The 70,883-nt window shown below is 35.5% G+C and overlaps 6 protein-coding genes, 1 long non-coding RNA gene and 3 other non-coding genes across 11 annotated transcripts in view; 5 read left to right on the top strand and 5 right to left on the bottom strand.

The window, feature by feature from the left end:
* The window catches only part of LOC115953760 (transcription termination/antitermination protein NusG), a 10,384-nt gene extending 1,587 nt beyond the window's left edge, over positions 1-8,797 (top strand). Inside the window, exons 2-5 of one of the 2 annotated variants that reach the window (XM_031071534.1) lie at positions 380-558; positions 5,859-6,219; positions 6,426-6,543; positions 8,592-8,797. In XM_031071534.1, the coding sequence (XP_030927394.1) occupies positions 380-558; positions 5,859-6,219; positions 6,426-6,506 (621 nt within the window). In that variant the 3' untranslated portion in view covers positions 6,507-6,543; positions 8,592-8,797. Of the gene's footprint in view, positions 1-379; positions 559-5,858; positions 6,220-6,425; positions 6,544-7,339; positions 7,638-8,591 lie in introns of those variants that run through there. The other variant, XM_031071535.1, reaches the window with a different exon arrangement.
* An 11,462-nt stretch (positions 8,798-20,259) lies between these two features.
* On the top strand, positions 20,260-21,688 carry LOC115954174 (agglutinin-2-like). Its single transcript, XM_031072077.1, has one exon. The coding sequence runs from the start codon at positions 20,488-20,490 to the stop codon at positions 21,553-21,555; it is 1,068 nt and encodes a 355-aa protein (XP_030927937.1). The 5' UTR covers positions 20,260-20,487; the 3' UTR covers positions 21,556-21,688.
* A 1,599-nt stretch (positions 21,689-23,287) lies between these two features.
* On the top strand, positions 23,288-24,064 carry LOC115951829 (uncharacterized mitochondrial protein AtMg00310-like). The gene has a single exon (XM_031068969.1). It carries the CDS (start codon positions 23,288-23,290, stop codon positions 24,062-24,064), a length of 777 nt encoding a protein of 258 aa, XP_030924829.1.
* A 2,906-nt stretch (positions 24,065-26,970) lies between these two features.
* Positions 26,971-29,625, top strand: LOC115954084. Its single transcript, XR_004083824.1, has 2 exons — positions 26,971-28,715; positions 29,069-29,625. It is a non-coding gene; the product is annotated as an uncharacterized LOC115954084 (long non-coding RNA).
* Positions 29,626-37,204: 7,579 nt separating this feature from the next.
* Positions 37,205-39,627, bottom strand: LOC115954083 (tubulin beta-2 chain-like). The gene is made up of 3 exons (XM_031071947.1): positions 39,073-39,627; positions 38,707-38,976; positions 37,205-38,195 (listed from the first exon to the last, which is right to left on the bottom strand). Exons 1-3 carry the CDS (start codon positions 39,464-39,466, stop codon positions 37,519-37,521), a joined length of 1,341 nt encoding a protein of 446 aa, XP_030927807.1. The 5' UTR covers positions 39,467-39,627; the 3' UTR covers positions 37,205-37,518.
* A 5,085-nt stretch (positions 39,628-44,712) lies between these two features.
* On the bottom strand, positions 44,713-44,800 carry LOC115954362. The gene has a single exon (XR_004083899.1). It is a non-coding gene; the product is annotated as a small nucleolar RNA snoR27 (small nucleolar RNA).
* Positions 44,801-46,415: 1,615 nt separating this feature from the next.
* Positions 46,416-46,506, bottom strand: LOC115954363. Its single transcript, XR_004083900.1, has one exon. It is a non-coding gene; the product is annotated as a small nucleolar RNA snoR27 (small nucleolar RNA).
* Positions 46,507-46,618: 112 nt separating this feature from the next.
* On the bottom strand, positions 46,619-46,709 carry LOC115954361. Its single transcript, XR_004083898.1, has one exon. It is a non-coding gene; the product is annotated as a small nucleolar RNA snoR26 (small nucleolar RNA).
* A 4,222-nt stretch (positions 46,710-50,931) lies between these two features.
* On the top strand, positions 50,932-60,827 carry LOC115952756 (putative deoxyribonuclease TATDN1). Its single transcript, XM_031069999.1, has 12 exons — positions 50,932-51,065; positions 51,205-51,225; positions 51,317-51,417; positions 51,778-51,835; positions 51,955-51,998; positions 52,121-52,201; positions 57,415-57,485; positions 57,615-57,725; positions 58,359-58,441; positions 59,371-59,587; positions 59,884-59,967; positions 60,350-60,827. The coding sequence occupies exons 1-12, from the start codon at positions 50,945-50,947 to the stop codon at positions 60,420-60,422; spliced, it is 1,065 nt and encodes a 354-aa protein (XP_030925859.1). The 5' UTR covers positions 50,932-50,944; the 3' UTR covers positions 60,423-60,827.
* Positions 60,828-61,255: 428 nt separating this feature from the next.
* On the bottom strand, positions 61,256-64,043 carry LOC115952757 (33 kDa ribonucleoprotein, chloroplastic). Its single transcript, XM_031070000.1, has 4 exons — positions 63,381-64,043; positions 63,183-63,284; positions 61,883-62,191; positions 61,256-61,791 (listed from the first exon to the last, which is right to left on the bottom strand). The coding sequence occupies exons 1-4, from the start codon at positions 63,855-63,857 to the stop codon at positions 61,660-61,662; spliced, it is 1,020 nt and encodes a 339-aa protein (XP_030925860.1). The 5' UTR covers positions 63,858-64,043; the 3' UTR covers positions 61,256-61,659.
* Positions 64,044-70,883: the final 6,840 nt, after the last annotated feature.

Here is a 70,883-nt window from a genome sequence, read left to right as displayed (position 1 = left end):
CCTTAAGGGCTTGTGTGTAGACGCTAGATAGGATGAAACTTCAGCGGGAATTACATAATTATGATGCATGTAGTATTTAACAGTGATTTATGGGCATATCTGTAAAACCATAATAAATTCAAATTTGAAGCCTAAGTTCAAATCTAATAACCATGGAAGATTGATGAAATTTTGATTACTTAATTTCTTCACTAACATCAGGACAGTGTATATATATATATTTCAAGTTTGGCTGATTGCACTGTTCCTTGCCAAAATTATTCACACTCTACTTGTTTTAAATTAGTCTTTGAAAGCTGAAAATTTAAGATAGTAAACAATGGGTGGTAGAGAAATCAAAATATACATAGATTTGCAACCCTGTAGTGTTTGCTTTCAGGTCTATACTGCAGCTGTCAATGTGAAGAGGAAGTTGAAGAATGGTACCTCCTCAGTTAAACCAAAGCCCCTATTTCCTGGGTGTGTTTTTTTAAGATGTGTATTGAATAGAGAGATACATGACTTCATAAGAGAATGTGAAGGAGTTGGAGGCTTTGTTGGTTCCAAGGTCGGAAATACGTGAGTATTTGTTCTTTTTGTACTGGAATGCTTAGTCCAAACCAGTTGTTTGCAATTTGAAGCAAAAATATAATGTAATCTGACATCCTGCTGCACACTGTAAAAAATGTAATGAATGGTAAGTACTCATTTGAAAGAAAATGTAAACATCATGGTGAAAAACACTCCATATTGAGCTTTAATGCAAAGATGGAACTTTGAAAAGACTAAGAAAGATTTGTCAACTACTCGTAATTATCTGAATTAAACCCTATGTAGGTCACTAGGTCTCACTTGGGTTGCAGGTTTCATGGCATGGTGGACTTGTACATGATATAGGAAGATTTCAAATCCATATTGTGAATGCTGACTTTACCTAAATTTGAAAAAGAAATAATCTGAGGGGACTTGGGGTACCTTTCTGAAGGAGTTCCTTGTCAATATGTGAACTGGGATATATAGGCTTATGTTCTAGTGAAAGGGGATAACATGTGAATGTTTGGTCGAGTTGTTGGTTTATTGGTCTTTGTGAGTCCCCAGATAGATATGAGAACTACAACACTTTGTCTGTTGATTTTTGCTGGAGTTACTTCTTGTTATATGGAGTATATGTGTGTTATTTTACATTAAGAAACGGGTATTCTTGTAATCATGTCATAAATCCTAATATAAATATTTGCGAAGGTGAGAGACAGATTGACGCAATCCTAGAATTTTTTTCAAATCTCTCTCTCTCTCACTCAATTCTTCTTTCCTCCTTTTCTCTCTTTAAATGCTAACATCTCAACTCAACTTGGTATTAGAGGGTACCAATCCAACCCTAAAATCCATTGGGAAAATCTAGAGGTCATCTACACAGGATTGGGGTGTGCTAATGTCAGCATTTGTATGCTAACATCAATACCAACATGATTACCAGATTATAGCAGCCACATGATCTAAGTTACCAGCCTCTGTTGGTAATTATGATTTATTTTTCCAAATTTTGTTGAAATCATCTTATGTGAGTTTTTTATTGTCCTTTTTTATTTTATCTGCAGCACTATTTTTGTTAATACATGGTTTTGGAGCTTGCTTGCTGGTTTTGTTGCTTGTGTTTACCATGGGGGCCGAATAAGACTTAAGAAGGCTTGAGTGATGGTTGTTTGCTGATTTGTGGAGTTTGGTGGATAATTTTGTGGAATTTGGGAGTTTCGGCACTTCACTTATTCTTATTATGGAGGTTTTTTTTTTTTTTTTTTTCCTTCTTTGTTGGCTTGTTGTATGTCTTCAGGAAGTTTGGCCAGCCTTGAAGACTGTAATTTCTGAAGGTTTGTTGCAATTTTACTCTATGGGGATGTTAGTTAATTTGTGAAGCTTTTTCTTTTTCCTTTTTTTTTTTTCCCCTGAATTGGGTTAATGCATGTGCTGGAATTTGGTAGTTTTCCTCTTTTATTTTGGGTTGATCTAGTTTAGTTGATTGACTATGAGCTTGCTGAATTTCATTAATGTTCTACCTTGGATTAGTTGTGTTTAACACAAATGAAGAAAAATTTGTTGTCATGGCTTAGGGAAAAACATCACAAGTGAAGGATGATGATATTGGTTAATGAAATTATTTGGCTTGGATACATGCTATGAAAACCTTTGTGTGGGGGGAATATTGAAATATTTTATTAATAACCTGCCTAACTAGAAGATTTAGCTTGTAGGTACTAGATGAGTGAGGATTCAGTTATTTCGGGATGATTGTGGTATAGCATAGAACCTCATTTTTCTGCTACAGTAAATTTGCGACTCTTTTAAGAAGATTTGCATCTATTATAGATTTTTCTTTTCATTTTTGCATCATAGTAATGTTTCTTGAGTTTATGAGACATGACAAAAAATTTACCACTAAGCAATCTGATAAACTATTGTCTAAGTATCATAGTAATCTTAAGAATGTTTTGATCTTTTACTACTGATTTGGAGCAATAAATGCGACCTTGGGAGGAATTTATGATTGCTTTCTTGTTATTTGGTTTAGACTCTGATCTACGTTGGTTCATATTAGCTAATATGTTTTTGTCGAAGAGCCTTGAAACTTATTTGGCACCTTTTGGCGTTTCTAATGGAGACATCTAAAGTCAAATCTCCCCTCCCCCAACTATCGAATTATCCACACACACACACACACCAAAAAAAAAACCCTTCTTGGCACAACCTTCAGGAAGGTGTTTTTCATCGTACTAACTCGTTATCTTTAACATCTTGTCTTTATGGTCCTGATTATCCTTTTAATATACTTTCTTTTGTCAATTGACGAAAGCCTTACAATTTTCTATAATGTTTTATCCCATTTCTTGTGTCTATTAAGATGAAGAAGATGATTGGTTTAGGGCATGAGGACGAACTGTACTATCTGGATCCTAATGGCTCTTTGTTATTCACCCTCTCCACTAAGTGCTACTGTGTCTTTACTTTAGTGATATTTTCGTTTAAGACACCCTTTCTTGGCCAAAGTCAAGTTTGCCATTCCTACATTGAGTCATGTGTCTAGTCTAGAATGAGAAGCATGTCAGAAAGGAAAGTATTACTGTAGTACCTATTTGAGTAATAGACGTAGTCACCAATCTGAGTCCTTTGATGTAATTCGCGAAGTTATATGGGACCTTCTCATACTTGTTCTTTGAATGAATTTTTTATTTTAATATATTTGTTGACATGATTACTTTTTATGAAAGGAATGTTTGAGTTGTCTCATATTTTTTCTAAATTCATAAAGAAATCTTTGTTCCATTTAGTAAGCTTATTAAGATTCTACAGTCTGATAATGCAATAGAATATATTTAGTTTGTAATGAATTCCTTTTGTGCTAATCATGGTTTTATTCATCAAACTAGTTGTGATTACACCTTTTAGCAAAATGGAGTTGAACAAAAGCATCGTCATTTGTTGGATGTTGCACACATCTTGTTTTTCAATATGCATATATTGAAACACTTTTGGGCTGATGTTCTTACCGCATGCCATCTTTTTAATTGCATGCCTTCCATTGTCCTAAGTCATAAGTCTCCATATTTTTTATATTCTAATTGTCCTCCTTTTCTGCTTACTCTTTGAATGTTTAGGCATTGCCTTTGTTCATGTCCTTGATTTTGGCCAAGATAAAGTATGAACTCTGGCTCATAAGTGTGCTTTGGGTACTCTCATACTCAGAAGGGTATAATTGTTATACTCCTTAGTCCCGCATATACTTTGTGAGTGTTGATCTAACCTTTTCTGAGTCAAGGTCCTTATTTTCTTCACCTAGTCAGAGTTTTTCTTTTGATCTAATAATTAGTCAGATTTTATCAGCAATCTCGAGATAGACCCATTTCTTATAAGGGCCACTACATCTTATCCGTTTGAGGTTCCTACTCTATCCCCTCTTTCAGAACCTGATGATTTATTTATGACGAGATAAATGTTCTTGTACTCAACACCCTATTGCTTATTTTCTGTACTATGATTGTGCTTTCACCTTGTCTGCATTCATTTGCTTGTACCATATCCTCTATCTCTGTTCCCTCATCTTATAAGCAGACTTTTGTCTTCGACTGAACGGAAACAGTATGGATGAGGAAATGGGTGATCTTTAGTCTTCACAAGAATTTGACTTAGGAGTTCACTGCTCTTCCCCTTATGAAATAAATGGTATGTTGTTGTTGGGTCTGCACTGTTAAGTGCCTCCCAGATGGTTCTGTTAAGCATTTTAAGGCACACTTGGTAGCCAAGGGGTATACACACATGTATATACATATATGGTGTTGATTATCTAGAGACCTTTCCTGTGGCACGTCTCAATTCTCTTCAAATCCTGCTTTATGATTCAGTTAGTCATTCTTGGCCTTTATATCAACTTGATATTAGTGTATATGGATTAGTCCTCTGAATATGTTGTTGCTAATGGTGAACACCTTGTGTGTCAATAGCAAAAGGCCTTGTATGGTCTGAAGCAATATCATTGTGTATGGTTGGATCAATTCGGTGCTATTGTACTTGGGTATGGATTCCAGTGTTATACTTCTATTCAATCTGTCTTTGTTTGTCACCCCACCATTGGTATTATTGTCATGATTGTTTATGTGGATGATATTATCTTTGGAAGCGACTCCACAAGTATTGTTGATTTGAAAAGCTATTTGGCTAAGCAATTCCATACAAAAGACCTAAGTGTTCTTCATAATTTACTCAAGATTGGAGTTGCCTGTTTTTCTCAGGGCATATTTTTGTCTTAGCGGAAATATGTTCTTGATCTGTTATGATAGACTAATCTCTTAGGTGCTCAACCTGTTGATACTCCTGTGGATGGTGAGCAAGATGATCTGTTTCATGGCATTAGTCAGTACGGACAAATAGTTGGGAAGTCAAGTTGCCTTACTGTTACTTGTCCTAACATATTTCGTTGGTGTTGGTTAGTCAGTATATGCATGCTGCCCGTTAACCTAACTTCGAAACTATTTGCTGTATTTTGTGTTGTCTGAAGGTTGCTCCTGATCACGGGGAGTGTAATTATACAAGACCTTTACTTCTTTGTCTGTGACAAGTTTTAGTGATGTTGACAGGACTAGTTGTCGTTCTTTGTCTGAGACAGGTTTTAGATAATATTGTCATACAGTATATAACTCATTCCTCCTTTCAAAGATTGTCTTTCAAGCTGGGCATGTTTGATCTATATGCTCTAGCTTGAGGGGGAGTGTTATTTTTTACATTAGCATGACAAAAATCTTGTAATCATGCCATAAACCCTAAAGTAAGGTGAAGGACTGATTAATGCAGCCCTAGACCTTTTCTCAAATCTCTCTCTCTCTCTCTCTCTCTCTCTTTCTCTCTTGGGGGTGGTATCGAGGTGAGGTTGGATCATGGGTGCCCCCTCCGCTCTTCAAGGTGGGGAAAACCTGCATGGGGCAGGACAGGGCAGGGCACGGCACAGAAGTAGTTTACCATTCCTAGATATGAGGGAGAAGAGGAGGGGCAATGATGAGGCCGCTAAGAAAGAAAGAGACAAGCGTGTTTGGGAAATGGTCGTAGAATATTTATAGTAAAGTAAATTATAAATAGGACATGTATAAAAAATATTAATTATATTTATAAATAAATATATACACACTCGGGGTGAGACAGGACGGGGAATTTTCATCATTCCTCTCTCAATTCTTCTTTTCCCTTTATCCCTCTTTTAACCCTAATACCTCAAATTTTAAAACTGAACTATTTCAAATCTTAAAACCATGTTATAGATGTTCTCTTCTCATACTATCTTTCATTGTTTAATTTCCGGTCTTTCTAATTTGAAGCTGTTCTTTTCACATTCGCAGAAAAAAACAGATCAACAAACCTAGGCCAGTATCTGATATTGACATAGAAGCGATCTTTAAACAGGCAAAAGAGGAACAAGAAAAAATTGACCGAGCTTTCGAGGAAGAACAAAAAGAAGAAAACCTCAACTCTAGGATGCTCAGTGTTGACACTCATTTAGATCCCAATGATGATACACAATCTGTTGCAGAGTCCAAGTCAAGAAGGGTATCTAAGAAAGCTTCAGATTCTGTCAGGAACGGTTCATCTACAGCAAAGAAATATAAGCTCCTTGTCCCAGGTTCAACTGTTCGAGTTGTATCTGGCACTTTTGCAGAATTTGTAGGCAGCCTTAAGAAGGTGAATCGCAAAACTGGAAAGGTACGTCATTCTTTCCCACAAATCATTTGACTTAAAGTGTTCAACATCAGAAAATTTGTCTGCATGCTGTTTAAAGAATCTTCAAGGTCCAACTGATGCTTTATATGGAACAAAATGTCTTTGAGACAACATTGGTGTCTCATTTTCTACTTATCTTCTTCAGAATCCAGAAATATATCCTTTCTTGAAAATTTGTCTTCTTGCAGGCAACTGTGGGATTCACACTATTTGGGAAGGAAAGCTTAGTAGATTTAGATGTCAATGATGTTGTTGCAGAGACTAACTGATGTAAATATTGTCTCTCCACATGACGATCGTTCAAAGGTAAGTTTATGAATCCTTTTGATATAATTCTCATTTACTAATGTTTCTTTCTTTTTTCTATACAGAGAATGTGGTGTTCTGCCATTAGGTTAAAAGTAATATATTAGGCAGTGCATATGAGCTGAGTTGTTGATTAAATATTGAGGTTTTTTATGTCAACATCTATGAGTTGCTTAAATTCTTATACTTTTCGCTTCTCAAAAAAAAAAAAAAAAAAATCTTATACTTTTCAAGTTGCTACAATAACGTGCTTCATCATGTCAAGATATATATATATATATATATATTATAAAAAGAAGAAATTACCAAAGATGCTAAATGATTGTGAGGATTAATTTACCAGTCAAATCAGAATCATCTTAAAGGTTTCACGTGCTTAAATTTCAAGTAATTTTCCCTGAAAAAAATTTCAGAATTCTTGGCCTATTGGGGCATTCGCCTCCACTATGGGGGTTGAGCTTGACTTCCCCTAGAAAAAATAAAGTCCAAAAAGAGATTATATATCAGATTTTTCAGCTTTTTACTAGGTTTCAGTGTTTCACGGCACACTGCTTGAGGTATACATTTTCTTGCAGAGCATTGTCTTTATTAATTTTCCTGGATTAATATTCAGAAATTTTATATTTGATCCTGCACATAAAATTCATGTCATATACCTGTCTAAGCACATGGCACAAGTGCTTTTGGGGCATCTACAATGCTTAAAGAGTCTGCCTTATAATGCTCGAATCAAATGTTACAATTCATTTTTTGCTATTTCTGGAAAGGAAAATTCTTACAGAGGTTATTAAAGCAGGTAAATTCTGGTTGAATTCATTTTGGAAGGCATAGTTTAGGAAAAGCTTTCAGTTTTTGTAAAAAAGAGTTGCAAGCTGTTGAAAAAAACTTGACATGGATAGTATACTGAAATCTCATATGAAAAGCTACCAAGGCAGGCTGAGGCAAAGTCCATTGCATCATTGTTTTGGCTTTCTTTGCTCTAGCTAGACATTGAGCAAGGCCTACTAACACTAAATCCTTGATTGGATGCTGGATTTTGTGATCCTGATGTAGTTTCTGATGAGTTAATTATCAATAATTATTTAGGCAAGGCAGTTCCATGTTTTATTATTCTACTTTAGAATCAAGAAAGATCCCAATATTAAGCAGTGAATGCTACTCAATATGTGGTATACTAGCATTGGGTGCATCTCAAGTAACTGTGGAATATAAGACTCCATTTATCTTTTCTCACTTGCCAATTGTTGACATTTGCCATTTGTTTTGGCCTCTCTTCCAATAGACATTGATGGAATACAGCCTGATAAAGATTGGACCTTTTGTTCTAGTTCTGTTTTCTGAGCTTCTAAGAAGTTTTTACTGCATGCTTTTCTCCCAACTCTAGAGGACAGTTGATCTCTCGTATGCATATTTGTGCATGAAATGTTAGTTAAACCCTACATACATAGCAAGTGTGCACACATTTATGCTCTTTCTTGCTTGCTTGTTAACCACTATTTGGTTAGTGCCGGGAGAATCTTTGTTGCCTTCTTGAGCCGAGCAACTGAAGTGTTAGAAACATCAATTGCCACCAATTATTGTTTTTAGGCCTCACCATCATGCTCTTACTTTAGACTCAGGGAAAATGTTAAAGATACTACAAAGAGTAATGCTATTGAATAGTGATATTTCAGGTACATCAAAAGGATTCATAAACTTACCTTTGAATAATCATCCTAAGGAGAGACAATATTTACATCATTTTGTAAAAGTAATGCAGTAAAATTTGTAGTATCGACAACATCACTGTAAATACAATTCTTTTTTTTTTTTTTGGTTGTGTCAGTGTCAATGTTTATAATGGGCTGAACAGCATGCTTTTGAAGTGGTCCTAACATGCATCTTTTTGTGAAAATCTTTAGGGCACCAAGCAGTGAATATGGAATCAACATTTGAACCAATAACAATTAACTCTATGTGATTTATTGTGAAAATATTATGAATATAGCATTTTTCTTTGTTTAAAGGTTGTGTTTGAACTAGACAGAAAAATTTGGTGTTTTTTGCAGTAAGGCTGCCACGCCAATGACAACTCTCTCTCGCGAAAAGTTAACTGAGGCCAATACGAAAGAAAAATTCTGCCGACCGCCGGATATTATTTATCTTGTTGCTTTGAGAATGTGATTTTTTCTGGTGCTTCTCTTTTGTTCGATCTACTTCATGCATTAAATGCCTAACTTTAATATCAATCTAGAGCATCAGATTTGATGGGCCACTAAGTTAAAACAGTCTTGTTTCTATTATTATTATTAGGGTAAATTCCACAAACCTACCCTGAGGTTTGTGATAATACCAATTAAGTCCAAAACATTCTAAAACCTACCAATTTAGTCCAAAAAGACAATTTTATCCCTACCCTTTAGGGATAATTCCAATCTTCCTCTTCTTCCTTCTCTCTCTCCGTTCCTCTCCCCTTCTCTCTTCTCTCTCTCTCAAAACCCACCGCCCAACAAACCCATATCACTCACAGCCACTAGAAAAGCCACTGACCACCTCATGCACTCACATCACCCTCACCCCCTGCTGCCTAGAAAACCTATTGCCTAGCAAACCCATATCACCCACACCATAGCCGGCTAGGAAAACCACCTCCCAGCAAAACCATACCACCCACAACCATCAGAATGGAACCATTGCCATTGCCACGGTGCCACCCAAAAACCAACAAAGTTTATTTTAATCCACTTACCTACCCAAAATCATAATCCACTTCCACCCAAAACACAACCCACCGATCTACTACTCAGTTGCTGCTCCTTCACCCAAAATCACGAGACAAAGAGAGTTGAAGAGTTAGGGGGTGAGAGGGAGAAAGCTGAGAGAAGGTTTTCTTGCCAAAGGAGCTGCTGAGGCTCAGGCCGGGAATCCGGCGCCGGTCTAGCTCCCAAAGAGGAGGCGGATTCTCCCTAGGCAAGCAAGAAGAAGATGGGTTTTTGAAATGGGTATTTTTTTTTTTTTAAATTTGGGTTTAGGGAGAGATCTGAGAGAGAACTCAGAGAAAAGAGAGGAGATTAATGGAGACAGAGTGGGTGTGGGTGATATAAGTGTGGTGGTTAGTGGCTTTTCTTGTGGCTGTGGGTGGTGGGTTTTAAGAGAGAGATCTGAGAGAGAAGAGAGAAGGGGAGATGAACGGAGACAAATTAGAGAGAGAAAAAAAGTTAGGGACAAAAGTGTCTTTTGAGGACTAAAATGGGAGGTTTTAAAATGTCTTGGACCTAATTGGTATTATCACAAACCTCAGGGTAGGTTTGTGGAATTTACCCTTATTATTATTATTTCCAATCTCCAAGGGATGTGCTTTGCATGATGGCTCTCTCTGATTGGAAGACATATTTTGGATAAGGTGCCTTGCTGATAATGCCACATTATGTGGGTCAGACTACTTTGTTATATTTTAACTGTAAAGGCTTAATGATGTACCAAAAGAAGTATATAAAGGATGTAGAGAATCGGCTGAGTGGGTAAGCTCGGATGTTTCGTACAACACATCTAGGTTCGAGTCTTGCTGTTCGTAGGAGTTTGTTGGTGGGCATTCTTGGTGAGGTAGCCCCTCACACAGAGTGGCTAGAATGGCTTGAGCTTATGTCAGATTGGCACCCTATCTGGGGGTGTAATATAATCATAAATACCCCAATTTTTTTAACCAAAAAAAAAAATTGTATTAATCGTAGTTGGGATAATTGATTATCAAAAAAAAAAAAAAAAATCGTAGTTGGGATAATTACACATTTCCCACATTATTTGGATTTGGTTGCATTTTACTTGGTCATGAATTAAAAAGCATTCTTTTGCCCACACATAGATTAAAAGTTATCATTTTCCCTCCTTGGCTTACTTTCAGTAATTTTTTAAGTAGAGGTTTTTTTTTTTTTTTTTTTTTTTTTTTTTTTTTTTTTAAATATACAATAGTAAGTAGTAGTGAATTTTAATTTTTACATTTTATTTAGTTGTGAGTGATGTAACAGTTTCTCATTAAAATAAAATGAGATTTCAGTTAAAAAAGTACTGGAGGTAAGTTAAACTCCCTATTTAAAACAAGCTATGTTATATAATCATAGTTCATAACTCACCTATAAGCTTATCATTAATTATCATTAAAAATACAATAAAACATGTGATTCTAGCTAACTCAATTGATAATTTTTTTTGTAAAAGGCAAAATCTCTTGTTGAATAAAAAATCTTCTAAGGCTTGAACGTTGTTTATATCAAAAATTAATTAGTGTATTTTCTTAATAATAAAAAGCAATTATCAAGTAATATAGGTATTTGAAGAACACAGGTGTGAGAAATCATGTTTCTTAATTATTTTTGGATTTTTTTTATTGATAAAGGATTTTAATGATGTCTTTGTTGTAATATGCAAAAAAAATTTCCAAGAAAATTGGCTATAGTAAGAAAATCAAAATACAATTCCATATTTTCTATAAATTAAAATTTCCATCAACACAAATAGACATTTTATTTAGGAAAACATGTAATCGACAATTTAAATTTTATAAAAACAAAACCAACTCCTTAATTTTACTTTCAAATTTCCTCATTGTTCAGAATGTAAAAACTCCAAAATTGTCTTCTACTTCTTTTCCTCTGACCCAAATCACCATAAACACAAACCAAGACATTCAAATCCGTCTCAACCAAACCAACTCAAAGCCATTAGCAAGTGGCAACCATCAATCAACCCTGCAAATCCAATGCCAAAATTGTCATGAGCCAGCAATTTATCTCCTAGCCATGTATAACCGCAGCCCCATAACACTCAAGAAAAAACTCACCAAGACCTATTCAAAGCTAACCAAAGTTGCCACGATCGCCCTTTGGTCATGACCTATCCATCAATTCCTTCATTAGATAGGGGGGGGAGAGGGAGGGGGAAGTAAGGATATGTGGTGACACCAAAAAAAGAAAAAAAATCATTATCATTGGGTTATCATTTGAATCCCAAAAGTGGAGATAATTTTTTTTTTTTTTTTTAAATGGACATAAAGTTGTGGTACAACTACATAATAATCTCAAGTGAGGTGGATAAAGACTTAAAGTGATAACTTTTAAAAGCATGGGTTGGATAAAGTGCAACCTATTCAAACCATAAACAAATGGTGTGTAATTATTTCATTATGGTTATAAAATTTAGAAAATTTTAGAATAAAAATTAGAAAAATGAGTTTCGCATTATTATAAATAAATAAATAAAATATTTATAAATGCTCCACACTATCCTAGGGTTGTCCATCTAGACCCGTGAACCGACCCACTTGCCATCCAAAACCAAATCTCTATCCACCACCATACAAGATTTGGCTAAGATCTCATGATCTTCAATGAGATATGGTGGAGATCTCGTGATCTTCATCAAATTTTTCAATTGTTGCTGACTCTCTCGATTTTGATTGAAACCAACTTTACTCATGAAATATCCAACTTGATCCAATCCAATGATGCTCTGGGTCGATGACAAGTCTCCTGATCTGCCACTTTACAGAATTAGGTTGAGTCTAGATTGAGTCCAAACTTAACCTGGATCAACACTTGAATAGTCATTTGTGACCATCCATCAATAATTTTAAGCGTATAATGTAATATATGGGTAATTTTTGTACAAGCAATGTTGGCCTTGTTGTGAAGTCGCTTTTTTTTTTTGGATCCGGTTAATGTGTGCCCTAAGGGCACACATTAAACTATCCAATTTTAGAAACATTTTATCGGGAATTGAAAAAACTGTCAATACTTTTTCAATTCTCAAAAAAATATTTTCAAATATAGGTGGCTTAAGGCACACATTAGTAAAATCATTTTTTTTTTTTTTTTTTGGGAGGAGGTTGTGAAGTCCATTTAACTTTAATAAAAGAAGTAAAGTAATGCACGCAATCTCATGAGCACTTTGTTCGGTAAAAAAAACAGAGAGACAAAGTTTGTTTTGATTTTTGATTTGGTGGTGGAATGGTCAGGTCATTAATTATGATTTTCTTTTTCTTTTTACCCCTCTCTCAAGGCATCCGATTATTAGATATTAATCAAAGAGTATCACTTAGGTATAGTATTTAAGTATATTTAAGTATTATTTTTTAGGTTTTTTTTTAAAAAAATTTTGTTATGTGAATTTTTTTTATGGGATGGAAGTATATTTTTTAATTAAGTAGTCACATGACTGAATTTTAAAAGGGAAATCTAAGAAACAATACTTAAGATACTGTACCTAAATTTTGTCCTTAATCAAATGGGTCCATTAACCACATTTGTTAATGGATAATTTTAAAAAAAAATTTATATCACTTTTATGAATAATGTAAAAAATTGTCAAAAAAATAAATTAATGTTACATTCATAATATTTTTACAATATTTTCGTAACAAATCATAAGTAGTTAATTATTATTGGTTCAAATTTGAATTTACTACTAAAATTATTTTTTTGCCTCAACAATAATAACCAATAACAACCTGTCACTTAGGATTTGTTGTGAAAATGTTGTACACATAACATTTCTAAAAAAAATGTTATTTTTCATTTTTTTCATAAAAAATTTCTAAAAGCATCTTTAGGACATAAGTTAATTTTTCTATAATCAAATATAATGCATCTCTTATTTTGATAGTAAACTTTTTCCTTTAAAAAATATTTTATTAATAAATTTTTTAAATTGGACTTTTTTTTTTAAGAGAGTTTCAACTTTCAATTTATGACATCCGCTCTTAATGATAACTCTTTTATCATCAAATCAAGATATCAATCGGTTTTTGGTGTTGGCAACATCAATAGTGATCTGGTTGTGATGTTAGATGTAGTGTGGCACTGATAGTGACATTAGGCGGTGGCAGTTGTTATGGTGTGACCATAAAGTTGCGGATATGCAAGTTTCAGCGGTGGTTGTGTTGACAACACAAAGGGAATGAAGGAGTGGGCGCACAAAGGGATGAGAGATGAAGATTTTTGTTTCTCTCTTTTTGGCTTGTTTTTCTTTGGTCGATCATAAGACACGTTTTTCATTGGCTTTTGTCTTCCAGCATACCAAACATTAGAAAGTAAAAGAAGACCATTCGCTAGAACAAACAAAACATAATAATATGGTATAAATCTGATTCATGTAATAATACTAATACCATAAAGAAAAAAGGAAAAAATTGTCCCACAAAATTGGGCATGAGAACTCCCATATGTTTTGTGCATTATTGTTCTCGTGTAATCTGAGTGGGACTTTGCATCAGAGAATTTATGAATTGATACAATTATTAGTTTCTTTGGATGAACTTATTGGTTTATTTTGTTTAAAAGTACAATTATAATTAAAAATAGTGGAAATTTAAAAGTTGTGCATAATATGATGGTAAAATAAGCTAGGATCTTAAGCTAAAACAAATAAATCCAATAACACCCTAATTATGATTACTTGCTTAAAGCTAAATTCTTTAGTGTAGTGCTGACTACAAACAACATTTACACATGCTTCCTCCATTTATCAGATGAAAGGGGAAAAAAAAAGATAAATCATCTTTACTTTTAAAAAATAATTTTATTCTTTTGTTGTCATGATGTCATCTTTTAAATATCCATAACAACTTTACAAAAAAAATTATATATATCTCGTACAAAAAGAGATCTACAGTTATGGCTAAAATAGTTTAAAAGAGAAAATTTTGAAAACCCTAAAATTTTTCACATGATGTCAAATAGAATTCCAACTTATCCAAACTTTTCTCACTTCCTTAAGTTAATTTTGCACACATTTGATTTGAAACCAAATGTGAGAATGTTTTATCATTCCTGAAAATTCTAAAAGATTGCCATATACCAAACGCACATTAAAAAATAGTTTTACACTGCTTATTATATTTGACAGATTCAATAATGCATAATTTCAAAACTTTGAATTTTCTAAATAGGCAAATGTTAACAAGTATCATGCGTTGTTTGTTAAGGTTGGACTAATATGAGTCTTATTTAATACAAAAATTAGATAAATAGAAGAAAAAGACATAAAATTGACCCCACAACTTATTTTAATTTTTTTCTCTCTTTATGAAATTGCCCCCATAGCCTATAAAGCTACCCAAAAAAAGAAAAAAAGAAAAAAAAAGAACATAAAGCTACAAAAAAAACATAAACATGTTAATGAGCACACCTTACGATGCCCATTAATACCCCTCTTATTTATGAAGAAGCCAGTTTTCTATAAAAGAAAAAGTTAACTAATGTTTTAAGAACATTTGTTAATAAATTATTTTATAAAAGTTTTTATGAAAAAAGAAAAAAGTAATTAATATTTTGACAGTTTTTTCAATTTCCCATAAAAGTGTTATAAAAAGAGTTTTTCTAAAAAAAATTATTAACAATTGCTCAAAAGGCAATTGTCAATATAACCCTTCTAAAAAATAAGTTTAATCTATTTAATAGTTTAACATTTCCAAGCTTAAAGGCTGGGTTTTAGGCTTGCCACTTCAGCTCCCATGTGCTGAACTGCGCTGGTGGAGGTTGAAAAAGTTTTACTCACAGAGTTCTTTGAAAAACCATGGTCCATGGCTATAACAGCTCAAAAGGTTAGTGGTCCTACTCTTATCTCAATTTTAATGCTCAAACAAGTGCAACTGCGCAACTTCTTGTGGTTCCAACTTTTGTCAGATTTTAAGATAAATGCCTTGTTCTATCACTTTTGTCAAAAAAAGATAAATGCCTTGCATGTTCTAAGGTTCCAACTTTATTTCATTTCAAACAGCAACTTCCTTTGTGTAATTTTAGCGAGTTCTTTGCATTCTCACTGTTTTGCCATGGGTAAGACATGTTGTGAAAAATTATTTGTGACAGATTTTTTTTAAAGGCTTAGATAAATGATCATTTATCAACAATAAGTTACCAACCTTTTGCATTATAAAAAGGAAAGAATAAAAATGTCATCATAGGTGATAGGACACAGGTTAAGCAGTACGTTAGGAACTATAATTTTCACAATCAATTTTTTACTAATGTCATTATTACTATAAACAAATTATTAGCCATGTCAATTGTTGTAAAAAAAAAAATTACTACATTAAAAATTTTATGTTTTAAACTTAGGATCCAATTAACTAGCGTCCTTAATTTTAACACTATTTTTATGTGAAATATAAAAAGGCGTCAAAAAAATATTTTTTTTATATAAAGTTTTTTAAAATATTCTCTAAACCAATATTTGCATCTGTAAATTTTTCTCTTAACTCCAAAAGATTGACTAAGTAATTCCTAAAACCTCATAATATTTATGAGATTATGAGTTTAAAATCTCTTATCAACATTTTAAGACTATGATCTAATGTGTGTGAAACGACATACACCCAAATAAATAGTTGTATACTCGAAAATTTATGAATATTGTACCCCCAAAAAAAAAAAAACTTTCCTCTAAACTTATTACAAATTAAAAGGTAAAGAAGGATTAGCAGGGACCACATCGAAGTCACGAAATCAAACCATATCAGAGTAATTGTTGAACAGTATAACCAGTACACCCTGGTTGATGAATGATCATTCATTGGAACAGATCAGACTGCCCCAACATAATTGATCCAAAAAGAAAAACAAACATGGGCCCCACTTCTTCAAAACAGAATGCTGATTTCACAATATTGATTTAAGTATGAAATAAACTCTCTTATATATACATTGTCCTTTTTGGTAATTTATATTTCAAACTGCTACTTTTATAAGTACTAGCCAAACACTCAGTTTTTTCAAAAAGCACTTTTTAATAGCTTTTACCAAACACTCAGTTTTTTGAAAAAGCACTTTTTCATTATACACTTTTTGAAAACGCAACTTTTTCATTATGCACTTTTTCAAAAAGCTGAACCAAACTCACCCTAAACCCAGTTCTCAGTAGCATTTATGAACCCCCATGTTCCAGATGTACCCAGTTCACTACCAACACATGGCGCAAAATTTATTATTGTCCATGTCCAAACAAAGGCAATATACAATTATACATTACCAAAAATAATTTTCTAGTAGTAATCATTTTTTTAATGTAAAAGAAAATGAATAGCCAAATCACAGAAGGTTCGTTAGAGGGACAGTTTGTTTTTGTATACTATTACTGACAGTAGCTATAGTTCTTTCTCTTTCTTTGTTTCATTTTTTTTATATGGACTCATTAAATGAGACCAATCCAGTTGTATTACCAAGAAGACAAAAGCACGCGCACATTAGTTTTTGACTGAAAAGAGTTTGCTAAAGAAGGCACAATGTTCCCATCAGAAAAAAAAGAAAAAAAAGAAGAAGAAGAAGAAGGCACAATGTACAATACAGTCGGTTGGGTCATGCGTGTGTCAACGCTTGCTGCCCAAGTTTGACAACTATGGTCCCCTAGGGAAAGGGATTCCCCATTTCCTTTACACAAAATTTTATTAGTAAAACTGAAAATGGCTCGTGGGTGGGAATTAAAAAATTTAATACCAATCTTGAATTCTAATTATTTCAATTAGTAGTCTTTGATAGTTAAATAAAAAATTTAAAATTCAATCCTCATTTATATCAAAACCTGATTGATGTTTTGATTTGATAATAAAAAACATAATTATCAAAAATAGACGTCATAAGTTGAAACTTTATTAACAAAAAAAAAATCATTAGGACCACTCATTTTGTGCTACAATTTTGATATAATTATGATGCTATACTGTAAATAATAGGAAAAAAGTTATGAATTTATGTAAAAGTGATATACAACCAATTATAATATCTCATTTTGCATCAGCTCATGCAAAATTTATATATATTTTAGCATAAGAACTTTTTTTTTCCCCTATTTTACATACTTTATAACACATCCAATATCTTATTATTTATTTTACACTACATTTCGTTAAATTATTAATTTTTCTTGATTTTTAGTACACAATAATCATCATTTACTTTATTCTTTCATCCTCATGATATACAAAGAAAGAGCAAAAAACCAAAATGAATAGTGTCGATGTAAATTTACACAGTTACAGTAACAATCATATATTTTTACATTATTTTACATAGTTTGATGTAAGTAAATTTTGAGTTTGATTGGTTATTTTAATTTTTTTTTCCCTCTTTTTATAATATAGTGCTCTAAGATAGAAAGAAAAATGGAGTAAAGATAAAGGGTGTGAATTTAAAATTAGTGGGAGTCTCCTAGAAAAGAAGATATAAAAGTCCAGAGTCGCGGACTCTGTTTTACAGCTGTCCTGTTTTGTAAAGTCTTTCTCAAGGAGGAGCAAAAGAGGTTGTCTATACACGAGGGTGCATTAATTTATGTTCTCATAGGACTCTGTATAATTGTTGCACTTCCATCCAGCTTTATTAAATTTGTAACTACCCACTGCTTCTTCTTTTATTTGCATTTATATCAATTCTATTCTCTCTCTCTCTCTCTCTCTCTCTCTCTCTCATATTTTGCATCTTCTATTTATAGACATTGATGAATTACGTATATTCTTCTTAAATTATTTTGTGAAAATTTATGATAATACTTCTTTTTTTCAACTCTTTTTCTTTTTGCTCTATATTTATGACATTTGATATACTGCTAAAGTCTTGGGTCGTGAGTTTTATGATTTTTACGAGGTAGAGTAAAAGCCCTGCCACACCCTGGCTACTTTAAATTTCAAATCCTATTAATAATAGGATAATGAGATGGACAAATTAATAAAAAGTAAAATATAAATTTTATCACTAAAATCGAACAACAACAAAATGAACTCAAAATAAGAGGGGAAAATTCCTATCAAAAACAAAAAAAAAGGAAAAAAATTCAGCTTAGTATTTTAACAAAATTATTAATATTGATGGTGTTTAGTATTTTAGTGGATCGCCTGGCCTGCACAAATACAAAGAAACAAAACACTCTCAGTTAGAGGGAAATTCCAAATGACTTTATGTATATGCTATAAATCATTCAATTTGCTTTTGATATGTGGTTTTCTATTAGACCATTCTCATTGGTCCAATAAAATGTTTAGCTAAGTCAGAAGTAAAAGCCCAATTTTTCTATTTCAGCCACACTTTTTACATTGATCTCCATCAGCCTCTATCATTCTTCATTTCCATTTAAATATTCTTTTTATTCTATGCAACAATTTAAAACTTCTAATTCATTCTACATTTCTACCTAACCATGAAGATGAAAAAAACATTAAAGTAGTCTTCGAGCTATATTGTAATATGGAGCCAAATGCATTAAGGTTAAATTGCATATTCGGTCATAAACCTTTGATTTTTGCTTCAAATCATCATTATACTTTAAAATGTTTTCTCTTTAAACCTAATACTTTCAAATTATTATTTTAAGATAGGTATAATAGGAAAAGAAGAGGTGGGACAAACCACAAACATGAGGTACCACAAAGAATACTATTATCAATGAGTTATTGCTTGAACTCCATCGTTTTTTGATAGATGAAAAATGCTGACATGATAAATAAAATTCATGCCATATCAAACAATCAACGCCATCAAAGTAGGACAGTAAATGAGTTTAGCTAAGCCGAGTATTAAAAGTTCAAACTTGTTCATTTAATTTTTTTTCAAACATGAGCTGAGCTTGAGCTCATTACTAAACAAGATTTTATATTCAAGCTTGGCTCTTTTTTTTGTCTAGTAAGCTCAAGTTTGTTCACGAGCTACTTGTTTAACTTTTTTTTTTTTTTTTCTATATATTATGAAACTATGACCAAAAGTTTTTACCATCTTCACAATTTTATAAATTTTTACTATGAATAGATTATTTATATCATCAATAAGTTACAAATCATAATTTAATATCATATAAATATATTGACAAATTTATATAATCTAATTTTAAATCTATATAAATATATTTTTAGACATGTATACATATAAAAATATAATATTATATATAGTTAAATCGAACTCTCATGTTCATGAGCTTGTTCATAAGCACATTATTATGCTTGAGCTTAACTCGTTTAATAATCGAGCCTAAACTTAAGGCTTGAACTTGACTTGTTTTCTAAATAAATGAACATAAATAAGTTTTTTCCTGAGTCAAGCTTGAAATGTTAATGAACAGTTTAATTCATTTATAACTCTTCATTAAAGCGACCTCAATTTTATGAATATTCCATTTACCATGTCAATATTTTCCATACTAAATGATGGTAAAGACATTTTTAAAACATATTAAAGTTAAGGGTGATTATTAAATAAAAATTAAGTTAATAATCAAATATGCAATTTAACTTAAAATTATAATTTACATTAAACTATATTAACAAAAGTTTAAAATCCTATTCGGATTAAACATATTACTAAATATTTTTTTTAAAAATAAAAAGTTAAAAGGAAGATTTTTTTATATATATACTCCATTATATCTGCATTGAATGTGTATAAAAAATGTTACTAACACTGTCTTTCAGCCATTGAAATCATTGATCAACCCATAAAAACAATTAAAATCATGTTGAAAAAGGACCTTTCTTGGAAAGCTCTGGACCTCTGGTGGTCATAATCATTAAGATCCATCGGCAAAAAGTTCAAAATCTCAAAACATCATTCATGGTACACCGATCACCAATGGTCGATGTCACTGCCTACAAAAATGAAGGATGAAAAAATGTGAATACACAAAGTTCACGGACTACAATTACAAATTTTACAAAGCATGAGTGCACCATTGAAAAAATCACTTTATTATATTCCCTCAGTCAGCAACCACTCAGAGAAAGTGAGTCAGAGAGTTGCAGAAACGAGTAAACGTATTTAATTTTCACAACCTCCAACCCAACCTCCCCTATATTCTTTACTTTCTTCCTCTGCTTTCCACACTCATTCCAACCCTAGAAAAATTCAAAACTTTAGATGCAAGATGGGTTCACCCCACAAGCCCTATTAACCCACAAACTCTTCTCAAAACCAAAATTCATCAAAAACCCACTTCACCATGGCCGCTCCATCCATTTCCAGCCACTTTATCACCTTTACTTTCTTCATTTTCTTCTTCAAGTCATTAGCTGCAGACCCAAATCCTTCTTTTTCATTCACACAGTTTGAGAAAGATCCAAAATTTGAGTCCAATATCGCTCTTTATGGGGATGCAAAGGTTGTTGATGGTGGGGATGCGGTTCAACTTACCAGTCCGGTGAGTTCAAGTGCTGGGCAAGTCATGTACAAGAAACCCATTAAGCTTGAAGAAGGTAATTCTAGAAATATGGTTTCCTTTTCGACTTACTTCTCGTTCTCCATGTCTGCTGGCAATGGCGATGGTTTAGATTTCTTTATGGTTCCAAGTGGTTTTAATGTTAGTGAGTTTAATGATAGTTCATTTGGAGGCTTTTTAGGATCTGGAAAGAGTAAATTTAAGGTTGTTGCTGTCAAATTTAATACCTTAAGTGATGGTAATAATGGTTTGGTTAAGACTCATGTAGGAATTGGTGTGAGTGGCGTTGTATCAGCAAAATTGAGTAATGTGTCAGCTTATAATTTGTCTCGTGTTAGTGAAAAAATCCATGCTTGGATAGATTATGAAGCGGGTTCAAGGAGATTAGAGATTAGGTTGAGTCAAAATGGTAGTTTGAGGCCCTCTAGTCCCTTGCTCTCCTACCTAATTGATTTGTCCAAAGTGTTGGAGTATAAGGAAGTGTTTGTGGGCTTTAGCTCGTCAACTGGGAATTCTACTAAGACATGTTCTGTGTACTCATGGAGTTTTAAATTTAGAAATGTTCCGAATTGGATGCATTCGGAGCCATTGGATCCTAAGGCCATTGCTAAGAACACCAAAGCTTCAATAGTTGAAAAGAGGAGTGATTGTCTGTCGAAAGTGTTGGCTGCAATGATTTTTGGTGCTAGCTGTGGGGCATTGACGGCGTTTACGGTGTTGTATTTGTGGACAATCTTTGGTAGTAAGCGTCCGGTAGTGCCAGAGGAATTTGCCAAGCAGCCCATGGATTGTGAGTACAAGAAAGTCCAAGTAGTTGTAGATAAAGCAGCCATCAAAGATGGTAAGAAGTAGGTGTTCGAGGTATTCTGTTGGATTCTGTGTTGTAAATCAGTGTCTTTTGTACTTGTACTTTCATGTTTTGTTGTATTGTTCTATTTTGGTAATCAAAATTGTCAAAATGTAGTTTTTGTTACATTAACATATTGTCCAATCTGGGGAGCACTGATTTTAACTCTTTAAGTCTGAACTGATAAAATGAAATATTGTAGGTATTTTATCCTTTACTCTGTCAACATAACTCATGTAATGCTGTTTAGTTTTGACTGTTGAAGAAGAAGAAGAAGAAAGAAACGAACTTGCTTTGTTCTCAAGAGTCCAAAGGAATATTTTAGAGAAACATTTTTTGAAGTACATTTTTGAGTCACAAAAATTTCTTTTGAGATGGCTTGGTTTTTAGACAATAAAAATATCTTTGGTTTAGCCTGGTTTTGTTGATGGTTTCTGCTTGACAGATGGTATAACGGGCAACGTTATCTTCTCATCATTGTCAATTTAATCTGACTAGTAAACAGAACCCAGAACTAATGGTGAGATTGCAATCAACCTGCTGTCTCAATCAAGTTATGTTCAAAAGTTCATAAAGGAATTGGAAATTAAAATCAATGGATTGGAAAGACAAAAGGATTGTCCGATGAGTACGAGAAATGAAAATTCGGTAACATTTAAAGTTTTACGATAGGAGTATAAAGGTATATTATTAGTTAAACAAAATAAATAAACACTTGCCAAAAAAAAAGTGTTCCTTTTAATTATTTTTTCATAAATACTTTTACTGTTAGAATTGAGAATTAATTCTGTATATTGATGTGTATAACTGTACAAGTGACCGCCTTTATATAGGGGTAAGTGTTGTTCAAACGTTATGCGTGCAAGCGCAGTACAAGTAATATATGCACGCCAGACAAATAAAATAAAATGGGCCTAAACACTATCAGGCTTGTACACTTATAGCTCCTTCAAACTCAAAATGGAGGATGAAAGACCAATTTTACTTTGGAAACTAGATCACAAAAGTGTGTTGTAGGATGTGACGATATAAAAATGTATGTTACCTAGCTAATCTTGAGAAGAAGTGGAGATCAGCAAGAGAGAACCCCGATAGAGGTTGCCCAATCCTAAGATACATTATCATTGGTTTTTTCCGTGACCGGAAAAACCCCAATCCAGCCAAGATCAGAGAATGAAGCAATCGAATTTGCTAAGCTACCTTAAAATGAAATCAGGAAATCTCTCGGGGGCATCTAATTTATTGTCAGCCCAATAAAGAGTTTGTTCTGGATCCGAGCTTAGCCAATAGTGCATAGGATATACAGGCCCATTTACTAGGCAAGGTACGCTAGATACACATGCATGTCGATCAATCCAAAAGTAGTGGTATTGGAAGCCTGCATTCAACAATAAGCAAGAAAAATATTCGAACATGCATATCCATCCATAGTAAATGGGTTTTCACAGTAAATGGGTTGATCTTATGATGGAATGTATCACTACTATCTCGTACTCCATCCTAATTAATGGGGAGCCTTCACACACCATTCACCCTAGTAGAGGACTGAGACAAGGGGATCATTTATCTCCATATCTCTTCCTTCTTTGCACTGAGGGTTTGCATGGCTTACTTACTAAAGCAGCTGCTTCTGGTGATATTAGAGGCATATCTATTTGCAAAAATGGACCTAGATTAACCCAGTTATTTTTTGCAGATGATAGCTTACTTTTCTGCAGAGCTTCAATTTAGGAATGCATGCACATCCAAGCCCTTCTCTCTACTTATGAAGAAGCTTCAGGGCAAAAGCTGAATAGAGACAAAGCCACTCTATTTTTCAGTAAAAACACAGATAGTGAGATCCAAGATTCCATTAAAGACCTACTAGGTGTTCTTGAAATCAAGCAATATGAAAAGTATTTAGGCTTACCATCTTTTGTGGGAAGAAACAGAAAAGCAAGTTTGGCCTTCATCAAAGAACAGGTTTGGAAGAAGCTTCAAGGATGGAAGGAGAAACTCCTATCCCAAACTGGGAGGGAAGTTCTTTTAAAGGCGGTGGTGCAAGCCATCCCAACGTATTCTATGAGCTGCTTTAAGCTTCCTATTACACTATGCCATGAGATTGAGGCTATGGTTAGGAAGTTTTGGTGGGGTCAACAAGGTACTAGAAGGCGCATTCGTTGGGTTAAATGGAGTACAATGTGTAGGCCTAAATCTCTTGGTGGCATGGGTTTTCGAGAGCTCCAAAAGTTCAATGATGCTATGCTAGGCAAGCAAGTTTGGCACTTATTGCAAAATCAAGACTCTCTATTTTTTAAGTTCTTCAAAGGCAAAATTTTCCCTCATGGGACCATTTTTGATGCCAAGGAAAATAAAGGGTCTTTTGCTTGGAAAAGTATTTTGAAGGGAAGAGATGTCATTAGGCAAGGGTTAAAATGGAGGATAGGGAACGGTTCTAAGGTTCATATTTTTAGTGATGCTTGGCTGCCTGGACATCGGCAAGGCAAAGTTATATCCCCTGTTGCAGATGGCTAAGTTGATGCGATGGTTTCTATGTTGATTAATCATGAGAGTATGTGCTGGAAGGAGGACGAGATTGATAGGCTTTTTATACCCGAGGAAGCAACAGTCATCAAGGCCATCCCCCTTAGTTTGTTCAATCGAGAGGACCTTCACTTTTGGCCCCACACTCGTGACGGGGTCTTCTTGATCAGGTCCGCATATCGCCTACTGTTGGACCAAGCTGAAACAGAGGTCGAATGCAGCTTAAGTGAGGGGGGAAATCTGAAGGTGTGGAAGTCTATTTGGAGCCTACGAGTACCTAACCGGGTTAAATCCCTTATGTGGCGAGCTAGGACCAACTCTATACCAATGTGGGCTAATTTGGTCAAAAGGCAAGTTTTAAATGATGATTTATGTCAGGAATGCAAGCTTCACTCAGAGGATACCATGCATTCACTCTGGTCTTGACCGAAACTAAATGATGCATGGAAAGTTCACTTTAATCAATTGCAGGCAGACATGGTACACAGTGTCTCCTTCCTCGAAATTATTGACAGAGCCTCACTTGAAAAAACCTCCTTTGATCTTTTTGCCATGATGGTCTCTGCAATTTGGATGCGGCGCAATAAAGTTCGTTTAGGCGAAGCGACAATTCCACTGGGGCAGATACCTTCCTCAGCCTATGATGCTCTTCAGGAGTTTCATCAGTTGCGCCCTGCGCATGCTACAATCCCGAGGACAGCTCGTGCTGTGCGTTGGAGGCCACCCCCTGCAACCTGTGTAAAAGCAAACTTCGACGGAGCGGTTTTCTCACAGGATGGACTAGCTGGCATCGACATCATAATCCGGAAAGAACAAGGATTAGTTATGGTTGCTCTCTTATAACAAATTCCACTACCTATTTCGGTGGAGATGGTGGAAGTGGTAGCAGCTCGCCGGGCTTTGATTTTTGCTAAGGAACTCAGTTTTGACAGGGTGATTGTGGAAGGAGATTCTGCAAGCACTATTACCTCTATTAATGGAGGTCACATGGATCACTCGGCTTTGGGACACGTACCTGTCGGATATCAAATATTTATTTTCCCACGTGGGGCCTGTCTCTCAATTTCACCCTTGAAGAAATGGTTCACCCATACGTGATTGTCCACTTTTGTATATTGATTACGAAGAGCTTTTCTTACATTTCAGTTAAGCATATTAATAGAGAAGGGAACTGTGTGGCACATAAGCTTGCTAGGTGGGCTGCCAGGTTTCCTTTTTTGGTTTGAATGGAGTCTGTTCTACCAAACATTCTTGATGTGTACCAACTTGATTTGTCGAGAATGCAATAATATGATCACTACCCTTGAGGGGATTTTTCTCAACAAAAAAAAAAAAAAAACAAGAAATATGAATAAACAGTTTATAGTCGTATATAAATATATGCCTGAATACATGCCCAAAAAATACATGTATGAATATAAAAACGCACATCCCAAAAAGTACCAGAATGAATAACTGTTGGATATAATAAAGGCGAAAAACACATTTTGGTCCCTACATTTTCAGTCGATTCCCGTTTTAGTCCCTAAGTTTTTTTTTTACCGCTTTTAGTCCCTCTCCTGAAAAACGGTTCCATTTTGGTCCCTACCGTTACATCATAAACGGATATTGCTGATGTGGCAAACGGCATGCACTGTTGGCCTGACGTGGCCATTAAAATAATAATAAAAAATGCCACATCAGCATTTAAATTAAAAAAATTAATTTATTAATTTTAGCTAAATAAAAAAAATTAAAAACAGAATTAAAAACTAAAAATCATATAAATTGAGATCTAAGTGTGTCTTGAACAAGAACACCAATAACACAAACTCAAATTCAAGAACACAAACCCAGAAATTTAAAAAACAAACAAAAAAAAAAGCCTGACTCCATTTTATAGAGAGAGAGCGAGAGACGCAAACTAGTTATAAAAAGATAAGATTTTTCATTTAGATAGAGAGAGAGAGAGAGAGTTAGAGAGATATGAGAACAAGGAGAGGGCTTCGTAATTTTAAGATTTTGCAGCTAATTTAAGTTAAACTATGTTGCGGTTTTTTCATTCATTTGAAGGAAAATCTAAAACATCCATACACAAAATTTGTTGGGCAGAGGGAAGTCTGTGTCAGTTTGTTTCTAAATTGGGTTTCGAAATACTAGATTGGATTTACAATCTTTTGAAGATTTGGGTTTGTTTGTCGATCGAAGCAAAGTTTTTAAGAGTTATGGCAGTAGCAATGAAGATCGTAGTTGAGGAAATATGTGCAGAGGTCATTGCGGCGTTACCTGACACATTTAAGAAAGTGGAAAACAAAGCCCTTCTTAAACGCCTCGGATCCGGACTAAATCGTTTATTGCTTTTGTTCAACGATGATACAAAGCGATTAGATCTCCCAAAAAAGAATACAAAGCGCTCGACAGAAGACGTGAAAAAGGGTCAGAAGCAAGTTCGCAAGTGCTCGGACTAAATCGTTCGCGAGTCGGACGAGGACATCGCAAGGTCTTGTGAGGATGATACGGAAGATTTTTCATTCTGGGTTTGAACTAATGCTTTGATGGTTTTTTTTTTTTTTTTTTTTTGTTTTTTAAATTTCTGGGGTTGTGTTCTTGGATTTGAGTTTGTGTTTTTGGTGTTCTTGTTCAAGACACACTTAGATCTCAATTCATATGATTTTTAGTTTTTAATTTTTTTTATTTAGCTAAAATTAATAAATTAATTTTTTTAATTTAAATGCTGATGTGGCATTTTTTATTATTATTTTAATGGTCACGTCAGGCCAACAGTGCATGCCGTTTGTCACATCAGCAATATCCGTTTATGATGTAACGGTAGGGACCAAAATGGAACCGTTTTTCAGGAGAGGGACTAAAAACGGTAAAAAAAAACTTAGGGACTAAAACGGAAATCGACTGAAAATGTAGGGACCAAAATGTGTTTTTCGCCTATAATAAAATTATATATCTTAAGAATTCGTGGCTCAAGGAACTAATGTTTATCATTGATAAGCAAGGTAGCAGCCTCTTTTTCATCCGCTTAAGGATGAGGTTTCTATGAAGATTCAAGATAACCAAGAGCAAGGGATTGTGTTGTTTAACAAAAGAAGAGTGAAGTTAGAAAAGAAGAAGAACAACGACAGCATTTTGATAAATGACAAGAAGAATAAATTAAAGGAAACGATGTCATTCCATTGAAAGCAAGAAGATACAAGACACGTGTTGGAGAGTTTAAGCTCATGATTAGTTTGTTAGTTTGTTACTGCTTGTACAGATGTCAGTCACTTATTGGTGTGTTTAGAAATTACCTAGTTAGCTTGTTTTGGCTCCAACTTAATGCTCTGGTAATTGTATATATATAGCAAAGCTTAGTGTAATTATTTCTGATGCTTTCTAATTCATTTTCTCAGTAATAAAATCTCAGATTCAGAAAGCTCTCTCAATTTTACATGGTATCAGAGCTCTAAAGCTCATCAATGGCTTCCAATGTTTCTTCCAGTTCTGAAATTACTGCTCAAACTACACAACCTGCTTCTAGTTCTCCATTAATGGATGATACTAATCCCAAAAGCCCTTACTTGTTTCTATCCCTGAGTGGTAGAAACAAGTTTGGTTTTGTTAGATGCTTGGAATAGGGCAAATACAACCATTCTCTCATGGTTAACCAATTCCTTAAGCAAAGACATCGCAGCAAGTGTGATGTACATCAACACTACAAGGGATCTTTAGATTGACATACGAGACAGATTCTCACATGGAAATGCTCCAAGATTCTTTGAGGTGCAGAAGGGGATTTCTAGGCTTTCACAAGGGCAACTTTCAGTGAGTTCTTACTTTACAAGATTCAAGATTCTATGGGATGAGCTTGTCAATTATCGATCTTTTTCTGTCTGCACTTGCACTTGTATTTGTGGTTCTCAACAATCTCAATCAGATGCACAACTTAAAGATCAAGTTTTTCATTTTCTCATGGGGCTAAATGATAGCTATGGACATGTTAGAACTCAAATCTTGATAACTGAGCCTCTTCCAAACATAAGCAAGGTGTATTCTTTAATTTTACAAGAGTAAAAGCGTAGAAAAATAGGTTAGATTATTGAGGTGATTTTTGAACCAATAGCTATGTATGTGACTCATCCCAATTCTAAGGGAAATCAGGGCCATCAAAGCTATCAAGGTAGTGGAAATCAAAATTATCAAGGGGGAAATCATGTTTATCAAGGAGGAAAAGGGGGGAATACAAAGAAGGAGAGACCTATTTGCACATACTGTGGTTTTATGGGCCATATAGCTGATAAATGCTATAAACTTCATGGCTACCCACCTAGTTATAAGCCAAAAGGAAAGCTCTCAGGAAATCAAGTTTCCAGCAATGGATCTTTTGGAAATTGCCCTCCTACCAATGCCTGCTTTGGGAATTTTGGAAACTTTGTTTCTTAACCATCCCCTAATCTTGCTAATTCTATTGAGATGATGCAATACTCCCCACAATTTCATGGTTCACAACATCCACAAACTCAATCACAGATTTCTATGCCACAGCCACAGTACAGTGCACCTCAATGCCCCATCTCACAAACTCAATGTGAGCAGTTGCTTTCTTTACTCACTTCTCAGAATTACAAGGACGTTTCTGGACACCAAGCAAACTTTGTCAACAATTTTTCAGGTAATCCTTTTTGGTCACCTCCTTCCTTAGTACACTCTATTTTTCCTGCCCACATAGTTGACAGACATGCACATAAAACCTTTGAGTGGATTATAGATATTGGTGCCACAAACCATACGGTACACTCAGTGTCTCTCTTAACCACTATTACTTCCACCAAACACTTTCATATCCTTACTAAATGGAAAACAAGCCTTAGTTACTCATATAGACACTACACAACTCTCAAAAACATTGATTTTGCATGGAGTTTTATGTGTACCTTCATTTACTTTTAATCTCATTTCTGTTACTCAATTGACTAAAACTATCTTCTGTTGTCTTTTTTTCTTGGTTCCTATTGTTTCACCTAGGACCTTGTTCATTGGAACACGATTGGTCTAGGTAGGGAATCAAGAGGTCTCTACTTGTTGCAGTAGCACACTCTTTTAACCAAACCTCATTCTGTTTTAGCTACTTCTTTTGATTCACAGTCTTTTAATAACTCCAACTTATGGCATTTTAGACTAAGTCATCCTTCTCATGCCAAGTTGAGTTTGTTGAATAATGTTGCACCTAATGTACATATTAATAAAATACAGTGTTGTGATGTATGTCATTTTCTAAGCAAAAGAGATTGCCAGTTGCTTTTACTCTTCATGTTTCTAAATTTCCATTTCAGCTCATTCATTGTGATCTATGGGGGCCTTTCTCCACCCCCACCATTGAAGGCTTAAGGTTCTTTCTTACTATTGTGGATGATTTTTCAAAATGTACTTGGGTTTATTTATTGAAATCCAAAGCTAAAATATCTGCTTTGATTCAAAAAATTTCAGCCATGGTTGAGACACAATTTGATTCCAAAATCAAATGTATTAGGAGTGATAATGGAACTAAGTTCAAAAAAAAAAAAAAAAAAAAAAAAAAAAAACTAAGAGCATTCTTCATCAGTTAACCTATGTTGATACTCCTCAACAAAATGCTATTGTTGAAAAGAAGCATCAACACATCTTAACAACAAGAGTCCTTATGAACTTCTTTTCAACAAATTACCATCCTATGATCATCTTAGAACTTTTGGGTGTTTGTGCTTCATTTCAACACTTTCCCACAATAGAAATAAGTTTGCTCCTAGAGCCAAGAAGTATGTCTTCCTTGGTTACTCTTCTGGTATCAAAGGTTATAAAGTTTTGGAGTTGGAAACAAATACTATTTTTGTTTCCAGCGATATTGGTTTCTATGAGTCCATCTTTCCTTTTGCTTCAATTTCTCCTTTGTCTAAACTGGACACTTTTGTTTTTCCTCATTCCATTCCTAATTATGATGGTACTCTTCCATACATTCCTAGTTCTGAATCTTTAGATACTGTTGATTCTTCACCTGTCCCAAATAGTGTCCCTTCATCACATAATTCACCATTACATGATTCTGATGGTATCGATGTTTCTGTTGAGTGTGCCTCAGTTCCTTTACCTATTTCTAGGCCTCCTTCTCCACCACCATAACCTACAAGAAAGTTGAGTAGACCATATAAACCACCCCCATACTTGCAAGATTATTCTTGCTCAGCTGTCACCTCTAAACCAATCTCAGGTTCTCCTTATGACATTTCAAATTACCTTACTTATTCTCATCTCCATAAAGCCTATAAACACTTTGTTCTAGTTGTACAAGCTACTCCTTCAAAACCTACATCCTTTAACCAAGTTGGTCAATCTCCAAATTGGAGAGCTGCAATGGACAAAGAAATTGCAACCTTTGAACTCAATAATACCTGGTCCATTACCTCTTTATCTCTAGGAAAGATCCCCATAGGGTGTAAATGGGTTTATAGGATCAAATATCACTTTGATGGTTCTATTGAGAGATGTAAAGCAAGATTAGTTGCAAATGGGTATAATTAAAGGGAGGGTCTTGATTACATAGACACTTTCAGTACTATGGAAAAATCTATTTCAGTAAGGATTATTTTATCCTTGGCTGTTGTGAAAGGGTGGAAACTTCATCAAATGGATGTGAATAATGTCTTCCTCCATGGTGACTTGGATGAAGAGGTGTACATGTCCCTTCCACCTAGTTTTCACAGTAAGGGGGAGACTGTTTCAAGCGGTAGCAGTGGCTGTAATGGTGTTTCAAGGAATGGTTGTGTTTCAATAAGAGTCTATATGGTCTGAAACAAGCTTCTAGGCAGTGGTTTGCTAAATTCTCATACACAGTCTTGAATTTTGGATTTGTACAATCCAAGGCTGATTACTCTTTTTTCACTTATACAAGAGGGTCCTCTTTTACCATTTCATTGATCTATGTTGATGATATTTTACTTATAGGCAATGACCACAGTTGCATTGCTGAATTGAAAAAAGTTTTAGACAAGAAATTTGGTTTGAAAGATCTGGGTTCTTTAAGGTACTTTCTAGGCCTTGAAGTGGCAAGAAATGAGAATGGCATTACCTTGAATCAGAGGAAGTATGCCCTTGAAATTCTGAAAGACACAGGTGGGTTGTAGGCCAATGAAGACACCTATGGAACAGAATTTGCATTTCTCCAAGAGTGAAGGCAAGCTGATACCTGATCCCAATGAATATAGAAGGCTTATTGGAAGATTGTTTTAACTAACACTGACTAGGCCAGATATTACCTATACAGTGCATAGATTGAGTCAATTCTTAGCTGAATCAAGGGAACCACATATGCTGGCAACTTGTAGAGTCTTGAAATATATCAAAGGCTCACCTGGTAGTGAATTTTCTTTTCAAAGAATTCAGAATTGCATGTATGCTGATTAGGCAGGATGCCCAAATACTAGAAGATCTTTAACAAGCTATAGTTTGTATTTGAGTGATTTCCTAATTCTCTTGGAGGTCCAAGAAACAAAGCATTGTGTCAAGGTCATCGGCAGAGGCAAAGTGCAGGGCAAAGGCAACAACCACTTGTGAGGTTGTGTGGGTTCTTCAATTGCTCACGGATTTGAAAGTTCATCATCCTCAAAGTGCATTACTTTTCTGTGATAATCAGGCTGCATTACATATTGCAGCTAATCCAATATTCCACGAAAGGACAAAGCATATAGAGGTGGATTGCCATCGAGTGCAAGACAAAATTGTGGAAAGTGTGATCAAGACATTCCACGTTTCAATCAATTTACAAGTAGTAGATATATTCACTAAAGCCTTGGGTTTACCTGCCTTTTCCAGATTGGTAAATAGCCTACGTTTAGTAGATATCTTTGCACCAAGTTTAAATGTTCCTTTTAGCTCTACTTCCACATCAGTTCAAGTCTCAGAACAATTAGTTCAGGACTTGAGGGGGGAGTGTGAAGATTCAAGATAACTAAGAGCAAGGGACTGTGTCGTTTAACAAAAGAAAAGTGAAGTCAGTAAAGAAGAAGAAGAACGACAGCGTTTTGATAAATGACAAGAAGAAAAAATTAAAGGAAATGATGTCGTTCCATTTAAATCAAGAAGATACAAGACACGGGTTGGAGAGTTTAAGCATGTGATTAGTTTGTTAGTTTGTTACTGCTTGTACAGATGTCAGTCGCTTATTGGTGAGTTTAGAAATTAGTTAGTTAGCTTGTTTTGGCTCTAACTCAATGCTCAAGTAATTGTAATTAGCTAGTTAGCTTGTTTTGGCTCCAACTTAGTTTAATTAATTCTGATGCTTTCTAATTCATTTTCTCAGCAATAAAATCTTATATTCAGAAAGCTTTCTCAATTTTACAGTATCTTAGAGCTCGGGGAAGGGTTGATAGTGCAACTAAAGCTTGAGTGTGTGGAGGATGGTGCTGATAATAAGTAGTCCCTATTAAGATCATCTAGGCATCTAAAGAAAAAGGTTGATCCGGAGGAATGGTCAGTTTAACCAGGATGGCAACACAACTAAGATGGACACCATGATAAGCTCCCACAACAACTTAACTTCGAGTGTCTAAATATGAGCTGTCAACATTAAAACATAACTCCTAGGCTCGTTCTCTCTCACGACGCTCTAATTCAAACTCATCTCAAAGACGAGCTATCCTATACTTAAGCTCAGTCTAACAATAAGCATCAGTCTCCAATAACTGAGCCTCAGCCCAAGCCAACTCCGCTTGAGCATCCCTCAAATTTGCCTAAACTTGAGCTAACTCAGTCGAAAGCCTCGCCCAAACTGAAAATGATCAAGGGTAATACCACCAAGCACTCTCTTGCTTGTAACCAGGTTCTCACCAACTAAAGGACCCACCAAGTTTTGACGAAACCTCTCATTATAATCCTGATCAGGATGAATAAATCGAGTAGCATCCACCCCTCCTACATATGGGCCACTAGGCTCGACCGCCTCTAAAGACAATTCAATCGGAGGGTCGTGAGGAACTACTACTCTCTCACCAAGCTATCGAAGAGTCCTGTCTCTTAAAAAAAAGCTCCCATGAGTTGGAATCGCAAAGCCAAACCCGCAACCGTGTAAAAGTAATAGCCCTCTCCACGATACTCATACCCATCAACTCCTCATCATATGGTAGAAACTCAATATCCTCATCTCGAAGGTAATCAATTTTTGTGCAATACTTCGACGAAGTGCGTATCATGACCTTTTCAATACATTCAATGTCCCAACACCGAGATCGGGGGAATATTTGGCTATCGTTCTCCTTTATTACCCTCCTATCTGACCTCATAGTGGGAAAATGCACAAACACCCAGTAGACTTTGAATTGCCAAAACCTTGTAAAGTTACTCGTACTCTAGCTAGCATATCAACGTAATCCCCAGTTGTAGTAGGAAAAAGTCAAACTCCCCTAATCAATATCCTTAAGAATAGACATGTCCCTGACCAATGAGACCAAATGTAAAGGGATGAAAGTCTTGTTATCCCTAAGGAAACAAGCCCCAAGAAAGTAAAATAAAAATTGTCGACAAATAGCCTCACTTGACGGTTTATCCAACTTTAAACTCCCTTTCAGTGTGGCAACTTTTATGCGTATCTTAATCACCCCAAAAAAATAATATGGTCTCTCTGAGATACCCAAGAGAATCATCGCCTCTTCTACAGTAATAGGGTCAGTAGGAATTGGATGACCCCCAACGGGATGCCAAGGATAACACTCCAATCGGGAGGCATGGGGGCCACCTCACAAGTGCATAGATGGAAAATGCGCCTATCTCTAAAAGAACCTCTCGTACCATGCTCCAACCAGGCTATGTCTAAGAGCAATAAAAGGGATACTCAAGAAATGACCAAAACAAAGGTTGACCAAGAAAGCATGATACTTAGGCAATGCACCATTCATCTTACGCAAAATTCGATCCACCTACCCCACCCAAAAGTGGTTCTTGGTTGATCCTACATAATGAAAGACCATTATTATCTACAACCATAACAAAAGCAAGGGAATGTAAGAAATGATGCAACATGAATAGAAATGCTAATCGAACATGAATCGATGGTTATGTGGCCAAGTTCCTCAAAAGAGGAGTGTCAAGAACTTGAAGGCCGCTTGGTAACCACGAAGTTGTGGGACAAATTGGCAGATAATGGTACCCTAATTTTGCTACCCTCGCTAGATACACCGGAAGAAGATCCTCTTCGAGAAACTCTTCTTCCTCTTAAGGTTCTAGTAGCTTTGGCGTCGATATGAGTGCGCCACTCAAGAACAACACCACCTCCAGACTCTTAACACCAATCTCCTCACCAACCCAATGAGTGTACTCCTCAAAACTCATAACCTTATCATCCTCATCAATAGGAGGAATAACCTCAATATAGGGCGCCTTGCCCAACTCCTCTAGAGTTGGACGACGCCGACCCTTGCGACCACCTCCACCTCTGTGAGTAGACATCCTACAAAATACCAAGTATGGAATACCAACAATTAGTAAGCATGTATGCATACAAAATAAAAATCTAACATAAAAGAATCATTCAAGATAACAAATCAGATTGTTCAAAATATAGGGACAAAGCTCCCCTTGTGCAAAAACTTATTTATAGAATTAAGTTAGAAACTTTAAGATTTGTTAAGTGAAAACCAAGATGCCAAAATTGTTGTAGCTCGACTAACTAGCATCTCATAGTGTGTCTACAACATTCAAAATTCATATCCACTTGTTTTATTTAAAATAATTAATTAATTAATTAAAACACAACCCACTAGATTCTACTAAAAATAGGACCAGGGCTCGTGCATATAACTATTTCTAGGATTAATCTAAAATTTTAACGTTCGTTAAAATTGGGACTATGATGACCTACATTTTTCCACCCAAAAAAAAAAGACATCCACCCAGATTTTTCTAAAATATGATTAAGACTTCTTAGGTGCAGAGACTCATTTCTAGGATTAATATTAACATTTTTTTTAAAATTGAGACCAAAGCTTCTTGTTATAATCAAGAGTAAGGCTTCAGGTGTGAAAACCTGCATTTTCCTTTTCTTTTCTTTTTTTAAATCCCTACGCTTTTTCTATTTTTTTTTTTTTTAAAAAAGATTGATCTAAAAGAGGTCTAGCAGGTATGAAGGCCCTTATTTAAAAATTATTAAATAAAATCAAACATTTTTTAATTAAAAAAAAAAAGGCTGAGATTAAACCTATTTTCAAATAATTTTTGTTGATGCCCATTTTTGATAAGAGAAGCCTAACAGTAAAAAAAGCCCAACAACAAGCAAATGGGCTATAAAAGCCCAAAAGAGGAGATACCCATGAAGAATGGGGAGTGGAACACGCCCATTGGCCATATAGAAGGGCCTACCACTGAAGGATGGTCCCCTTCAAAAAAAAAAACAAAAAAAAAAGGCCCAACAGGCCACCCTCAGTTGCAGCAAAATCAGCCTAAGAGATGCAAAATGTGGCAAGCCTAATAAGTCCATACCGTTCTTTATAAGGGACAAGTATGGGTGAAAGAGATTCTGACTTAATAGAGGAGTAGAACGAGATAAAGTTAAGTAGCAGCGGTAGAAACAGCATGGGAGAGGAAGAAAACAAAAGCATGAAGTAATAAGACAACCACGCTATGGTTGTAGCACCACCAACCTGTACTCAACCAATGCAAAAGAGGTCGGCCCACTATCAAGAGACTTATAGAGGGTGTGGTTTGGTGGAGGGGCGAAAAGGGCATATTTCCAGTATCCAATCAAGGCCTCTTTTGGGAGGTGTTTAGCTGTGAAGGCATCTTTACTCAAAACAGGTAGTAGATGGTTGGGAACACTTGATGCATGTCAGAAAGATAGGTAGAGAGAAACCCAAAGCTTTACTCGTTGGAAAGAGAGAGAAAGACTCACGGCAGAATCAAATGGATAAGAATTTGTCGTGAGATGGGTAGTGGAAGAGAGAGAAAACATTAGGCATGCCCAAGTGTAGTAGAGGCCAAACAACCAGCAAGGTAGTGGGTAGCTTTGAGGAGGTGTTCACAGCAGACAAAAATGGTTAGTGAACAACAAGGGATAAAAGAGAGAGAACGGAATTAAAAAATGTAGGGATCAAAGCGATATCACTTTTTAATTTTAGGGACTAAATGTGGTAAAATTAAAAAGTATGGACTAAAATGGGAATAAGGTCAAAATGTAGGGACCAGAAAGGTATTTCCGCAAAAAATAGTTCTTTCTCTCTTCTGCATTTCTCTCTCCCTTCTTTTTTCTCTATTTGCTCTCTCTTCTTCTCCTGACTTAAACTCTCTCAAAAAATTTGTGTAGAGATCAGCAGCAACAGCGTGGAGCATTGGTGTTTTGGGTTGCTAGGTTTTGTGGGTTTGTGAGTTTCCTGTGGGTGTTTTTTTTGTTTTTGTTGGCAGTGGTTGGTGAAATTTAGGTGTTCTAATCTGGGTTTTCTTAGGTGTATGTTCATATGGGTTTATGTTTGATATAGATGTGGGCCAAGGCTGTGGTGGAGGTGGTTGATTTTGAGTCATGGGTTTGGTGGCTATGGTAGTGGTGGTGATTGATTTTGGGTAGTGGATTTGGTGGTTGTGGCTTGAAGAGCCAAGAGGCACTGCAGGAGCCAGGAGGCAAATCTTCCTCATTAATTTACTAGTTTTCACTATCGTATTTTAGCGTACAAGAGCCTGGAGAGTGGAGACTGCGAGTAGAAATCTTGTTCAGCAAAATTGAAATAGTACAAGTCTAGCTGTGACTTCCAAATCCAAATCCTTTTTCACTTTTGGTTTCCACCAAATTTATTGATGATGTGAGTCTAGCTGTGACTTCCAAATCTAAATCCTTTTTCACTTTTGGTTTCCACCAAATTTATTGATGATGTGCAGGTTTTGGCTTACTGCAATGGCCAAACATCAAATTATTGAAGCTATAACTTACTTTTTATTGAAGCTATTACGAACTTATCTACTTCAAACATAACAGAATTTCCCCTTAACATCTATAATTTGTAGGCATTAGCAATGATTAACTCGACTTGGTTATCTAAACTTGACGTTTTTCCTCCATGTACCACTACCAAGTTGAAGTTACCTAGTATGCAAAAACATATGCAGCATAATTAAAGCAATATGCCATGTATCATGATAGAAATCAGCGGGGAACAAAAAAGCAGATTTAAACATTGACAAAAGAAAATGAGCCCTCAACTTAAAATCTCATATAAACATATATAATGGGTCCTTGTTCCCTTTACCCCATTACCTACTCCCCAAGTACATAACAAACCAGAAGCAAACTTGAGATTGAGTAATGCTAAAAAGATTAACCTACGGCTACTGGAACAGGAACAATCCACACAACCTTTTGCAAGAGACAGGCAAACAGGAGTGCAGGCATTTATGCATTCATTCAATACTCTCCCACAATGAAAAACTCAATACATCAATTCAATACCAAGTACACCAACATCACATTACATGCCATCAACTTCCTCCTCTTCCTCCTCCTCGTACTCATCCTCATCAGCAGTGGCATCCTGGTATTGCTGATACTCAGAAACCAGATCGTTCATGTTACTCTCAGCCTCAGTGAATTCCATCTCATCCATACCTTCCCCTGTATACCAATGCAAGAAAGCCTTTCTCCTGAACATAGCAGTGAACTGCTCGCTCACACGACGGAACATTTCCTGGATAGAGGTTGAGTTACCGATAAAAGTGGAGGCCATTTTCAAGCCTGTTGGTGGGATATCACAGACAGTGGATTTAACATTGTTGGGAATCCATTCCACAAAGTAAGAAGAGTTCTTGTTCTGCACATTGATCATTTGCTCATCCACCTCCTTGGTGCTCATTTTGCCACGGAACATAGCTGAGGCAGTGAGATAGCGGCCATGTCGTGGGTCAGCAGCGCACATCATGTTCTTTGCATCCCACATTTGCTGGGTGAGCTCTGGGACAGTAAGTGCTCTGTACTGCTGGGAACCTCTGGAGGTTAAAGGAGCAAAACCCACCATAAAAAAGTGGAGCCTAGGGAAGGGGATTAGATTCACAGCAAGCTTTCTAAGGTCAGAGTTAAGCTGCCCAGGGAATCTCAAACAGCATGTCACTCCAGACATTGTTGCAGATATCAAATGGTTCAGATCTCCAACTGCACCAACCCAAACAAATCATACTCAGTAACCTAATTCATAATAAATTACTAATCATCCCAGAAGCTTAATCAACCAATGAAATCTTAAAACTTTTCTAAGTGGGATGTTCCTTAATAAGTAGGATCTAGTAGAGTAGAAACACGATTCAAACTCAGAACCACCTACTCAAGTAACATGTTGAACTACAAATTGATTCCAAGAGCTTGGACTGACAGAAATTAGTGATCACACAAAAGGGGATCACCTCCATTTCACTTGAAATGCAAAGAGTCCATTCCACCATTAATATTGTACTTCTTAGATTTGACAGTGTGTACAAAGTGCTATGTTATTCAACATTTTAAATGAGGAGACACTAGATCTACCATTAGATTTGTAATATTCAATCTAAACCATCAAATTGATCCATTTCAAATGTAGACATCCTAATACCAGTTACACACAAACACAAAACCCACATAAAGGAAAAGAGATCCTTGATTAGCAATTGGGGGTATCAGATCTTACAGCTTGGGGTAGTGAGCTTGAGTGTGCGGAAGCAAATGTCGTATAGAGCTTCATTATCAAGAACCATACACTCATCAGCGTTCTCAACGAGTTGGTGAACAGACAAGGTTGCATTGTAAGGCTCAACAACAGTGTCTGACACCTTTGGAGATGGAAAAACCGAGAAAGTAAGCATCATCCGATCTGGGTATTCCTCTCTGATCTTTGAGATCAAAAGGGTACCCATTCCAGACCCAGTTCCTCCTCCTAGTGAGTGACACACTTGAAACCCTGCAAAACCCAGAACCCAAAATCACAAACCAAACATAAAAACAAACAAACAAAACTGAATATATTCTTAAAAAGACAGAGAAACAAAAGCCAGACCTTGCAAGCAATCACAGTTCTCAGCTTCTTTACGAACCACGTCGAGAACCGAATCGATGAGTTCAGCTCCTTCAGTGTAATGGCCTTTAGCCCAGTTGTTTCCAGCGCCGGATTGGCCGAAAACGAAGTTGTCGGGCCTGAAGATCTGGCCGTAGGTACCAGATCTGATGCTGTCCATGGTACCAGGTTCCAGATCCATGAGAACAGCACGAGGAACATAGCGACCGCAGCTTGCTTCATTGTAGTAAACGTTGATTCTCTCGAGCTGTAGATCTGAGTCTCCCTGGTACTTCCCGGTTGGATCTATGCCGTGTTCGGCACACACCACTTCCCAGAACTTTGCTCCGATCTGGTTCCCACATTGCCCACCTTGGATGTGAAGAATCTCACGCATTTTCTCTTTTCTTTGGAATTCAAATTCTTGGGAAAAAAGTTTTCCTCAAATAAGAGAAAATAAAGCAGAAAGTGAGTGAGAGAGTGTTTTTTTTTTGTGAGAAATGGATGGAAGTGTGGGGACGGAGAAGAAGGGTCTTTATAGAAAGTGTAGTCTTACGTCTCTACCGGCTCAATTATTTTCCTTCTTTTTTTATTTATTTATTTTTCTTTTATTTTATTTTGGGTTTGAATGAGAAGCGGGAGTGAGAAAAGGAAATGATTTGCGTGGAAGCTTAAACGGAGTTGAAAGTAACGGTCGGATTGAGCTGGATGGTTTTTTTTATTATTTTACGTTTTAGTTTTTTACTAACAAATTTTGAAATTTGAATTTTGTGAGAGACAGCTGGATGGAGATGGGGCATAGGGTTTCATTAATATGTTTGTTGAGTTGGGGAAAAGGACAGAGGGAGCCTCGTAATACAGAGCTGGCGTCTTTTTCTTTTCTTTTAATTGAAAATTTGAAATTTAAAAAAAAGTCATTAGTCAAAAAGGAAACTAATACTGTTATTGAAATTAAAAAAGAGGTGGGGCCAACTCATAATGATGTTACCATTTAAAACGAAATTCATAATAGCTTCATAATATTTTTAAATTAGTATTAAAAAAATTTAAATTTCTTATCATGGCAAACTCATGTATGAGATGATGGGCTACTGTGTATTTTCTGATAATTATGAACTTTTGTTACATTTCTAGCATTACTCATAAACAAAACATAACATTGTTATAGTGTGATTATGGACACCTAATCATGTAACATTTGGTACCTCTAGCTAAAAAGGAGTTTCAGGAGGTCGTTTGCATTATGTTTGGTGATGGTGAAAAGTAAGAGGATGGAAGATAGGGAAAGGAGAAGTGAGAGAAAATTGTGATGTGTTTGGTTAGAATAAAAAGAGGGAGAAAAGAAAATGAGTTGGGTATAATTTTCACCTAGATTCATCGTTTATTTTCTCTCCAAAATAAGTGAAAAGAGAAAATAAAATGGCATTGCAAAGAAAAATACAAAACAAACCCCACCCGACCCCCTCCGCTTTTTCATTTTTATATAATATTTTGCTTGATTGGGGTGAAAAAATGGAAGAATGGAAAAATTGTAAAAGGATAGAAAAGTAGTGAGATAAAAAAATTTAGTTTTCCCTCGTATGTTTGGTTGAGAGTATGGAAAAGTGGAGGGATAGAAAACTTTTTTTTTTTTATTGAGAAAAAAAAAATAGAGAATAAGTGAATGTTTGGATGCAACTAAAATGATTTTTCAGCTATGTCCAGTGTCTGTTAGTGGGTCTCGTGTACTGTTCACAAGACTCACAAACTTATTTTTTGAACAAAACTTTCATTAAAAATGGGTCACACGGTACTATTCATATATTTAAAAATTATTTTGCTAAAATGGGTCAGTATTCAAACTGACCATAAATAATATAATTTATATAAATTTACTCTTGTGTCTCTATTATATAAAACAAAATTTTAAATAGTTTATAAGGGGGAAAAAACTCATAACAACAATACTAGCACACGCACAATGGAGGGAAGACATAGGGGGGATGACATTTTTTTTTTTTGTGGGCCTAGGGGAAAAACAATCTCTTTTCCCCACCAAAATCTCATCCTCTTTTCCCCTCAAATAAACAACCCTCCTACCTAAAATCCCCATATTTTCCCCTCCCCATTTTCTATTCCCCCTCAAATCACCCTAACCAAATAGAGGCTTAAAAATAAGGGTATAATAGAAATTTACTATTTATCTTTTCACTTCTCCATCCGCTCTACCATACTCACATGATGGAAAATGCACATAATTTTTATCCTCCCACTTTCTATCCTTTAAAGTTTCAACATTTTCTATCATCCCATTCTTCTATAACCAATCATAACCCTAGTAATAAAATATGTAATGCAAAGGGCTTGGATTGAACACTGTTTATACTAGGGTTATCCAACCCATACTCGAACAATATAGAAAACCACTTACCGTTAGAGAAAACCTAATTAAACATAGAAATTGTTGGGACCATCGAAAATGGCACAACTTTGTGCCATAACTCGCTACGTGGCGAGTTGTAATTGGTGAAAGTGTGTCCCCACATGAATCACAGACACTTCTTCACCAGTTATAACTCGCCATGTGGTGAATTTTGGCACAAATTTGTGTCATTTTTGGTAGTCCTAGCACAACTCATTAAGCATGTGTTTGGATTGCGTTGGAGATGAAAAAAATTTGCGTTTCGTTGAAAAATTGGTGGGTCCCACGGTACTGTTCATGCATTTTTTGGTACTATTTATGGGCCTCACTGCACTTTTTGGTACTATTCATAAGCTCCATTATACTATTCCAACTAAATTTTACCTTTATTTACAGTATTTTCAGTAATAAGTTTTCAATTTTAGCAAAATAAACGGTATCTAAACATACCTTAAAGTACTGCAATGAAAATTTTTTGCTGAAAGAATTGTAAATAAAGATCAAAGTTGACTGAAATAGTATAGTAAGACCCATGTATAATACCAAAAAGTGCAATGAAGCTCATAAATAATAGCAAAAATAAACTGAATAGTAAAATAAACTGACTTTTTAATTTGAAGCTAAACTCACACTCAGTGTGCATTTGTTAGGCATTTTGCGTTTTTCCCTGAGTCTTGCGCACTGTTCATGGGACTCGCAAATACAGAAAACGCAGCAAGAGTCAATAAATCTGGGTCCCACAAGTACTATTTATAGTTTAAAAATTATTTTGCTACAGTATTTTCAACAATAAATTTTCAATTTTAAAAAATAAGCGATATCTAAATAGACCCTCAATCACAATTTTGGTCCACAACAGATCTCTCCTGCACAAACTCAATAATATCAGGTAGAGTGATGGGTTTCCCCATCTGAAATCCAAGTCTGACAAACCCATTCGAAAGTATTGTTATTTTCCCCCTCCTCCCTTCACGTTGAGCAATCGTTATTTGTTGCGTGTTGCTGATTTTCATAAATCTAGCAAGTTGTCCGTCACATTTGGCAAAATCTAGACTAGAGCTAGCGAGTCTCCATCAGACATGTCAAGTCTACCATAATGCATTGACTCCACCAATTTTGAGGTAATTTTGATCAATCCAATTGTTGGAACTTCCACATCGTGGTGGTTGTGATCCGTGTACTGTACCCACCATTAGCAACAAGTTGGGTAATTTTAGACCGGGCACGACTAGGTCGATTGTCACGTTAACCCCAACCCATAGACAACCTATTCTACACCAAAAAGAATCTCATTGTATATTAAACAAGTGGTAAATAGTATTTATAATTATGAAATGTGGCGTCATAAGTTTTAAATCATTTTATATCTTTTAAAAAAGTAAAAATAAAAACTCAATTTAAAATGCATTTCACAATTTTCTTATTAAATATTTTCAAATCCATACCAGTGCTCTGACTTGGCCAAATTGGCCAATCATTCCACATCCATCATGCCTCTACCTTTTTTTTTTTCTTTTTTTCTTTTTTTGGTGATGAAACCATTATCCCTCTTAAATTATAAACGAGGAATGTTAGGTTGAACTGCTAGTTCTTGTATGAGAGAACTCTTTATGGACCTTTCAACTGGCTTAGACAAGCCAAGTTCATAGAGGAATTTGTATAATTTTTTGTTTACTACATCTGTTTAGTTTGTAGCTATAGATTCATGTTATTGTATTGAGTCACTCTGAACAACCATTACACACTTTATCCCATTGTCAATCTAACCACCAAGATTTAGATCTGAATCTTTCTGAATTCTCATAAATAAAATAAAAGTTCATATTAATAAATGCTCTTAGAACAATTGTTATAAACTATTTTTAAAAAGTTTTGAATCACTTTTATAAGAAATAAAAAAACTATTAAAAACATTAATTGTTTTTCTTTCAATAATAAATTTCTTAAAATGTATTTTTTTAAAAAGATGTTAGGCATCTGATAACTTCTTCCATATAAAAATAAAAAATAAAAAATTCAGACAATATAAAATACCGAGAATGAAAATCTCAAGGCAGCAAAAAAGAACAAAGGCCCCACTTAACTTATATATATTACTGGTATCATATTAATTACAAGAAGCTAGCATGTGCAGAATCTGCAGGTGCACTTACCAAATTGATAACGACGCTCTTGCATGTGAAGAAGCACATGTGGGGTAAAACTCAAGATACAAAAGCTCAGATAAAAAATACAGCCTGGAAAACTTAGGTCCCATTTGGTACATTAACTAAAACACATTTTTAATTTTTAAACATCATTACATATATTTTTATACATTTTTTAACTCATATATATTTTTACACATCTTTTCAAATAACAATTTTCAATTTTTAAGTGCATGAATGAAACAACCCCTAATATCATAAATGAAGCCATACACAATCAAACATGAGCTTTATACGTATTTTAATTGTAAAGTTCACGTGACACCAATGGCCTTAGTCACACTCTGACATTGTTTCAGAGTCCAAGTCTTTTTTTATAATGGCACATGTAAAGCTCAATCCTGGTGGTCCAAAGACAACAGGTTGTTGCAAGCACAAGTAGCTGATGTAGAGAAACGAATCAGAATAAGATAATGCAATTAAAAAACACTAGTCAAGCAACTTGAACGGCGCAATTTCCATTCATATCTTATAGGATTTAGCACTATTAAAAAATGAACAATTTACGGGTTAACAGTTGCAGCATTTCAACTAAAAAACTTTTCTTCAAACTCATGAATTTTTCTTTCAAGGGAACCCTCTTCCAAGTTCAAACTCAGGGATCTGAAGAGTGAGTGTGAGAGAGAGATAGATAGTCTTTACAGAATTACAGTCAACCCCATCTTTACACCAGAATACATTGGAAGAAATAAATGAAGCTTTACCTACAAAATTGTTTGGAAAACCTAAGTACACCAGGTAACCATATCTGTGGAACTGCAATGAAACAGAAATAAAAGCCACATAAAAGATCATCAAGCCACTAAACGTGTTAAAATGCTTTGTTAGATGTTTATGCAACTTCCATGTGATAAAAGTAAAACTGATACTAATACAAACTGCTCCATCTGATATGGTTCTAGATAATGATATTCTGACATTTGCAAAATACAAGTATATAACAAGTAACTTCAAAACTCTTTAAAAACAAATCAAACCAGGGAAAAAGAATTTGTAGAAGAAAAATAGCAATGACAAAATATTATTTTTAAAATCACTGGGTCTCAGAATGTTATTATTATCTTCAATTCCATGTAGGAAATTACAGATAGATAACGCAGTTTCTAAACATCATTAATCCAATAATGATACATTTGTGCCGATGGCTGAGCATGAAAAAACATCAATTTAACAAATGCCTTACAAAATATTATAAATAAGAAAAATATACAAAACACAAAGGTAAGTAAGTCTCTGATATGAATCAATCCTCACCCTCTTCTTCTTCTTCTTTTTTTTTCGCGCGGGGGGGGGGGGGGGGGTTGTAAGTGGAGAAGTTTCTTTCCAAAAGCCAAACCACCGATTGAATTTGCAGACAATGATTCTTCAGCTGATTATGTGTCACACAATTAAAATAAGAACTAACATTAGTTGCAACCAAATAAAGGTTAGAGAAAGTGCAAGATATCAGGCCAATATATGATGGGCTTCATATCTTTTCACATATTTGAGGGATATAGATCCAACCCAATTAAGTCAGTCTAGAAAGCACAACACTGAACATTTCCCCAATATGTCTTTCATTTTATATGGAATAAATTATTCAAATATTTCTTTTTACATTGCTATTACAAATATGGAGATCCATATCTCCAGGTCATTTTTTCATCTTCTAAGGAGAAGATTGGCGATAAAAATGACTTACCACTCAAGTCCGTGTTGGACTTCATTATAATCTAACTTCAACTCATTTCATATAAGATGTAGAGAGACAACGCAGAGTGCATACACTGAAATTCAGTCTCGCAACCACCACAATAAGGTTGAGATAGAAGCTTAATTTCGTGACTTTATATATAAAAAGTAGACATATTTGCTGCAGCCTAGAAGTAACTAGTACTCGAGATGAAGACAGACAAATGTTAACACGTCATGTTTGTCCTATGATGTGGTGGGAAATAGCTAAGGAACTTTGAAAGAAAATGGGTTTGGGATTGAGTTGCTTGAGAGAGAATAAAGAGAAACAACTCTTCAAGATGACTATTGGAAACCCAGTGTAAAACTGAAAGGTTTAGAAAATTTCAATCAAAAGACCCCTTCACAAATGCATAGGAGCTGATATTCATGATAGCAGGGTAATGGTGGCTTAGCCACTCTAGACTTTACGGATTGTTCTAACTACTTTCTTGACAGTTAATGCTTAAGAAATCAGCCAAGATGCTTTCTTGCTTGTGCTGTTACTAAAAGCACAACCATAAAGTGATATTTACAAAGTTTGAACAATGATGCACTGCATGTAATTTTGAGAGAAGAACAGATGGGTTAAACTTATATCAATAAAGATTTGAGATTCGCTAAATGTATTATTAAATTTAACAAAGGTAAACAGAGGAAAACCATCTATATACACCAAGACCAGTTCAGCAAAGAAGCAAATGAAAATAAAAATGATTGCCAAGCGTGTTACCTCACAACAATGAATCAATTAAACGGAGATGCGCTTATTTAACAAGTTTTAAACACACCCCAGAAAAATACTCAGATGCTTCGGCAGAATTGATTAAACTTACAATAACTACAATGCCAAAGGATCAGAAAATTGCCCACTCCCTAACTTGCAACTAAATAGAAAATACTATCACAAACAAATGTATGCGCGACAAAAATTAAGGCAAGTATGATACAAATTAAAACAATAGTAAGTCTATAGCCACAATGAATGCATTAAAATGTGAAAAAAATATGATTAAGTAATGCACAGAGGATCTCAGTAAATTATAATTATCTTCAATCCCTTTACGGAAATTGCAGAAAGATAACGCAGTTTTTTACTAACATCAGTGATCCATTTAAGTTAAGCAAAATATGCAAAACCCATAAAAACAGAAATAAGATTTAAAATGTAAGTATATAACCAAAAACAAAACAAAAATCCAATAAATTTTTTTCTGTTATGAAAGAAGAGCATCTCAGATAGAAATTTCCCCATAATTTTCTTCACAAGCAATCAAAGTGCAAGGATAACAATGGAATCTACTCATCACTGATGCCCAAATCAGGGAAATAAAATTCAAATAAAAGCAATAACAAAAAATCTACAAGTCGTAAAAACAATTATTCATACGCGAAAACATTAACCTTAAAGAGAAAGACAAAGGTCTCATAATATACCTCAATTTTTATTGTTCAACCTAGCTAGGACAGATACATATAGCGATATACTAATGTGAAAAGAGGTTTAGACAAAGCACATATAGCGAGCATTAGCTTCAAAAGTGGTATTTTCTGAGCTTACGGAGAAAAGGGATTGGAGTTTGTTTATGAGACCAAAAGGAGGAGCAAGAGATTGGAGAACGAGAGAGAACGCTAATGAGAGGCATGGCGGTGTGGGGGCTTTTAAAAACTGGATTTTCTGCCTGGTTGGGGAAACCCTAGGGCGTGTTTGGTCTTTTTATTTATTTTTATTCATTTTTTTTTTAGGATAATTACTGTTGTTTATTATTATTTTTTAAAACACTACGAGTGTGTTTGGATAACGCTTTTTGCTGAAAATTAAAAACTTATTACTGAAAATACTGTAGCAAAATAGTTTTTAAATGTGAATAATGTCGTGTGGGACCTAGAAACTTGCCTGATCTGTCATATGCATAGTTGTCGTGGGACCCACTGTAGCCGTGGGTCCCACTATTTAAAACGCTAAACTCCAAACGTAGGCCATTTTAAGTGCTATCCAAATGTAGCTTACGTTTACCTTTTTGTTTTTTTGTTTGTTTGTTTGTGTGTGTGTGTGTGCGGAGAGAAAAACCAACAAGGCTCGGCTTTGAAATCTATATCAGCGCACACCTTTAGTGTGATGGTTACTCTACAAGTATAAGTGCTTGTACGATGTAGGGGGCAAGGGCCATAGCTCAAGTCTCCAGGAAAGTGTTTCACACACATATACACTTATATTAGACTAGAGTGTAATTTTTATCTTATATATAAAAAAATAAAAATAAAAATAAAAACATTTGAAATCTATTATGTGTAATATATTTTGACCTAAAACACTAACTTGACCACACAAAAAAAAAACTACATATAGAGTGCTTGTTTCAGAATTTCTTATTTTTCATAACTTATTTGTATAATGTAATAAATAAAAAAAAAACATTTGAAATCTACAAATTTATTTTATGATGATTACTCTTTAAAACATAAGGTTAATGTAATTTGAATCTAAAACATTTAATGTCTGTTTGGCATGATTAATTTTGCCAACTGATTTTACTATTCAACTTTATTTTTGCTACTATTCATAGGTTCCAATGCATTTTTTGGTACTATTCATGGGTCTCACTATACTATTTCAACTAACTTTTACCTTTATCTATAGTACTTTTAATAAAAAGTTTTCAATTTTAGCAAAATAAGTAGATCCCAAATAGACCCTTATTTGACAAAAAAAAAAAAAAAAAAAAAAAAAAACAACATATTGAGTGTCTGTTTCAAAATTTCTTATTTTTTGTTACTTATGTGTATAATGTAATACAAAAAATTAAAGGCTAGCTTATTTATAAAAAGATGAAATTTATGGTGCGTTTGGATGACATGATTTTTGGTATTTGGACTTTGATTTGGATTTGGATTTGGCTAATTAAAATCCAAATATTTTGTTTGGACAATTTAAAAAAGTCGAGAATTTGGATTTGACAAATCCCCCAAGGATTTAAAATCTTTAAAATACTGAATTTGAAATATCTCATTTAAAATCAAGACATTTCAAATATATTAATTTAAAATTCAAATTCAAATCCAAATCTAAGTTTCCAAAAGTAACCTTAAATTATTTAAAATAAAGCTTAAATAAAAAGTAGCATAAGACCCACAAATAATACATAAACTAAGCAAAAGAAAGTTTATAATCAAATGCCAAACCCACATTGAATTAGCTAGTAGCCTAGTACAGCAGTATCCATACAAGTGTAGAACCTAACGAGGTATTTCATTTAAACTAGTTGGTCACATAATGTTTAACGGTGTTAATATAAAAAAAATGTATCATCGCACACCTTTGGTGCGATGTTCCCTCCACAAGTACAAGTGCTTATGAAGTGTGAGAGATAAGGGTCGAGATTCAAATCTCTAGGAGGGAGCTTTACACAAATATACACTTAGATTAGGGTTAGGATTCAAGTCTCCATGAGGAAGTTTCACACATATATACACTTAGGTTATGTTATAATAGAATTTCTATCTTGTATAAAAAAAAAAAAAAAAAAGTGATAGAAGGTTTAAATGTTTTCATTTAATTTTTCTAATATTTGGCTTGTATATGTGTAGAGGTAAGGGCCAGGGTTTAAGTTTTCAGGAGCGAGTTTTACACAAATATACATTTAGATTAGACTAGAGTAAAATTTTTATCTTGTATACAAAATAAAAAGTGATAGAAGGTTTAAATTTTTTCATTTAATTTTTATTATTGTTTAATTTTTCTAATATTTGACTTGTATATGATTAAGTAGGAAAAGTGATTTTTATTTTTTGAATTATATAGAATTTAAGTAAATTTGTAAATGTTTCATAAAATTTAAAACTGTTAATATACTCTAACTTGGTAATTTCTAATTTATTTGAAAAAATTAAAAAAAAAAATGTTTGAAGAATATTAAAAGGATGAATATAACTTAAAAACATAAACACTTAGGGCTATCTATGGGTTAGGTTGGATCAAGTTTGTGCCCAATCCAGACTTGACTCAATCACTTCGAATCCCAAGAACAATATCTGCTTGACTAAGAAGCAAAGTTAGTTCGAGCGACTCGGGTCTCTTTTGGTATCGGTCAGAGTATGGGAATAACAGATATGGCTGAAACTCACTGGATTTTGTGAGATCACATCAAATTTGTTTAGATCTATACGAGATTATTTTTTTTCGGATCTCATCAGATATGGACTAAATTTGATTGGAGAAAGCCTCATACCGACGGAGAATGACGGCTTATGAGGGTGGAGATCAGTTGGGTCAGTTGGAATTAGATTTTCATCAAATGACTCGCTAATCGACATGCTAGAATCTGTTTTTGAGGGTGGAGACCCATTGTTGACCATCACCTGCATTGGGTTAGATTTGGCCGGTTGGATGGGTGGGTCGGTTCCATGGATGGCTTAGACATCCCTTTTATACATTGATTTGATGATTTTTTTTGGTATTCTATCAAATCTTTTGTTCCATATTAAAAAAAAAAAACTAATATAGTATTTAAAATATAAGTATATTTTATGTATAAATAAGAGATATTTAAATAATAATTAATATAATAAGAGTCATGTTAACGAGTGCCCTTAGGGTATTGGTTAATATAAAATTTTTTTTATGGGAAAAAAAAAGCAATTAATATTTTGACATTTTTTTTTTCATTTTTCATAAAAGTAATGTCAAAATTTTCCTAAAATAAATCGTTAACTAATGCCTTAAGGACACTTGTTAGCATTTTCCATATAATAATAGGCTATTATTTGGAAAAAAAAATTACTAGGTAATTAATTTATGGGTTTTTTTTTTATGGGTCTTTGGTAGGGGGTGTTTGGTATATACTCAAACACACTTTTTCAGTTTTTAAATAATATTACATGCATTTCTATACACTTTTTCATCCACGTATATAGGGGTGTTCGCGGTGCGATTTTAAGCCATTTTTAGCATTGCACTTTGCGGTTCAGTTTAGCTAAAACCATAACTACACCGCACCTTGTTTTTGCGGTCACATGTGCGGTGCAGTGCGATGTGGTACGGTTTAGAGTTTAACCAAAGCCATAACTGCACCGCACCTCATTTTTACAGTCACATATGCGATACTATGTATAAGATGTGGTTTGAAGTCGGTATATTTTTCAAATTTTGGGCTTTTCCTACTCGGCCCAAAACTAATTTTTCCCTTTTTTTGGGCCAAGTTTTTAATTATTAAGCTAGTTTTTCTTTATTTTGGGTTGGCTTTTCTAGTCAACACTTGCTAGGGTTATTAAATTTTTTTTTTCTAGGGTTATTAAACTATTAATAATATATTTAATATTAAAAATAAATAAATATATTAATATATAGAGAGGGTGCAGTACGATTTTCTTATTATAAAACCGCAAACCGCACTGTACCATGCGGTGTGGTATGGTGCGGTACACTATTACCTGCAGTGCGATGCAGTTATGTCATTTTGCGAGCAATTTTAGTGCGGTTGATGTGGTTTGATGAACAGCCCTTACACGTATATTTCCACACGTGTCAAATTACAAAACACATGTTTTCATACCCATGAACCAAACACCCTTTAATCTGCTGAAATGGGAGAAAACGTCTTACGTCTGCCCGAACCCGAAGTGGTCAATCTTCCAACTCTTTTTGAGCTCAGCAATGGCGAAAGTGCGAATGATAGGCAAGTAACTCTTCAACTCCCCCCCCCCCCCCACTTTTTGTAATGCAATACGATAATCAATCATTCTCTCTCTTATTAAGCTCCAACTAATCATTTCTCATTCACTCTGCGTTCTTCGACTCGCTCTAATTGAAAACAGATATAGCCGTTAACTTCACAGGTCAGTCAGGCATTTCATCAAACACGTTTTGAACTTCAATTTTCTTTAGTATTTTCCTTAGTCAAATATGAATTCGAGTTTCAAACAACAGATGGAATGTTCAAAGGGATCTACAATGGCAAGCAATGCCACGTATCGGATATAGCCTCGGTTTTAAGCAGGGCTTGGAGTGCCGGCGTCGACCGAATCATCGTAAGTCTTATTGGACACTGCCTTTTGCATTTTTTGGTGCACAAGTTGTTTTTAACATTGTCTATAATTTGGTTCCTAAGTATCTGTAAGGACCAAAATGACTGAATTTCGACTTCTTTGATTATTATAGTACTTTTGATGGGCTTAGTGAAGTTGGGGAAACCATTGGAATTTGGACCATAAAACATGGGGTTCAAAGATTTCAATTGTTATTGTTTAAGTTTCTTTTCTTTGCCTACTAGTTTTCTTCAGTTACTGAAATTAGGGAAATTTAAATTGCCAATTAGCAAATTCAGAAATACTAGTTATGAATTCAATTGGGTTTATTGTTGTGTTCAATATGGTTTGTTTGTGGTGTAGGTGACTGGTGGGTCACTTGAAGAATCAAAGGAAGCTCTTGCAATTGCAGAAACGGATGGTTTGTTAACAATATTTATAGATATACCTCACATTTTCTTGTTTTTGGGCTATGAACACTTTGTATATGTTTCTCAAAATGGGGTTTTCACCAATTTGATGGTTCATTGTTTGTCACAGGGAGGCTCTTTTGTACGGTTGGTGTGCACCCAACAAGATGCAAGGTTGATTATTGTTCCTTGAAGTTGTGACTTAATTGTTTTTTCACCACGTATACCAATTATGAGTTTAATGGCATAGTTTGGTAATCAAAGTTTGTCATTGTGAGATATTGTGTTTTGTTTAGGAGTTTGAAGAAAATGGGGATCCAGAAAAACATTTTCAGGCTCTTTTGTCATTGGCCAAAGAGGGGATTGAGAAGGGGAAGGTATGTCATATTGTTTTGATCAGAAACTTCTAGTATAGATGATATGCAATTTTTTTTGATAATTTGATAGTTAAAACAAGGAGAGGGGATTTAAACCCTGGTTCTCCTTCTAAGGAAAGTAGACAATGTCACTGAGCTGCAAGGCTTGTGACAGATCATTTACGATATATACTTGAATTTCCAAATCAAGTATCTGTATGTATGTATATGTTAAAGTTTTAAATGATTTATGTTATAAATTTTTTGTGTTTCTTCTTTATAAAGCACTTTGTTGGATATGTTTCGTTGAGATATGGATATTAATGGCACAAATGGTACTTCAATTGCATCTTATGTAGATATGAACAACAACAACAACAACCAAGTCTTAGTCTCAATTTTTTGGGGTTCACTATGGATCCTCAATAGATTAGTTGGGGTTAGCCATGTGCATTCTTTTCCACCATTCTATTCTTTCTGAAGTCATACTCTCTATTACTTCTTTAATTGATACATAATTTTTTACTACTTCTCCTTATATTATATTTGGTATTCGTTTACCTTTTTTTGTTCCCTCAACTTGAATCAACTCATTCTTTCCTGTTGGTGCATTAATCACTCTCCTTTGAACATGACCAAACCATTTCACGGGTTATTGGAGAAGTTGAAATGATGTAGGAAGGAATTTGAAAAAAATTTAATGGGTTATTAGAGCAGTTTGGTTCTTCACGAGTACTATTCATGTGTTACTGTAGCAACCTGGTTTTATTTTAGGTTATTTAAGAGTATTTTGGTATTTTGTTATATTTTTATTATGTATGGATAGGATTAGTTTGAATAAGGTTTGTGATAGATTGTTTCGATGATTTTCAGGGCTTTGTCTTCATGTAAATAGAAGATTATGAGATTATCATAACGATTTGACTTTTATCATCAATAAAAATATAGCCTTTGGCTTACCTGTCAAAAAAAAAAAAAAAAAAAAAATCTAGCCTTTGGCTTAAAAGCTCCCTTAAGAACTTTGGTTTGCTTGAATATTAACTCAAGAAGAGGATTTCCTTTGTTTTCCTCCAAGAAACTTAGGATTTGGTGGACAATCGAAGTAAATCCTTGTCTCATCACACTCTTGACTACATCAGTTGGTATCATAGCTAAAGACAATCCATTACTTTGTAATAAAGAAGATTGTAAAAGTTGAAAAAGATTGAACTAGTTACCTAAGTGGCTTGATGAATTGGAAGCTTTTCCATATAGATTTTGAAATAAGTTTGAAATATACTCAAAGATGGTCTCAAGGATTAAGATTATGAATTAGGAGAAAGTAGGCTCCACTTAGGATGTTGTACTATTATAATATGCGGCACCAGGCAGAATGGAAGATAATTATAAATTGAAGTTTGTTCTAAGGTTCTCCACCGATCTACTATGGCTACTTTAACTATGACGATTTGGTGAAGGTGCATACTTTATTCCATGTTAAAGAAACCTTTCAAGAGAGTGATGTATTTGATGCAAGTCTTAAACATCTTTAGTACATGGAAGGTTTCATGCACATGTTTATGTTTGATGAAAGTCCACATGATAAAAAATTGGGACAATTTGATGGTTTGTCATCTCGCGATGATGGTATTGTATGATGTGCCTTGTTTGCATTATATGGAAAATGTTATGTATGATGAAAATTGGGAAGATTTTATGACAAGGGAGTTAATTCAAAAAAATTGTAAAGAAGCAAAGATGGTAGTGATCATATTTTGGAAGAGAGCTGCGTGGAATTCAATGATGGTTATGCTTATTTTTCTTTTATCACAAACTGCCCACAAAGTAAAATAAAGAGAAATAAAGTTGTGCAACATGACGGAGTAAATTATTTGTGGTGGGATATCATAGAAAGAATGGATGGAAGGCATTGTTTGGGGTTACAATAAATTGTGGAAGATTGAAGCCAAACTAGAGGATGGGTTTTGTCCAACTTGGGGAGAAATGACACTAGAAAAAGATGGAAAAAAAAAGTCCATGTGTTATGTAGTGGCACCATTCACAGATGCTATTCATGTGGCACTATAGTAACCTAGTTTATTTTAGGTTATTTATGGTTTGAGTTATATTTGGTTTATTTGTATTATGCATGGTTAGGATTAGTCTAAATTAGTGGTCATGATCAATTGTTTCTAGGATTTTTGGGTTTATTTATTTATTTTTTATTCTTGTAAAAAGATGGATTGACCATGAAAAAGAACATGTTACATGTGTGACTATAAAAGAGACTGTTTGCGACCATGAAAAAGAACATGTGTAACTATAAAAGAGACCATATGCGACCATGAAAAAGAACATGTGTGACTATAAAAGAGACCGTATGCGACCCCACCATCCTTAAATCTGGCACATGTTAGATGCTACTCCAGCATTAATATGGAACATGTTGGACGATAATAAGCTAGTAGATTAGGAGTTTTATTTTATTATGTTTTTGGGCATTAAATTAGTTATGGTCAAATTTCTTACACTTACATTTAATTTAAAGTGTCCGTGGTAGCGTTAAATTTTTATTTTTTGGTCTGTGGGGAATGGACCCTTCTACTAGTCCATTGGGTCTTGTTTAGGTATTATTTGAGTTTAGTTGTTTAGTTTGGCCTCACTAGTAAAAGGCCAAGGAGTCCAACCCTTATTAGGGGTCAAGAAATAAAGTTCCACTAGATATTGGAAATAACTTTTCTAAATTTTTAGAAACTATGAATTTGTATTTGAGGTTTGTGTGATACAACCTTCCCCGAGGTGTGATGCCAAGGAAATCCCAGGTGTGAAGCCTAGAATTTGTTCCTTTTCTTTTTTGCCCTTAAACTTCCAACAACTTGAAACCTAGCAAGCACACAATGATTTGTAACCTTTTAAACCATAAAATTGAAAACTTCAAAACTTAAAACAGCTATCCATCAAATAGCCCCAGATATCCCATAAAGAGCTAAAACACTATTCACAGCCCTCGAGCAGAAACCCAAACCTTAGTTTTTCCTCTTTGTTTCATCCCCAAATTCTACAATATTCACCATTAGAATCCCTATATTCCTTACCATCTTTCAGCATTCTTCCCACCAAACCCTATCCCTAATTCCTCAAACTCAAGCTATCCAGGAACTGCCAGACCTGACCCAGGATTTCCAAATCTAAAATGTTTTGTTCCCTTTGTCCTGCATCAAGATTCAATGGAAAATTTTTGTGGGTTGGGGGAGATAGAAAATTTAAATTTCACCGCTTAGATTGAAATACTGTGTGCCACCTAGTATTTACTTGTCTCAAACATACCTATAAAAAAACAAGTGGATGTTGGCAGTTATCTGAAAGCCTCACGAGTGTAGCCTATAAAAGGGAATCAAAGCTGGTTGGAAGAAATTATCTACTTTGTTTTTTTTGAAGGTAAGTTATAGTAAGGGGATTAAATTATGACATAATGTGTGGTGATTGGGTTATCAAGGAGATGTATCCGGATCTGTATTTGATTGCTGAGAAAGAATAAGGATGCTTCTATGTCTTGTATGGTGAGTGTTAGAGGTGAGCATGGGCCTCGCTATCAGAATATGAGATCTATTCATAGTTTTCATGACTAGGAGATGGAAAGGGTGGATATACTAATGGATTTGTTGTTACTTTAAACTCACTTTTGCACTTTCTAGAGGCACTAACTATACGGGATGGCTTCCAAATAGAAATTGTGAATTTAGCGTATGTTCTTATTATGAACGTTTGATAGATGCTAGCAGAAAGCTTTTTCTATTGAAAGGCACTTGGATTTATAATGTGCCTAAGAAAGTGGCTTTTTTGTGTGGGCAGTAACTTTGTTATTAAAAGGAATACATCACTGCTCAGTTGGTGTTATATGTGCAAGTCAGTTGCGAATCAGTGTATCATCCTTTGCTTCATTGTTTTGTTGCTCATAATTTTTGGTCCTCTATTTCTTGGTCTTTGGGGTGCCTGGGTGATGCCACAGAAGGTGATTGATGCCTATTGTTGCTGGAAAGGGTTGAATGGAAGGCATAAAAATAGGCATCACGTTGAATGTGACTCCTCTTTTGTCCTAGGTGTTGTGAGGGTGTGGAGAGATTGGTTATTTTGCTTAAGAGTGCGTTTGGTAGAGTGGAAAAGTGAGAGGATAAATAAGGGGAAGAGAAAAATGTAAGATGAATTGATAGTCTCTCTTGTTTGGAAAGTACAAAAGTGGAAGGATAGAAAAAAAAGCGAGATGATTATTTATTTATTTTTTATTTAGGCCCACAATTTTAAAGTTCTGGAAATGGAAGGAAAATAGGAAAGAAAGTATCTTACAGGTTCAACAATATTATCCCTCATCTATTAAAAACAATTCAATACAAGGATAAAATAGGAATTTAATGCAAAATGCTTTGTTTTCTCCATTTTTCTATCCATCCCACCAAACACTGAAACATACTGGAAAATATTAATCTCTTCACTGAATTTTTTTATTTTTATTTTTATTTTTATTTTATAATTATTATAATTATTTTTATTTATCCATCCTTCTACATTTTATTTTTTCTCACTTTTCTATCCTCCCTGCTAAACAAAGCATAAGTGTGGTATTTTACGTGTCTTATTTGAATGGTGTACTGAGCTTGGGGGATATCTTGTAATACTTTTGTTGAGTTTATGGATCACTTAAGCTTACCATTGTAATTTTTTGGATAGCCTTATCATTTTACGCTTCTTTATTACTCATATAAAAAAGGGGTCTGAGGTAACAGCTAGACTTTTATTTTCAATAAAAAAAAAGAAAGAAAAAAATTAGCCTTTGGCTCAATAGTTTGTAAAAACTTAGGGTTTGCTTAAGCACCTAGGAAGAGGCTTTTCCTTTGTTTCCCTCTAAGAAACTTAGGCTTTGATGGACAATCAAAGTAAATCCTTCTCTTGTGCTCCTGATTGCATTATGGAAGTTTAGGTGTTAATTGTTCTTGGGGCATGGCTATTTGGTAAGATAATTGCATGCAAAAGAATGACCTTCTACTGTCTTCTTCTTCTTCTTCTTCTTTTATTTATTTTTATTTTTTTAATTATAAAAATATCAAATATGTATGACCTCTGTCATACATTCAATTGTCAATTCATATGCAACTTATGTAGGTGCAGAAGTTTGCAATATGATGTGTGGATAATCTTCAATTAGATGATAGTTGTTTTATGTTCTTGTAACTTATATATTATTTTTAATGTTGAATTAGGTGGTCGCAATTGGTGAATGTGGATTGGACTATGACAGGCTTCACTTCTGCCCGGCAGAGATTCAAAAGAAGTAAGCGGGCGCAAGTATATTTATTTGTCTCCCTTTTATTCCTTTTTTTTTTTTTTGGGGGGGTTAAAAGTTTTCAATGCTCCTATCAAATAATTATTTTGCTTAAATTTTCTGCATTGTGAAAGCTAGGTATTTTGAGAAGCAGTTCGAATTGGCATATACTACAAAGCTGCCCATGTTTCTTCATATGCGTGCAGCTGCTGAAGATTTCTGTGAAATTCTAGAGAAAAATAAGTTTAGGTGCAATTTCTGAACCCCATAAATCAAATGTGCTGGTTTAAGATTGTTACTAGTTTTAGCTTTGTATAATCCTATTTGCACCATTAAGGTACATAATAAGCTTTGAAGGGTTTTGATGCAGGACAACCAGAACAATTAAACAGTAAAATTGAAAGATAAGAAAATAAATGGATATGACCTAGTGGTCAGCATCTAGGCCTAACTTGGAGTCAGCACCAAGTGGAGAAATCCACTAGGAGTCAATCAGCATCTAGGGTGGGACTAGAGTCAACACCAGTCCAAGTAAACCAAAAGGCCATTTTTTTTCATTCATCGGAATATTAATCATCTCCAAAAGTAGTACAATAGTTTGCTTATATAGGGAAAAATAAGCCCTAATTCTAATTGGCGTAGGAAACCCTAATTGCCTTATTACAAAAATAACCTTACTTCCAAATATTAAAATACTAATAGCCTAATAAAATACTAGGACCTAAAACAAAAAATACAACTAACTTACAAAAATAAATAATATTAAATTAAAACAAAAATCTCCTAGTGTATCCCACATCAGGTTTTGGTTGCATTTTTTTATGGCATCTTGTTATGCTGATGTTTGTAGGCTTGATTGCATTTCTTCTGCTTGTTTCACAGGTTTAGTGCTGGAGTCACCCACTCATTTACCGGTAGTGCAGAAGATCGTGACAAGCTTCTTTCATTCAGTGATATGTATATAGGTGAAAGTGTATCTGTTTACCAGCTTTTCAATATCTTTGTAGTGAACGCAATTACATAATATCTGTTATAATAGGTGGTCATGTAAGGAACTGTATGAGTCTCATCTTAGGTTTTGTCTTCTCTAGAAACCACACTAAATGGTTGATTTTACTCTGCTAATTGCAAATTTCATCAGGTGAGCTGTCATGCGTAAATCTTTCTAGAGGAATTCATTAATGTTGTTCTGGTTTTTATTTATTTATTTATTTATTTTTTATTATCAGTCTTCAGATGTAAGTGCCCAGTTCGAAAGTTCTCTTTTCATTCTTTTTTATTTATTATTTATTTTTAAGATAAGATGCTAGACAAATGTGTGGGGTGTTTTGAGAATGAGATAAACTAATTTATTATGTCTGCGATTATTGTCTAGGGGCTTCGAACCTCTCAATGAACAATTTGTGAAAGAGAAAATTAAGTTTGAGGAGAACTGTGAATTGGAAAACTGGAAGGTTGTTGACCAAAAAAAAAAAAAAAAAAAAAAAATCCTTAAATAGATATGTTTACAGAGCATTGAGGGGGGCAAGAGTTTGGCATCTGAAATGCTGACCAGGCTTGACCAAATCAACATCCATCTACTCGTTGTTAGTCAGGCATTGAATCTAAGTTAGTCTTTTGCTGGGTTGAAGAAACGATATTATTTTTCCAACACATATTTTGTATGTTGCTTACAGAACAGTTTACAGATATAAAATCTGCTTCTTCCTTGTGTCTGAAATAACACTTCAAATTTTTATTTATGCATTTTTGGAAACTTGTTGATCCCTCCCCCACCTCCCTCTCCCCGAGGGATCCCCCAAAGTTTCACACATTGGATTTTGTTTTGAATCTATCACTGGTTACATGTCCTGGCCAATGTCATAACTATTACTCAGTTTTTGGTACTGAACAGGAGTAAATGGTTGCTCTCTGAAGACAACTGAGAATCTTGAGGTTGTGAGGGGCATTCCTATGGAGAGAATGATGATCGAGACAGATTCTCCATATTGTGAAATCAAGAATACTCATGCTGGGATTAGTTTTGTAAAATCTGTCTGGCCCTCTAAGAAAAAAGAAAAGTATGATCAGGAGTGCATTGTGAAAGGCCGCAATGAACCCTGTTTAGTTCGGTTAGTGATTTTATTCTCCCTAGCGCTTTGTCATAACCTGTTTAATGTCATTTCTTTTCAGATGAATTATATTACTTATTGAATTTTTTTATGGATAGATGTCATATAGAGTTAATAAATGACATTTTTCAAGGGGAAAAAAAAATTAAAATGATCAATAAAGCTTTGTTCCTATAGAAAAAGAAAAGTAATTAATTTTTTTTAATTATCAAAAAAAGAAAAAGAAAAAGAAAAAGAAAAGTAATTTTTTAATTGTTTACTTGTTTCTTGAGACAATATGTTTCATGGCATTTTAGGCAAGTTCTGGAGGTGGTGGCTGGTTGTAAAGGTGTCCTGGATTTAGATCAGTTCAGCAGGACGTTGTACCACAACACATGCAGGTAATTCTGTTAATCTAGATCTTGGACTCTTACAGAATGATAGAACTGCTTATTACTTAGATGTGGATATTTAACCAATTTTACTATTATAGCTGATCAATGACTCTTTTTTGGGAATATCAGATTGTACCATTAATTTAATCAATAATTCTCTGTGCTTGGAATGCCCTTTTATTTATTTATAAATATTTTTATATGTGTGTGTGTGTGTGTGTCTGTATAATTTTAATAAATATTAATTCCAACTAAATAATTCATGTTAAGAGTAACCTGAGAGTGATATTTTCTGTTTGCCACCAGAATTGCTTTATTGACATGGTTTATTTTGTTTGCAAGTGCAGACATTCATTGTTTCACTTTATGAGACCATCTTGTTGTGCAGGGTTTTCTTTCCTCATGACTTGGATTCTGCGGCAGATGCTATCCTTGCTGGTGGTGATGATTCTAATAAGTGAAGCAACTTCTTAGGTTATTAGGAGACTATGCTGAGATCATATTTCTTCATGACAAAGACTGGTCAGTTCCTCTACTCCTCCACTCTACTGAGAAAGCAACAAGTCTCAGACTCTCCGGTAATATTCTGAATATTGAAAAGGAATTTCTTGGATGGGGATCTGTCATGAGAGTTACACCTAAATTTGTATACTATTTGCTAACTACCTTGAGTTTTGGAATTCAGAATACCGAAGCTTTCAATCTTTTCATTGTCTACCAAACTGTTAAAAAGGTTAGATATATTCTGAAATTGTAATGGTTGCAGTGCAAAGTGCTCATGATCATTGTTCTTGCGAACAAGATATCTGTGCTTGACCCAGGTTGTCATATTATTATCTCCACCTGTGAATGAGTTTTGTGATTTACTGATGTCTACTGTTATAATTTATAATATAGAAGAGCAGCAATATACAGAAGGGAGATAAAAGTTGCTTCAAAGTAGAGATTTGGCTTTATCCTAATTACAGTCTATGCATAAAATAAATTCTAAAGAGTGGGAACGTCTTTGGTTCGTTAAGGATGATTATAAAGTAGTTGGGAATCTCTGGGTTATATAATGGAAAAGATCTCTCTGAAACTTTCGGACATTGATCAATTTAGCCTGTTAGTTTAACTCAAGAATATGTTTCGTAGAAAGACTATTTACTTAGGAGGATGGGTTATAGTGATATGTACCTGTTGAATCAAGGATTTGTAGTTAGGAAAGTTTGCAACATACATGAACTTGCATCATCAATCCAGATTCTAGAATAACAACAAATTAGGGGGGATTTTTTGGGTAAGCAACTAGGGCTTGTCGTAAACTATTTTACAATTATATTCATCAATGGATTATTCAATAATTCTACTTTTGAGAAGGACAGTTTAGGCAGTTCAGCTTTAGTACATTGCGAATAACTCAGCCATAGTTACAATTTGGAGCCTTATGGTCAAGGGGGAAGAATGACTTTTTGCCGGAGAAGTTTACTCAGTGTTTAAATTCTCATACAACACTGTACAGCCTGGAATTATAATCTCACCACAAAGGACTGCTACCACAAGCTTTTCCTTCTACCTGCTTTATTTCAATACTCAAATTTGTTCACGGAGGAAGACTTGGAGACTACAAAGAGTAAGGTTCTGGAAGCAGAAGGGGTGCACTACTTGCAGTACTTATCCAAAAGCATATCCAAGCACCCACTCTTTGACATATTTCCCTCAGCTGCTGATGCTAGAAAGCAAATTGCTGCTGTCAAGATTGTTCTCCACATTTCTTTCCACCACCGGTGGAGAAGCAGACTGAGCCCTTTGTGCAGCCATATTTAATCGTAAAGGCCGCCCTTCAACCTCCTAATTTCACAATTACATAAAAAACAGGTTATTATTGATTCATCATTAGAACGATTCACTTTTGTAAAGTCAGTAGCCAAGCTTATCTTACCACTCCGTTCATGGAACTCAATGCAGATTCTGCATCCTCGGTGGTTTCAAAAGAGACAAACCCAAAACCACGTGATCTTCCTGTGTCTCTCTCATAAATGACTTTGGCACTCAATAGGCCTCGCTGATCTGCAAAAGCATCTCTTAGACCCTGGGAAGTGAGGCCCCAACCAAGGTTTCCAGCATAGATCTTGTGAGGGCTGTCTATATAGCCCCTGTTGGTGCCCCACATCTTCGGCCCCATTACTTCCCTTTCACCTCCCTTTGGCACTTCTGGGAAGTTCACCTTAACAATTCGGCCTCCAACTTGCTGTCAAACCATCAGAATCATTAAGAACAACATTAACTTTCTCCTCTCTTCATGTGTTCTTAGCTTTTGAAAGCTTCTGCAAATTATTTTGACAGTTTTTACTTTAAAGTTCATGTTGAAATTGGAAACGTATTACCCAGCCACACACACACACACACACACACACACACAATTTTAAGTTAATCCTTTATTTTTTTTTTTTCATATGCAAATATTTGCTGACTTTCATATATTGGTATACTTTTTTTCATCTGCCAACTCCACACACACAAACAACTTTAATGCGAAAAACGTTATCGCTACAGTTGATTGAGGCTCTATTGAGTTTATATGTGCTCAGGTTGCCATTTCAGGGTAAGGCTTCCATGAGTTATTTTCAATTAAACATGGTTGTTTTCAAAAAAAAAAAAAAAAAAAACCATCCAATTTGGACTGCTTTCACTGAGAACAACATGACTTATTCTACAGCCTGTAGGTGTGTCACAAGCATGGTTGGACAAGAAATAAATTTAAGAACGAACCACTGGGTCTATGTTGAAGCCATTTAATGACAAAGGTAGAATTCTATTGACTATCCATGATTCTATTAGCAAAGCAGAGAAATGATCATTTGTGGCTAATTTTCCATGATCCCTATGCTACAACTAAAGGCAACACAGAAGGCCTCTATTGTTTCTCAAAAAAAGAAAAGAAAAGAAAGCCTCTATCCTGGTATGGTAACCACATTACTATAAATCCAAGTAATTCAACTATGCTTGCATGTAGTTCAGACAAACTGAGCATTCTTTTGCTTTAACAAGGTTCTACTGCTATCAATGTTATAGTTACACTACAAACAAATGCAAAAACTCTATTAACCTACTAGCTTTAGGAATGGGTGACAAAAAAGAGTAATGCTATATGTGGGCTAGTTTCTAATAATAAATTTGTAACCCAACAGAATTAAAACTTAATAATCTTTCATTAAGTTAAAATAAATGTTACTACTTACAGAACCATCAAACATGCGAATTGCCTCTTTAGCTTCTTCAGCACTTCCCATTGAAACAAACGCGAACCCTCTACTCCTGTCCGTAACTCGATCATATACAACCTAAATGAAACCCAACACAACCAACAAACATCCTAAGATCACATTGGAGAAAATAATAACTGAAAGTGAAACAAGAAGATTGAGAGAATCACAAACCTCGACAGAAACCACATGTCCAGCCTGTTCAAAAATCTCAGCCAATTGAGCAGAAGTCATAGAATATGGCAAATTCCCCACGTACAGCCTCCTTTCTTCATTAGAACCAAATACCTTTTGCTGCTCTCCTTCTTCTTCCTCTTCTTCTTCTTCTTCTTCTTCTTCTTCTTCTTGATTTTCACTGAATTCTGCTTCTGGGTCTTGTTGTTCTGTGCTTTGGCTCTCCTTTTCGGTTTCTAAGTCGTCGAATGAAGCCACAGCACGGTGAAAGTGTGGCAGAGAGATGAGAGGTAAAGGAGGGAAATTGTAGAGGTGGGTTTTGAGGTTAAGGGGTTTTAGAGGTTTGGGTTTTGATGGGAAGTGTGTGTGAGTGGGAGTGGGGATGGGAGAGTGAGGGAAAGAGAGGTTGTTGCAGAGAGAGGAGGAAGAAGCTGTGGTTGTAGCAACAGCCATAGAGAAGAGGGATGAGGCTGACATTATTGTCAAAGATACTTACTTTTTAATATGTATGGGAACGAAGCTAAGCTATTTCAATGTCGAAAGGCATTAGGGAAAAGAAAGAAGGGCTTGGAATTTGACACAGAGGAAAACCAAATGGAATGAAATCATGGATAAGGTTGGTTTGGTCTTGGAAATTTGTTTGTTTTGGTGGGTGGTGTTGAACTGTTGAAGCTGCTGGGCTGGGCTGGGAAAATTGGAATGAAGTGTCTCCAGAGTTTTTCTAGTACAGTCCAGTGAGTAATAATAACTTGTTTGCTGTGATCCATTCCATTTTGTTTGCTGCTTGGTGCTTACCAATATATCCTTGTCCTTTATTTTACTTTTAATTATCTTAAAAGTTAAAACATTGAGAAAAATATAAAAACGTCACATATAGGTATTGAGTATAATACTTTACTCTTTTGTGATATGTTTTGTGCGTAAACTATTAATTGTGTAACACATAACCTTTTGAGTTTTTTTTTTTTTTTTTTTTTTTTTTTTAATATTAAAATTTTAATAAGAAAATTATAAACTTTATTCAAATGGAAAAACAAAGGTTACATCTTAGAGAACAGCTTGCTCTAAGAAGTAAAGACTCTTCAATCTAGGTTAATAAATTAACAACCAAAAGCATGTTTTGCTAACAAAATGTGCTAACCTATTCCCTTGTCTACCTACATGAAAATACTCAGTTCTTTGAAATTCATAGAGAGAAGACAAACCCTCCAATTAGAGTAACTCAACACAGAATAAGGCCGAGATTCTTGGCATGATAGAGTAACTCCAATTATGCCTATGATAGTAGTACGGAGTCTACTAACACCCATTATGGGCCATGACCAAGGTAATGATAACAATTAAAGAGCAACATGTGTCATCATAACTTCTAATTGAGTAATTCTAGGATCACACTGATAAAATCATGACAAATGAATAGAATGACAAAATAATCACCTAGTTTTTGTTGTGTTTCCACCATTGGTAGGCTAATCAGTTTAGATTCATATTTGTCACCTTTAAAAAAATGTTCAAATTTTTCCTTTACGTGTTCAAAATCCAAATTACATAAAGTGTGCTTGATCACTACGTGGTATAGTGGCACATCATATATTTGTTGTGTTTGGAGTTATAACCTAGTCAATTGTTAGCCCATGGGTCTTAGTCAAGGCCAGAACCACATAAAAGGTCCAAAATTCTCAAATATTAGATTTTTACTGTTATATTTAGCTAAATTTTTCAAAAGATATATGGTTGCCCCCTCTAAACTTCTCAAATATTAGATTTTTACACCTAAATTTACCTAAAATTTACAAAAAAGATACATGATTGCGCACTTTGGCCCCCCACCCCCCTCCTTCCCCAAAAAAAAATTCTGCATATTTCTTGTATGACACTTTTAAATTCGTTCATTTATTTTTATTTTTATTTTTTATATTTATTATTATCATGGCTCCCCCTATTCTTAAAATTCCAGTTCCACCCCTGATCTTAATGGTAGTTACTAGTCATTTGTTTTAGGGTTTTAGGAATAATATTTCCGAGCATTCCTGTATTTTTAGGAAATATTTTTGGTAAAGTTGTTGCCATGAATTGGTAAAGAGAGGATGGAGAAAGACAGGAACAGAGCCATAATTTTCTCAATAAAAGGCTAAATGAACTAATGAAAATTGACCTTTTAAGAATAAGAAATATATTATTATTCAAAACTAAATTAATATGTAAAAAATAAAACTATCATCTATTCAATTTTAATAAAATATAAAAAATTAAAAGATACAAAATAATTATTTTAATACATTTCAGCTCAATCATTTATAATCTATTAAATTGAAATTCAACATTTTTTTTTAAAAATTCCAAAAATCATCTATTATTGATTTTGTAATTGTGGGGGCCGGTTAATTAGGAAGTATTGTTAAAAGCAGTATTAGCTGGGCCTATGGTCCTATCCGAGGACGTTAGACAATTCCAAGGAGGCCCAAATAAGGCTATGAAGAGAATAAAGTTAAGAGAGGAATAGAGACAATGTGAGATGGGTCCAATAAGCGTCCGAGGACAAAAGCCTTCTCGGCAACGTGTGTCCGAGGTAAATTTGAGTGCCATATCATCACAGACTTACTTCAGAGTTACACTACAACTAAAGATGGGACATTGGACCAGGGATAAGAAAAGAAAAGTAAACAAATATCTTCAAAAGCTGCTATCTTCGCATTAAATGCCTTTCAACCAACTCTCTGGCTGCATTAATGTGAAAATGATGCCTGAACAGTGATCAAGCAGCCTTACAGCTACTTGTTGATGGTTCTAGGAGGTACTGGATGGGACAGGAAGGAGTCCCCCGAATCTAACCTACACGCGTGTGGTAAGGATGACACCAAGATTGCAATATATAACCCGGAAGAATGCGCTGCGAAAGGGGATTGGAACTCTTGTACAATTTTTGTCTGGAAGAAAACCATATGAAACAAATAACTTAGTTTGTTCTGAGGGTAAGTTTGCTAATCTTATTTGTGTCAAACCGTCTTGAACCGTTAAGTCTAATCGTTTTTCTTCTGGGATGAATCTAGTTTTTGTATCCACGCTCTACAAATTTATTGTTTGGGCCGTTAGTGTTTGAGCGCAATCCGGTTTTAGGACCAATACAATTTCAGTCCTTACAATTGGCGCCGTTTGTGGGGGGAGAGCTTGATCTAGGCCAAAGGAAATTCGGTTACAACGTTCACGATGGAGGAAGCAGGTCCACACCAGGCAGTAGCGGGGCCGCACCAGATGGATGCTGACCCACACCAAGCAGAATCAAGGGGTTCCCAACATGGCAATCCGCACCAGAGCCTCGAACGGAGAGAGGGCCGTGAGGGAAGTGTATGCACAACTCATACCAGCAAAAGCCAGTCTCGAGGGAAGAGTCATATCTCCCATGCAAAGAATGATAGAGACATGCAGTGTGAAATTGACTAATTGAAAAGAGAGTTGCGTCACGCTCGACGAAGATGTTCCCCGCCCAGCTCCGAGCCTTCCTTCAAAGAGATAGATGGTGCTAATTATAGATGGAGATCCAGAACCCCGCCTAGCGAGACTTTTTTCTATGAAGAGGAGCATCACCATTGACGTAAGTACAAAAGTCCGCCTCGCAGAGGCTTGGGGAATAACGCTATGAACAAAGCGTTAAGCCAAGTTTCCAAATCACTCTTCACAAGGAATATAGAGGATGCGAATCTTCCTCGGCGGTTTCATCAGCCTACATTCACCCTATATAATGGTCGGACAGACCCAGTAGAACACGTTAGTCATTTCAGCCAAAGGATGGCTATCTACTCCAGAGATGAGGTTTTGATGTGTAAGGTCTTTCCATCAAGCTTGGGCCCGGTGGCGATGAGATGGTTCAACGATTTAAGGGCTAATTCTATCGATTCCTTCAAGAAACTTAACCGGGCTTTTGGCGCTCGCTTTATTACCTACAGTAGGGTTCCTTGGCTTTTGGGGTCCTTGTTGTCTATGTCCATGCGAAAGGGTGAGACCCTTAAAACTTATTCGGATAGATATTGGGAAATGTTTAATGAGATAGAGGGAGAGCATGATGATGTGGCTATAAGTACTTTCAAGGCTGGTTTTCCAGCCGAGCATGATATGAGGAAATCTTTAACTGGTAAACCTGTCACTAGTGTACATCAATTGATGGATCGGATTGATAAGTACAGAAGAGTAGAAGAAGACCAACTGCAGGGAAAAGGAAAGGCTAAGGTAATCCCTCAAGAGAGGAGGGATTTTAGGTCAGACCGGTACAACAATAACCGGCCTCGGAAAGACTTTGTTGGGCAGTCAGGTTCTGCCAACACCCAGGCGGTTAATGCTGTGTTTCGGGAGCCGGTGCAACAGGTACTGGAGAAGATCAAGAATGAATCCTTTTTTAAATGGCCAAATAAGATGGCAGGAGAGCCTACGAGACGCAACCAGAATCTCTATTGCCACTACCATCAAGATCATGGACACACAATTGAGAATTGTAGGAATTTATGGGACCATTTGGAACAATTAGTCTGAGAAGGGAAGTTGAAGCAACTCTTGCACCACTCCAGTGGTCGGGTAGGCCAAGCAGGCTTGGAGATGCGGGGAGATGCTTTTTCAAGACTCCCCGTTGGCACAATAAACGTTATTTTTGCTGCCTTGAGGAGGACTGGATCTTGTCCTTCCAAGGTATTGTCAGTATCCTGATCTCCAACCGAGGAGTATAGCTCCGTGTCTAAAAGAGTCAGGATGGATATCTCGTTGGTTTTAGGCTTTTCAGATGAAGACAAAGTAGGAACCATACAACCGCATGATGATACTTTGGCGGTCACACTTAGAATTGGCGGGTACGATGTGAGAAGAGCAATGGTTGACCAGGGCAGTGTTGCTGATATAATGTACCCTGACTTGTATAGGGGGTTAGGCTTGAAGCCTGAGAACTTGGCGACCTACAGTTTTCCTCTGGTAAGTTTTGAGGGAAGAATGGTCGTCCCAAAAGGGCAGATCAGACTACTTGTGCAGGCTGGTATGAATGTGGTGGAAGTGGACTTCATCGTTGTAGATGTTTTCTCTCCATACATGGCTATTATGGGCCGACCTTGACTCCATACCCTGGGGGCAGTCTCCTCTACTCTACACCAGAAGGTAAAGTACCCATCCGAAGGTCAAGTTTTGGAGATAGTAGGAAGTTAGGCTGCAGCCCGGCAGTGCCTGGTAGCGGCTATCCAACATCGGCCAGAGGCGGAGACCTCGGCTACCGCCTATAATGGATTATAGCAATTAAAAGCCCTAGCATTACCCTTAAATGGACCGGCTGACGAGGCAAAGTGCAAAGATCTAGAGAGGGTAATTGTAGTTGATGATCCGGAGAAATTCTTCCAGGTTGGGGCTAAACTGCCTTTGCGAGAGAAGGAGCAATTGCTGGAATTCCTCAGAGAAAATGTTGATGTGTTCACATGGAGTCCATACGAAGCCTCAGGTATAGATCTGAGCTTCATCTGTCATCAACTCAATGTGAATCCTTCCATTATTCTGAAGAGACAGCCACCTCGGCGCCTATCAAAAGAGCCACACCGAAACTGTCAGGAGTGAGGTGGCCAAGCTCAAGCAGGCCGGGGCTATCAAGGAGATTTTTTCTCCTCAATGGTTAACCAATACGGTGGTGGTAAAAAAGAAGACTGGGAAGTGGCGAGTGTGCGTGGACTTCACAGACCTCAATAAGGCTTGTCCCAAGGATCCTTTTCCTATGCCGAAGATAGACCAGTTGGTGGATGCAAGAATTGGTCATCCTCGAATGAGTTTTTTAGATGCCTTTCAGGGATATCACCAAATACCGTTAGCATTGGATGATCAAGAGAAGATAACTTTTGTCACCTCCATTAGAAACAATCATTATAAAGTGATGCCCTTTGGTTTGAAAAATGCGGGGTCTACCTATCAACGGATGATGACTAAAATGTTCAAACCATAACTAGGTAGAAACATTGAAGTCTATATCGATGATATGGTTGTGAAGAGTAAAGTGGTGTCTGAGCATGTGGAAGATCTTACGAGTATTTTTGGAATTCTGAGAAAGCATAAGCTACGTCTGAATGCCTCAAAGTGTTCCTTTGGTGTAGGCTCCGAAAAGTTCTTGGGGTACATGGTGACCCATAGGGGAATTGAGTTGAACCCAGACTAGATTAAGGCCATTAACGATTTACAAGCACCTCGGAATCCGAAAGAGGTGCAGAAATTGACAGGAATGATTGCTGCTTTGAATTGATTTATCTCCAGGTCAGTTGATAGGTGCAGACCCTTCTTCTGTTTACTGCATAAATGGAAAGGATTTGAGTGGACCGAGGAATGCGCTGTAGCATTTCAGCAGCTGAAAGAGTACCTATCTCAGCCGCCTATCATGTTCAGCCCTGAGGTGGACGAAGTCCTGTTTGCTTACCTGGCGGTTGCCTCTCACGCAGTTAGTTTTGTCTTAATACGAGAGGATAGTGGCGTTCAAAGGCCAGTTTATTATGTAAGTAAGTCACTTCATGAAGCCGAGGTGTGATACTTATCGCTAGAAAGTGCTGTCTTGGCAGTAGTCCATGCAACTCGCAAGCTCCCGCATTACTTTCAGGCGCACACCGTAGTAGTCCTCACTCTACTACCACTCAAGTCCATACTTAGAAGCGTAGATTATACGGGGAGGATTGCTAAGTGGGGCACGATCCTAGGGGCTTTCAACATCAAATACATGCCCCGCATCTCCGTGAAAAGCCAGGTCCTCGCCGATTTAGTAGCCGAGTTCGCCGAGCTCCCAGAAGAAACTGAGATGAAGCAACATGACATGGATGAAAAGTCGGTTGGCCTGATTTCCACACAGGACGTCTCATCTTAGAAGTGTATGTGGATGGTGTAGCAAATCAACGGGGAGCAGGAATGGGGCTAATTCTGGTATCCCCCGAAAAGATCATCATTGAGAAGTCCTTGAGGCTAGAATTCTCAACCACGAACAACGAAGCAGAGTATGAAGCTTTGTTGATGGGAATGAGTATGGTCCAGAAAATGGGCGGAAAGGTAGTGGAAGTATTCTCGGATTCAAGATTGATAGTTGGCCAAGTGAAAGGGGAACTGGAAGCCCGAGATGCAAGAATGCAGGAATATTTGAGTCAAGTTAGGCGTGTGCAAACGAAATTTGAATCTTTTGACTTGTCACATATTCCCCGAGGTGAAAATACCCACGTCGATTCCTTGACAACCCTTGCCACCTCTTCAACACGGAATTTGCCCCGAGTGATAATCGTTGAGGATTTGTGCACCCTCACCCCAGCAGGGAAGGATGTGCTTCAGGTTCATCAAGTCAACCTAGCGTCGAGCTAGATGGACCCCATACTGAAATTCCTCGAAAGTGACACCTTGCCTGAAGAGAAAATAGAAGCCGAGAAAATACGGAGGAAAGCTCCTCGGTTTTGGTTATCCGAAGACAAAAAGTTGTACAAACACTCTTTTTCTGGGCCGTATCTGCTTTGTATACACCCC

Source organism: Quercus lobata, chromosome 7 (assembly GCF_001633185.2).
Source record: "Quercus lobata isolate SW786 chromosome 7, ValleyOak3.0 Primary Assembly, whole genome shotgun sequence".
Taxonomy (NCBI): Eukaryota; Viridiplantae; Streptophyta; class Magnoliopsida; order Fagales; family Fagaceae; genus Quercus; species Quercus lobata.
This window is presented reverse-complemented; position numbering and strand designations above follow the sequence as displayed.

What these genes read in the sequence shown, in the direction of transcription:
- LOC115954174 (XM_031072077.1), top strand. Translation starts at nt 20,488, where the DNA reads ATGGCCGCTCCATCCATTTCCAGCCACTTTATCACCTTTACTTTCTTC.
- LOC115951829 (XM_031068969.1), top strand. Translation starts at nt 23,288, where the DNA reads ATGCACATCCAAGCCCTTCTCTCTACTTATGAAGAAGCTTCAGGGCAA.
- LOC115954083 (XM_031071947.1), bottom strand. Translation starts at nt 39,466, where the DNA reads ATGCGTGAGATTCTTCACATCCAAGGTGGGCAATGTGGGAACCAGATC. An exon ending in GAACTGTGATTGCTTGCAAG is followed by an intron (nt 38,977 to 39,072) that starts GTCTGGCTTTTG and finishes TGGGTTTTGCAG; the next exon opens with GGTTTCAAGTGTGTCACTCA. An exon ending in CAAGCTCACTACCCCAAGCT is followed by an intron (nt 38,196 to 38,706) that starts GTAAGATCTGAT and finishes GGGTTGGTGCAG; the next exon opens with TTGGAGATCTGAACCATTTG.
- LOC115952756 (XM_031069999.1), top strand. Translation starts at nt 50,945, where the DNA reads ATGAACCAAACACCCTTTAATCTGCTGAAATGGGAGAAAACGTCTTAC. An exon ending in GGCGAAAGTGCGAATGATAG is followed by an intron (nt 51,066 to 51,204) that starts GCAAGTAACTCT and finishes AATTGAAAACAG; the next exon opens with ATATAGCCGTTAACTTCACA. An exon ending in TTGTACCACAACACATGCAG is followed by an intron (nt 59,968 to 60,349) that starts GTAATTCTGTTA and finishes CTTGTTGTGCAG; the next exon opens with GGTTTTCTTTCCTCATGACT.
- LOC115952757 (XM_031070000.1), bottom strand. Translation starts at nt 63,857, where the DNA reads ATGTCAGCCTCATCCCTCTTCTCTATGGCTGTTGCTACAACCACAGCT. An exon ending in GACATGTGGTTTCTGTCGAG is followed by an intron (nt 63,285 to 63,380) that starts GTTTGTGATTCT and finishes GGTTTCATTTAG; the next exon opens with GTTGTATATGATCGAGTTAC. An exon ending in TTCGCATGTTTGATGGTTCT is followed by an intron (nt 62,192 to 63,182) that starts GTAAGTAGTAAC and finishes ATGGTTTGACAG; the next exon opens with CAAGTTGGAGGCCGAATTGT.